The sequence below is a fragment of the Coturnix japonica genome, chromosome 7 (assembly GCF_001577835.2).
Source record: "Coturnix japonica isolate 7356 chromosome 7, Coturnix japonica 2.1, whole genome shotgun sequence".
In the NCBI taxonomy this organism is placed as follows: Eukaryota; Metazoa; Chordata; class Aves; order Galliformes; family Phasianidae; genus Coturnix; species Coturnix japonica.
The window spans coordinates 30,863,378-30,934,689 of NC_029522.1; the positions used below are offsets into that span (position 1 = coordinate 30,863,378).

Genomic DNA, 71,312 nt, shown 5'->3' on the forward strand with positions numbered 1-71,312 from the left:
TCAGTGGGGGCACCTGGGGTGTCTGCATGGGGCATGAGGGGAGTGCTTGAAGTAAATGAATCATGTAATCATAGCATATCCCACCTTGGAAGGAACCCATAAGGATTGTCGAGTCCAACTCCAGGTGAAGCTCTGGAGGAAATTAAATTAAGGTCACCCTAATTCCAGAGATGGCGGTCGACGTGGGGATTTAATGAGGTTTAACTAATCCACTTTATAAATTAATTCAGATCAACTTCTCCAGGCTTCCCCAGGTAGGCAAGCTCAGGGAGAGAAAGGAAAAAGCCTTCCAGCAATTGGCTTACTGAAGGTGAGAGGATTATGTGAAGAGAAACCTTTCTAAGAGTGACGTGTACGATTTTAATCACACGGCTCCCATTGAAATTAAGATTAAACAAGCCATTAATAGCCCCGGACTTTTCACTAAAGGAATCATGCTCTCTGAGCTCTGCTGGCCATGGCCACCAGGCTCCAGCAAACAGCTCGATGCAGGGCTCAGTGCTGAGGCCCGAGGGACAGCCAAGATTGAAGGCAGGATCTGTGCGCTGACAGCTTCATGCACTGCACATTGCCATGCCACGGCACGCTCCTGTCTGCATAAAGCCATATGTCTCCTGTCCTGGCTCCCTGCATGGAGCACAAATGCTGCCCCTTTGCCCTGCTGACCCGCACTGCTTGCTCTCTATAAGGTTTTGGTTGTCTCAAATCTGTCGGTTTCACTGAATGTAAAGAGGGGAAGAGACCAATGCCAAATTTCATGGAATCATAGTATCAGTAAGGTTGGAAAAGACCTCTAAGATCCAGTACAGCCACTAACCCATCACTGCCACAAACCTTTTTGACAAGTGTATATATGTATACATATAATATACATATAATGTATTTACATACACATATAGAAATACATGTGCATTGTATATATACACATGCACACAGATACATCTATACAACCACATGTACACATGTATGTACATCTCTGTAGACAGTTACCTATAATATATAGTAAATTATATTATATTTGTATGTTTTATAGAGATATATGTACAGACGTACACAAAGCTACCTAAGCATATGCATACACACACAGGTGTATATTCAGACGTGTTGCTGCATTGCTGGAGGCAGTGGAGCTGCACACACTCTGTACCTGTGACATAGGATCCATATAGCTGTGAGCACACTGGGAGCACCAGCAGTGTTCCCTGCACCCACATGGCACCCAACAAGCAGCTGCCATTGGAAGCAGCTGATGCAGAAAATTTGTCACTGCGCAGAGGGATGTGATCCTCAATGAATAAATCCAATGTATTCTACACCAATCTCCTGTTACAGCCTGCTTTATTGCACCAGCCAGCGTGTTTCTCCACTTGAGAGGCTGGAGAGCCTTATTTATTAGCACTGCAATGCAAGCACTTCGCCGCGTCTTTGTCTGCTTTACTGCCTTTGTCGTGGCACTGCTGCCACTGTGCATCCCTCTGCTTCGTGAGGTTTATCATTTGGGCATTAAACCTTTGTTCTTACCCGAGATGTCAGCTGTGCAATCCTTTTCCTTGGAGAGGAGGGTCTCTGGTTGTATGAGGACAGAGGGTGCAGCACGGTGCAGATCTCCAGCTGTGTGAGGGGAGGGTCAGGTGAGGGTAGGGACAGGCTGTGCCCCAGGGAGTGCTGGAACACCAATCTCAGCCATAGGGTTTGTGTGGGGCTGTGTGGGGCTGGGGTTGGACTTGATGGTCCTCAGGGGCCCTTCCAGCTTAAGACATGCTGTAACTTTGAGGTTCTATGATCTGTTTGCCCTCCAAGAGGCACAGTGAGAGGCATCAAGGGTGCAAACCGTGAAGCAGCTTTTGAGGACACCTGTGCTGCTCTGTACCGCAGGCACAATGAAAACAGTGCCAGCAACGTAATGCTTCAACCTGCTGGTGCAAATGTGCTCAGCCATCTACCCATAATAATGCAGAAATGAAGATTACAGCATTATGGCTTTCATGTATTTTCCCAGAGAAGCCACGTTTGATATTGCTTTGAGAGCACGGCCGGGGTGTATGGCTGGAGATAAACACGTGAGGCAGACTTAGATTCAGTTCCCAGCAAACTGGGGGGATATAAGCCAGTCCGACCTCATATTATGTTGATTCCAAAGTAATTACATTTGTTATTTGCAGGATCTGTAGTAAATCGAGTTGTGGCAGTTATGTGGATGCTTCACAGAAGCAATTTCAGAGATCATTAAATATATCTTACATTGGTTACACATTACATTAACCCCTCCGGCACCTCGAGACATATGACATCCATTCACCAAACAGGCAATTTTTGTGGGACTGGATGCCAAAGGCAATCCAATAGAGACAGAAGTGGGAAATGTTTGGCAGTATTGAGGAGGGCTGTTGTTCACTATGGGAACACAGGGACTGAGAATCGTGTGCATGGCTCATACAAACTTCAGACCATCTCTGGGAAGCCACAGCCCATGGTTGCTCCCAATGTGCTAAAGCCCCACGCTGTGTGATGGACACAATGAGCACTGCAGCCTGCTTGAAAACACTTGTCATTGCTGCAAGGAGGTGGGGAAGAATCTGCACTTTGGGGCAGAGAAGGCTGCTGCAGAAACCCAGCAGCATGACAGTCAGTAAACTTCCTCATACAGCAGGAAACACCGGCTCATGTCCCATCTCCACCCTCTGAAGATGTCCATGGTATGTTCAGCACATGTATTGCACCTAAATATAGACGAGCACGTGTCACACGAGGGGAGCATGCAGGGGTTGGGTGCCATCGCAGCTCCCTGCAGTGCTGGTTCTCAGCCCCTCAGCCTGCTTTTGGAGCATTGTAGCTGTGGGTCTGACCTGCAACACACAGCCCCAGCTCCATGCAGGTGGTGGTGATGGCAAATCCAGCAGCTCTGGGTTCTGGCACTGCTCCTGCCCTGCTCAGAGACAGTGGGACTGCCTGCGGGTGTCTGACTGAATGCAGGCTGTGTGCAGGTGTGAAGGACACCAGCAGGCAGCAAGCAAAACGTGCTGGCAGAGCAGGAGGAGAAGCTCTCCTAGGATGCTTTTTGTTCCGTCTGATCTAATTCAGCTCTTGTCTAATGTAATCTTTAATGCCATAATAGGATTCTGGCCAAGCCTTGAGATGCGCACGGCCTCGTCATGCTCTTTTTGCCTTGGGAGTTGTTTTTATTGTTGGGCCACAGCTTTGTCCCCATTATCATCCATCACCACAGTGAAAATGATTCCGAGAGGCTTTGTCTGCCATGTGACAAATGTCTGGGGCAGTGCTGCCTGTGTGCACTGCTGTGGGCTCCCAGACAGGAGCTGAAATCCTGGGGACAGAGCTGGCTGTGCCAACCTTAACGATCCCATGATTCTGTGATTCTATGATGTTTTAGGCTCTGGAGGTTACATGGTGACCAGTCCTCATTAACAGATTCTCTATTCCCTCCTTGAGAAAGCGTGCAAAAATAACCCTTATTGATGCATCAGCAACCTAGTGCATCCAGGAGCGTGTTCTGCATGCATTGCACAGCTGCATTATGCATGCCTGTGTGGGAGGAGCAGAGCAGGGCATGAAAAAAAGCTCATCTGGTTTTTATGTGTTGTAAGTGTGGAGGGAAAGGGCACTTGTGTGGAACATCCCTCCCTCCCCAGTGGCAACAGCAGGCAGTGTTTTACAGCACCTTGAGAGGCCCCAAGTAAATGAATCCTGTGTCCATTGCATGCCAGCGAGAGTGCACGGAGGGGACATGCCTTCTTTTTGTGCTCTCCTGCTTGTGCACTGCTTGCACATGGCTTTTCCCTTTTGCCACCCCCGTTCTGACCCCATAGGTCAGAGGTTGGCCCAGAGTCCACACTCCTCAGCCAGCAGCACTCCTCCAGCACAGCAACACCAACTTACAGCGACTAAAAATGGCCCCAAACCTCTTCCTTCCCCAAAGCTGGACCACAGGCAAAAGGGGAACCCCTGCCCCACAGCCCTAAATCCTTTGGGAAGTGCAAAGAGAGTGAAACAGGGAGCAGATCGTGCACTTGATGCGCCTTGCTTGGCAAACCCTCAGCTATCTCAGCCTTCCAGCTGCCAGGGCTGAAAAGACATCCCCCAACCTGTGCCCCTCCTCCCCCCACAGCTGGGGGTCGCGGGGGTGGGAGGCGGGCTGCGACTGGATGTTCAACAAGCTGAGAGCATCCCAAGGTTCCCCTGCACCCTCCTCAAACCACATCTGTTTTTTGTTTCCGCAGCTGACACATCCTCCTAGATACATCCCTCTTGGCTGGATTAGTCACATTGCAAGATTTAAAGGGAAAAAAGAACACGACCTTATGCACACGGTTATTCTCGGTCTGAAAACGGTAGTTTTGGAGCAGAACGGAGCTGGAGGGCCAGAGTGTATGCAGAGATGCTCCATGTGATAAAGACCAGCTATTAAATAATTGCTGGGAGAGGGGAGCTAAATATTGAATCTGGGAGGAAATGGATTCTTAGTCAAACTGATAAACTCTTATTTTCAAGGCTTTAATGAATGCAGAGGCTGGATGCTGTTGTAGAGCTATCACATGGGATGTGGCATGGCTGTGGGGCTGGGAGCACAGCTGGGGGCCTGAGGCCCCTCTCACAGAAAGCTGGGCCATGGGACGGTCTCGGAGGCTTTCAGATCCCCCCAAAGAGCTCGAGGAGGCCCTTCAGAACCCAGTGTCAGCATCACAGCTCTGTGGGGTGTTCTGTGCAACAGCCAAATGCTCCTCATACTGCTTCAACTGCAGCGAGCATTTATTGGTAATGATTTTGGAGCCAAAGGGAGTTCCAGGAGGAACTTCCAGAACTGCGCAACTATTAAGTACAAATAGTTGCTTTGGAGATGCTAAATATTGATGCTTCCCTCTTTCTTGACCTCAGGTCAGTGGGGAAGCTGAGTGTTTGTAACCACAAACTGCTGAACTAGAAGGAAAATCTCGGGTACAATTTTTTGCTGGTTTTGCACGGGCCGACCACGGAGCTCATAGTGTGGGTGGATGCGAGCAGCTGGGATTCATTCCTTTGGTCCACCCATGGCGCAGGGAGCTCTGAGGCCACACTGTGTTGGGCTCAGCTCCAGGGCAGGATGGCTGCATTTGAGGAGATAGTGACTTCAGAGGTGCAAAGGAATTAATGGCAACATATGGAATTTCAGGGGTGCTTGAGGTGTCCTGCACAGCTCTCGGGCTCTTTCCTTCTTTCTCCCCCTTTTGTTTTCTGACTCACTTTATGAAGAACACATTTCCAATCATGCCCTTGGAAGGAGCACTTGATGATTGAGTGGTCTCGGTGTAATTTGCCTGCTGCTGAGCATCGTGTTCCAGTTCTACCTAAATTTGGGCTGATGATTAATGAGTTAATGTTTCCTACTGCAAATTATATTTAAAGAGAAAAATGGGGCTTATATATTTTTTTTATTTTCAGAAAACTTAATGTTTATGCTTCACGTGCCACCGGAAGAAATAGAGTATTGCTGCTTTCAGACCACTTTTCCAGCAGGTAAAATGAAGTTATTCAGGCCATAGAGCTCTACTTGATATATGAATGGAGTAAAATGAAAAGGCATTCATGGCCTGATTCAAAACCTCTTTAAGCCCTTGGGAGTCTTTTTTCCTTGCAATTACTGAGCCAGGCTTTGGCTGCCTCTATCTCAATGGGCTACGAGGGCCAGGATGCCACCACTCTTGTATTGGCACAGCTCAGCTCTGAGTTCCACCTCCCAGAACAAGTATAGTGGATGTTCCAGTGCTCTCATTTAGTTAGCCCAACATTTGCACTTTTGTTGGCAGTTGTAATGGACCTGCGATGCACTTTTCCAATCACATCAATCCATGCGAGAGCTGTTCTGACATCTTGCTGGGCTTGTAGAAATGCATGCACCATCTCCACTTCTCCCGACACCTTCCTGGAGCATTCCTTCGCCTCCCATCTTCTGTCTCACCTGGCACGAACTCCCCCAGCTGAGCATGCATTATTAAAGCCATCACTTCTCATTACATCAGCCTCCGAGGTGAGCGCGCTGCCTGTGAATGTCACCGACAAAGAGTGTGCCACTGGAGGAGATCCCAGGAGCACCTGGAGATGCTCCTCATCCACCACCCTCCTGGTCAGTGCCATTGTCAAGGGGAATCGTGGAATCATAGAACGGCCTGGATTGAAAAGGACCATGAGGATTATCGACTTTCAACCCCCCTGCTATGTGCAATGTGGGAAGCAGCTGCTCTCCTTCCTCTTGCATCAACCCGCTGGGCATCCAGCTTTGTGCAGCTCTTGATGGTGCCCCACAGCAGCTCCACCTGCATCTTCTGGTCAGCAGCATCAGTGGATGCTGAAACTCAACCTTGTGCAGGAGGCCAGCTCAGAACAGGATGGCTAACGAGGAGCAAGGGACACAGAGCTCTGAGTTCAGCAGCTCGAGCCTGAAGGAAGAGCTCCAGCACCACGATGCTGAGAGGTGGCAGACCCGTGGGCTACCATCACTGCAAACAACTGCATTTCCTGTGCTCTGCATCCCATATTTCTCATCCCATATTCCGCATCCCATGTTCCACATCCTACATTCTGTATCGTGTGTTCCATCTTCCACATCCTGTACCTCATGCCTTGCACGCTCTATTTTGTATTTCACAGCCATGAGTTTGGGGCTGAGTGAAAGAAAATGCTCAGCATTTGTGAAAGAGGCAAAAAGAAAGAAAAGAAGTCACATTGGTGCCAATGTGAAGTGATTTGCTGCAGCTTAGCCTTGTTTTAATCTATGAAAGGTGGATTTTTCTTCATTTCATTTTGCCTTCTGTGCAGCTTTCTGCACTTTTGAAAGGCTTGGAGGAAAAAAAGACCAACAAATCCAAAGATCTGAATCTCAAACGACTCCCAGTTCCTCCTCTGGAGCGGGTTTGTTCCTGCTTCCCTTGGCCCATTTATGAAAGCAGATCTGTGAGCGCACACCAGGTGTGGGCTCACCGGACAGGGAGTGAAAACTGGGATTTGCAGCTCTGCTTATCCCTCGCTGGAGTTCTTAGAGGGTTTTTAGCAAGCAGATAGAAACCCCGAGTGATCCTGCCTCTGCGCTGAATAGGAGTACTTGCACTGCCTTAACTTTAAGTATTTCCTATTTGTTTCTGTCACATAATTTTAAGATCATTATAGCCTGGAGAAGCCCATGACCTCATTCAGTCAGAGCAGAGCAGAGACACACAGGGCTGCTCCCTCTGCCCGCTCAGCACAAAATCTTGCCAACACCAGGGTGAGGACTTTGGGCAAAACCCTCCTTTTACATAACATTAGTGCTGAGGATTTCAGGTAAGCTCGTACAAACAGCACAGCACAAGGAAACCAGGAGATACTTCCTATGGATGGTACTTCCAGGAACAGGGCTAACTAGAGGCTCCTCCAGCGCTGTGCAGCATTCCAAGGAGCCTGTCCCATAGCAGTGACCAAATTCTGCCTCAGATAACAGTAGGGGAGGGCATGGATTGGCCATTCTAGCTCCTTCCTCTGCATGCACGCAGTCTTACAATCTGAGGTGCTCCCCATGTACCCCCCTGTGCCCCTGCAGTGTGCAGAGCCCATGCACCGACCTCCTGCTGCCCCTCCAACTCCTACAGACCTGTCGTTCCACCATCAGTTAGTTTGGAAACATTATTCTTGCTGCTGCCCTCTGTGATTTATGGTGACTTTTATAGAGAGGAACTGGGAAAGCAGTCAGATCACAGATCTGACTCCAGGCAATGCGTCCACCATAAATTTAAACTTTCAGACTTGGAGCAGCATCGCCAGCCCAAACCCTCCTCTCTCCCCATGAGCAGCACAGCTCTGGAAAGAAGCATAAGGGTGTGGGCATCCTTTGGGGAAGCAGAATTAAATCCAATCTCACAGAGGGTGCAGAAGACATTTTAATATGGCCTGTCCGAGATGTGAATCCTTGCAGACACCCACAGCTCTGAGCACCTGATGAAGCTGTGGCTGTCCCTGTGCATTGCAGGGAGTGGGTCCAGACGGCCTTTAAGGTCCCTCCCAACTCAAACAACTCCATGATTCAATGATTCTATAAAATGACGGCTATGTTTTCTCCTAGATTTTGCATGCATTAGGCACAGAACAAATCCCCACCACAGAGAGCAGTGATGCACTGTTCACAGGTTGCCCAAGGAGGCTGTGGATGCCCCATCCCTGCAGGCATTCAAGGCCAGGCTGGATGTGGCTCTGGGCAGCCTGGGCTGCTGGTTGGTGACCCTGCACACAGCAGGGGGTTGGAGCTGGATGAGCACTGTGGGCCTTTGCAACACAGGCCATTCTATGATAATTTCTATGATAATCTCATCAGCAATGCAGGCTGAGCTCTTACAGCAGCCCTCCCACTCCACCCACTTCCATAGGAGCAAGAAAAGCCCTCTTGCAGTGTTTGCTCCTTCATCCCAAGCACCAGACGTCACTGAGCAGCCATCGCAGGAGTGAAGGGTGGTGAGCAGTGCCAGCTCCTGCCCATGACTGTGAGTGCTGCCAACCAGAGACCTTTTGTACACTTTCCCTTTCACTCTGCTTCCAGAGGGCTATTTGAGAGCTGGCAAAAGCCCGGCAAATTAGTAATAACGAGCTAATTTCCATGCCATCTGCTGATTGCTTTCCTCAGCAGCGCTTGGCTCCTGAACAGGAGTTTTCCCACTCTCCTTCTGTCTCTGGACACCATGACAGCCCCACTGGGCATTTGGGAGCTGGTTCAGCAGGGAAACCTCCTGGTGGAGCCTGGTGTGTGGAGCTGGTTTTTAGGAGCATCATCCCCCCCTCCAAGGAGCCACAAATCAGTCTGGACACAGGCAGTGCTGGGGGAACATCCCTGGGGGTGTTCCAGGGGCATGGCCCATGGGTGTGGTGGGGGTGGATTGGGGCTGGGATCTCAGAGGTCTTTTCCAATATTAATGGTACTATGACTCTATTTTACACATATTATTATTATTATACAAGCAATGAAATTCCACCTGTGTGCATCCTTGTGCATTTTGGAGATCCCAAAAGCATCATCTCCTTGTAGGGGCTCTATGGGTATTCACAGCCATTCTGGTTTTAGGGCCCAAGCTTGACCTGTCCTGGACAGAGACCACAAGGAGGTGGGGAGGGTGTCTGTCCCTGGCCGTCTGTCCAGCTGGCACTGCAGATCTTACTCCCAGCACAAGAGCACTCCAGGCAATAGCTGTGCAATGGGGAGAAACGTGTAGATACGTTTTAGTGCTTTCATTGAGTGTAGCAAAGTGAAAGAAAATTCAAATGTTTCCCGTATAGTTCCTAAAGGGACAGGGTTTTACTTTTTCTCATTACCTTCCTCTCGCAGCTGCTGGTTAATGGAAAGCAGCAATATATGATTTTCCCTGCTCTGACTTATTGTGTGCGTGTATTTGCAGGCTCAGGATATTACGCTGGGGATCTATGGATTGTTTTATTTGGTATATATGGAATTTAGGAGAGCAGGAAACACATTTAACTCTAATCATCTCGGGAATAGGTCACATAACCCGGAGAGCCATGAACCTTTCATAACAAATCTATACAGCCAGGTGTGAGAGAAAATGAAGTCCATATGTTTAACACGAAATGGGCAAGCAGAAATTTCCTAGAAGCCTTAAATAGGATGCACGTCCACTTTCACCTGATCATGAGAAATTACGGGTAAGCCAAAACAGATACTCTCCTACAAATGGTGCCTATGAGAACGTGCTCCTCCTTTTTAGACTGTGAGCATGAAACACATTGGGTTTCAATGGTGCTGAAGCCCTGGCCCTTTCCAACCCCGAGCCCCTGGAGCTGGGCTGTGAGGCACTGCAGCATGCTCTAACTCCTGCCCATGGTTTATTTGGTCAAGCAACACCTGGAGAAGGAATTTTTCACGCTTTGCATTTTGCTGCTCAATGGGGTGTAGAAGTTCTCACCTTTGGAAGGCACCGTAAACATTGTGGTGCTGGGGAGACATCCCACATCTGAGGACACCCGGCTGCTGTTTGTATCCTGCAGGCAGATGTGGCTCCTGAAAGTAGCAATGATTGCATTCAGCTGCATCCACCACCCCTCAGAGTAAGACAAGGTCTGGACTTTGCAAATGATTGGCCAAATTGGGGTCCTAGAATCTTCAGGGAGGGTGTGTGGGGGGTTGGATTGGCAGTGGGTCCTGACAGCAGGTAGGAAACAAGTCCTGGTGCTGCCGTGCCCACGGCCGGGCACTCCCAACCCCACTGCCAGCCATCCCAGCCGGCTGCAGCAGGGAAATAAACAGATGGAACAGTTTTCCATAAAAATGCAAATAGGTTGTAAAAGCGTCTCCAAAATCTAAATACTTCGTGTGAACGCACCAGCTCGGATGAATATTTTGACAAGAAGAAGCGAAAGAAAGAAGAAGAAGTTAAATGATGTCAGGACAAATTGTTTGGTTTTCCACACTACAATGTTGCCACAAAAGCTATGGTTTATTTAATGAAGGCGACACACAAGCGTAACAATACAGGAGTGTGTAGAAAAGTAAATTTGGAAGTCACACCAAAATGGGTGTTGGAGCTGTGAAAATAATGCCTTTCGCTGTTGTGATTTTTCCCTGAGTTCTTTTGGTTTCTCAGTCCACTCCACTTTTACCCAGTGAAGCAGCAGATGAGGCTCCATGGTTTGGTCCCAGCCAGGGCTCCCACGTGGTTACGGAGCCTTGGGATGCCTGGGAGCTGACGCGGCGTGTGGTCAGCAGCCCTGTCTGGATGGGAAAACCAAAGCGTGTAGCATTCTGGCTGGCTTTTGCTCAGACCCTTTCCAAGTAGTTGGGCTCCTCTGTGATTTTTCTGTTTTTCTCCCCCAGAACACAAAGGCGTTTGTGTTGGCGGTGGGAGGGCTGGATGCAGCAAGGGCTGAAGAACTCCAAGTAAGAGATGCGCAGCGCCCAGAAGGGATAAATGAGCCCTTTGTAATGCCACCATTGTTCGGTCCTACGGCTGAAAAGATGCTGCCTGTCCTCTGAGTGTTGTTTTCTTGCTTTCATTAGTGTTTGGTTTGTCATTCTGGAGCCCAGCATCTCGAACCCCCCTGATCTGTGTGTGATGCTGCAAACGGTGCCATTTGTGGCAAAGCACCTCCTGCTGTCAGTGGTGCTCCTCCTGTTCAGAATTCAGCCCCTCTGCTGCTTGAAGCCCTTGATGCTTCTGACAGAGTTCCCTGGTGAAGCTGAGATCCTGCATTCACCCTCACACCCACCTGGGATCAGACCTAGCACCTTCTTACAACCCCAGTGGGAGCCAACAGTTCAGTGTCAGCTGAGCTGATGTTTCCTGGAAGGTGGTAGCACACCCACTTCCTTTGTTGCCATTTCTATATGTTTTTCAGCCTGCATTTCCCTTGGGTTGGCACTTATTTATGTGCAGGAGAAAAACTGTACTTTGACTCTCTACTGTGGATCAGTTAGAAGGCATGAGCTGCTCCTGGTGCTTCAGGAGGTGGATCACAGGCAACGCAGATTTTAATGCCAGTAGTGGTTTCAAGCTGGTTATCATGAGTGGCAAAAGGCAATTTATAGAGCTATGAGAACATGAAAAACACACCAATGGAGCTTGCTTTCCTCATTAGAAAAATCTCCAGTGCTCACATATTGGGTTAAGAGAAGACAAACAGAGAGGTGTCCATGATGGACCCATCACAGTGCTGTCCTTTAGAGGGGATGGCCTTGGGGCCCTCCAGCTGGTCCTGTTCTTGTCCCACTGCTCAAGGCTGGGTCCCATCACTGTTCCTTTGTTCCAGGCTGGGTCCCATCCTTGTTCCTTTGTTCCAGGTTGGGTCCCATCCCTGTTCCTTTGTTCCAGGATGAGTTCCATCCCTGTTCCTTTGCTCCAGGTTGGGTCCCATCCTTGTTCCTTTGCTCCAGGTTGGGTTCCATCCCTGTCCCACAACCCTGGACTGGTTTCCATCCCTGTCCCACCACCATGGAGGTGCTCACTGGCAACCAGTGAGTGCAGGGGTGCTGAAGATGAGAATGAGAAGAGCTGGGATGGGGGAGAAAGCTTCCACATGCCACCATACATCTTCCTATCTGGAAATATTACTATAGAAATAATCCCAGTAGTCACCATTGGTGCCCTCGGTGAGGTACTGTGCCATAACCCAACTCCAGCAGTACTGTCAGTGTTTGAAAACAAAGGAAATCAGGTGACACCAAGTTGAAGAAACACGCTGGGAAAGCATCTCAGAGGCAAAACGTAACAGCAGAATAAAGGGGAAAAATCAAATCAAATCTCTGCTCTATGCATTGCACTGTAACAAAAATTACACCAAGAGATCCGAGTCTGACTGCAGTCTCTTGGCACGGGGATTTTTATTCAGAGCATGAACAATGAATTTGCATCCTAGGAAACAAATGCACTCCACATGCCCCGAAAGAAATAAATGTGAGACATCCCTTTATTCTGTCGCCAGGAATCTTAATCTCACCGATAAACAAACCGAAGGAAAAAACCTCTCACAAAGTGGTGGATTTTTTTTTTAGCAATGAATTTTCTCAATTTAAAGGGGGGTGTTGGGGGTGGAATTCTGAAGAGGAAATAATTCCCATGCACTGTTTCAGCCCGTTAGATCCCTGGTTCTCCAGATGTCAGGAGGAGAGGAGATCCCAGATCATGCTGCTAACAGTGCTTGAAGGCCCTCAGCCAACAAAGCCATCAACAGCATTTTGTCTGTCTGTCCTGCTCTGTCTCACCCCAGGCTGGCAGGCCTGGGGCTGCTTCACATTCTTTGTGATGTCTTGTGCTGAACTTCATTTGTAATGTCATTTTGGGCAGAATATGGCACATTGATTTTGCTGGTTAAGGGGAGCATGTTTGTACTGCTGCAATTGAAAGGCCAGAGCTTCATCTTCCTCTAATTGCCCTCAACTGCAAATTCCAGCTGAAATGTCTGTATTCTTGACCAGAAACAGCAATGAATTCTCCACAAAGCAGCAGATCCTGTGAATTTCCTAGGGATTCCATCATTGGGGTTTCCCATAGCTGTGGGAATGTGTCACTGAGGGATGTAGGCAGCGGGCATGGGGTGGGGTTGGACATGGGGATCTTAGAGTGCTATTCTAACCTCAATGATTCCCTGATTCTGTTACAACTGGCCAAACTGCAGCCCATACAGAAGCCCCCAGCTCATGACTTGGTCCCCAGTTTGCCAAAACCCTTGGAATTCACTGGGAACATCACCTGGGGAGTTCAGATTTGGCTGTAAGCATCAGGGAGGGAACAGGGATACAGCAAGGTGACCCCAAGTGCGTGCGCCCAAACCTCTCCATCACGCCACGGGACAGACAGTAATGCAGATAAAACAGCAATACGCACTGCTTGGACAGGTGCAATAAATTAATCTCACATATGGTGAGGCTCAGGACCGGGCTGTTTCAGGAGAGGCCATCAATCAGAGCAGCATCGTTACCACGGGGTCGGCAGAGCTGCGGGGCTGCCTACACAGGGGTTTGCTGAGCACGGGTTTGCATCTTGACAGCGGAGCTGCTTCAGAAACCATCTGAAACTACACTGCGTCCCACAGAGCGTCTGTGTTGGTGCTCATGTACTGTCTGCTAACAAATAAAAACACCTCTCCCGAGAATGAGCTCAGCAGTGCAGAGATCCCACCACCGCCGCTGGGTTTAGTCCTTGGCACAGCCCTCCCTTGTCCCATCTTTCTGATGTCACCTGCAGGGAGGGACTGCCTGGTTCCTGCCTCTGTGCCACTGGGGGAAACACAGGAAAAAACACGGCAAGAGGAGGAAGGAGTCCTTGGGGTGCTCCCAGGAGGTTATTTAAGGCCCAGAGGAGTTCCTCCTTCCCCCACATGGCTCATCCGCTTCCTCCTGTTTGTTCTCCCCATTCGGCATGGCCCATTGTACCACATTATATATATATATATGGTGGTTGGAACTAGGTGGTTCCACAATCTTTCAGGTCCCTTCCAACCCAAAGCCATTCTGATTCCACACAATTCGTGGTCCTGTAGGATAAGCTCCCTCCTGTCCTTGTGAGAGAGGCTGCTTCATGAGCACAAGGAGACAGGCCATTTTAAAGGATTTTTTCCTTCCTTAAGTAGCGAATAAATATTCTACAGGCCCGCAGGAAGAAGCCTGATGCTTAAATAGTTCCCATCAAGGGGACCTAGTGTGAAATTTCTCTTCTGAGAGCACTATATTTACGTTTTTGTTTCATACTGCATAAATGGTGCTGGATTTCATGGTCCGAGATTAATTTAGACATGGGATAATGGCAAGCCAAGAGCACTCATCAAAGGGCCACGGCTGATGAAAGATGGGTGTTGGCCTCATTTCCTGGGACCACCAGGGAAATCCAGCTGCTCCCTAGCATTGGGATACCAGAAACAAGAGGATTTTGGTACCAACTTTGCTTTTTTAACCAAAATGGTGAGGATATGTGGACAGCTCAGGTGCTTTCCAGGACTAATGTGATTTTCCAGAGCTATGGGAATGTGGCACAGAGGGACGTGGTCCTTGGACATGGTGAGTGGGTTGGGGTTGGGCTTGGAGATCCTAGAGGGCTTTTCCAGCCATAATGATTCTATGACTCCATGATTCTACAGTACATGGAATAATTCAGGTGGTGCTCAGCCTGCTGACTAATGGCTGTGCTGCTGGCACTGTGTGATGCTAACTGCAGTTGTAGAGATGACCCCTCCTTAGGGTCCGAGCCTTTCTGATAGCAGCACTGCATCCATAAGAGCAGGGCTGGAGATTCCTGGTATGAATGTGATGCAAGATTCAGGAACGGTTCAGCTGCTTGCTGCCTCGGATTTAAATCAGGGCAGAACAGCACTCTGAGTATCCTACTGCATCTCGGAGCTCTTTTTCAGAAGGTAAAACCTGCTAAAACCCCATTGTGCTTGCTGGTTTTCACGCAGCTAAGCAAGGAGGTTCTGACCACTTGCTGATGCAAACACTCAGGCTGGGAGGTTATGTAAATGTTATTTTTAGACGTGATAAAAAACAAAACAACCACCAACTGCAGCGGTTTTTTAAAGCTGAGGCATTCTCCCCCCTGGCTGCCCTTTGCCAAAGGGCCATTATGTTTCGAGGAGGGACCGCGCTCTCTCTCAGTGCAGCCAACCTAATTACGTGCTGATGGGCTGGATTTAGAAGGAGTTTGGCATCTCTCAGCCCTTACCTGCAGATCCCACTGTACCTAGTCTGACTGCAGCCTCCAAATGTGTGCAGTGCCCATTATGATTGGATGGGTGTGCAAGGGACCGGTGTCATTTCCAAAGGGGTTTGGTAAAAAACAATGCTCCACCGTGGGCCATTTCCTATTTTGTGTCTCCACATTGCGTGTTTTCTGCCAGTGTTAAACACCTCATGTTGTTTTTCCTCCTTTTGAGTTGATTTGAAGAGTTTCTCTGCACACCAGGCAGGCAAATGGATCGCGCTGTTGTTAAATGAGCTTAATGAGGTGTCAGGAGCCAAAAAGTATTCTCACGGCAGTGAGGCCTTCTGGTAATGAAATGATTTTTTTCCCCACTGGAGACGATTCTCCCACTTCACAGTTAGTTAAAGAAAAAGAGTTGATTGCCTTCTTGAAGCATAATCCATCCTCAGCAGCTTAATTTAGTATTTAAAAATCTATATGGGATTAGTACGTTCACTTGTGTGCTATGGAATGGGCTTTGTTGGATGTACTCTAACAGAATGGGAGGACACACCAGGAGTGGCTGAGTCCCCTTGGTTTCATGGAATCATTGAATCATTAAGGTTGGCAAAGACCTTTAAGGTTGCTCAGGGAAGATGAGCTGTGGGGAGGCGTCATGGCAGCCCAACACCTCCTAATGGCGGCCCAACACCTCCTAATGGCAGCCCAACAGCTCCTTGTGTCTACCTACAGCCAACCCATGAGCTCTGCTCTTTGGTGACAGTGGCAGAGCTGCAGGGAATGGCACAGAGCTGTGTGAGGGGAGGGTCAGGTGAGGGTAGGGACAGGCTGTGCCCTAGGGAGTGCTGGAACACCAGTCTCAGCCATAGGGTTTGTGTGGGGCTGTGTGGGGTTGGGGTTGTACTCAGTGGCCCTTTGGGGGCCCTACCAACTTTCCACAGATCAAAGTGCAGAACTGGTGATGATGAGGGCCATTCTGAAGTCAAGTTAAGCATCAGTCTGGGTTCCTTGCATCTCATGTGCTGTGTACAAGGAATGCCTGCAAACAGGAATCTTGCAGCTCCTCCCGTCCGGAGCGCTGGGACTCTGAGATGGAGAACTGCAGAGCAAACCTGTGAGCACCAAAATAGCATCTTGTTTCATACAATAACGGGATGCAGTAAGTCATTCCTGAGACACTTGGGCATGCGTTTAATGTGATAACTCAGAGATAAGGGGAAATGATTCAATGACCTGTTATTTTATCATCGCAGCCGAAACAAAGAATATGGAATAACCATTTGACCTGATGATATAAAAAGGAGCGGGGGAAACGCACAGCGTGGCCTGAAATTCATCATTTCCTCCAGCGTGAATCATCACCCCTATATGTGGGGATTGGGCTGAGAGCGGCTCTGCTGTGCTGACAGAGGCAGAGAGAAATCCCACTTACCCATTCCCCGCTTTTAAATACCTCCAAGTGTATCCTAAAGTGAGACCACAGAGAATCGTCCTTACATCAACAGCAGCAGTTCCCCCCACTGACTCCGCACTGCTTGGGAATAGCATCATTAAAGCTTCCAGAGTGATTTGCCTGAGCGTAACAGATAACGCCAAGCAAATAAAAGAATTGGGATTTAGTTCCTGTGAGAAGGAGCCCTCATTATACCCAGTACCCCACAGACAGGCAGACTTTCCTGCACGTGCATGTAGAGTACCCATAGGCTTAGAGGCTGGGCGCTGGGGAGGTGACCCAGCTCAGTTTCTGGGATGCACTGTCCCCAGCACAGGGACCACCCCACACCAGGACCACGGCCACAATGCAGCAGTGCTTTGAGGACACATCTCTGGGGATGTTAAAATGAACCAGGCTGGAGCAGGTGCCTGTGGGACCGCTGCGGATCATCCCTTAGGTAGAAATGTAGGTCTCATCAGCAGAGAGGACTCTGTTCTGACACTCACTGCTGGCCTTTGTAAATATAGCTCGCTTTGCTCTCTTTTCATACACAATAAAAAGGCTTCAGCAGAGCCAACGTGGGAATGACGCGTGAGCGAGGGCCGCCAGGAGCTCTGCAGAACTAAATGGGGCTTCTCCCGGGAGCGAGCGCTCCGAATCCCAGCCTGCCCTTCTGTGTGTGTCCCATATACCAGCCTTCTTTGCTTTTCCTATCCAGGTCACCTCCGCTGTCTAAGCACCCTATTAAAAATGACAGACACTGCCTTTAAGTTAATTCTGCCAAGTTTCTCCCTAAGCAGTCCTTGCATTGCTGATCCTTGCAGCATCCTTCCATAAGAACTTCAGGAAGGATAGTTTGACTAAGCCAGCATATAGCTGCTTCCTTGTACCACATGCAGAGCATCACTTGTGAAGCAATGCTCCTCAGCTTTGGAGGCAGCCTTGTGCTGCTGGTGAAGCTCTCGCAGCTCAACTCTTTCTGTGTTCACATGGCACACTGCACCCAAGCAGGGGTCTGGCTGGGCTTCTTTTGTGACTCAGTAGGAACATCACTGCACAGACCTGAAATAAACAGTTCATAAGTCCTCCTAAGTAGCATCATATGGCACTTCAAATACCACGAGCCCCACTGGAGGGGAGTTTCATGCTCAGGGCCACCACTGATCATAGAATCAGAGGATATCCCAGTTGAAAGGGACCTGCAAGGGCCATCAAGCCCAGCTTCTGATGATGAGAGGCTGCCATAGAATCACATAATTGTTAAAGTTGCTGAAGACCTCTAGGATCCCCAGCCCACCCCCACCATGCCCACTGCCCACATCCCCCAGTGTCACATCCCCACGGCTCTGGGACACCCCCAGGGATGGTGATCCTTGCAGTGTGCTATGGGAACACTGAGGGTCCTTCATGAGGGTAGCACACTGTGTCTCTGCAGAGGTCCCCCAGTTTGATATGGCTGCAGGGTGCAAAGAAGCACAGGAAAAGCAGGGCACTGGGCACCATAGCGAGCAGCAGGCAGGCGGCTGCAACCTGCTATAAATAGTGCAGGGCTGAGTGGTGCTGCATGCAGCCGTGTGAACAACCTACAGAGTGAGCTGGGAGGAGCAAAGGAAGAGCCGTGCTATATTTATATCGTGTGTAATAAAACCAAACACATGAAAACAATGACGGAAGGTCTGGAAAATGCTCATAAAGGCAAAACTCAGGCTGTTCTCTGCAGCCAGAGGATGGGGATGGCTTCCTCCTGATGCTATCCCAAAGCAGCAGCTCTTTGCGGCTCTTCCCTGGGGAACAGGGGCTGGGAGCAAGAAGGGTGCATCTCATCCTGCCCAGGGGCTCAAGGGCAGGGAGTGCTGGCATCCAGGGAATGGCTGTAAATCAAAAGAGGGAAGATTTAGATTAGGTTTTAGAAGGAAATACTTTACCCAAAGGTAGTGAGGGCCTGGCTGTGCTGTCCAGAGCTGTGGGTGCCCCATCATTGGAGGTGCCTGAAGCCATGGATGGGGCCCTGGGCAGCCTGAGCTGGGGGCAGCCAGCACATGGCAGGAGGTGAGGTCCCATCCAACTCAACCATTCCATGGCTCTATGATCTATGAGGTCCCATCCAACTCAACCATTCCATGGCTCTATATCCTTTACAGTCCCTTCCAACCCAACCATTCTGTGGCTCTATGTGACCATGAAACAAAAGGGTGCACCCACATCAGGATGGTCTTTGGCGGGGGCTGGGCACCAGCAACACCATCCAACTTTTGCTCTGGGACCAAAAAATAACCACCCACTCAGAGGCCATCACCATTTCTTTTTAAATTTCTCTTCATTTTTAATTCTGGGTTATGCAAACAGCACGGACAAAATGGATGGTTGCTTCATGCTCCTCTGCTCTCGGTATAAATAGTTGCTTAATGACTTTCTGAAAGCAGGGGAACATCTGGCTCATCTCCACGCTGCCTCTAAGCCAGTGAGAGTACGGATGGTGCGAGCCTGGTGCTGGAGGGAACTTCTCCCCCTCGTTGTGGGATGCCTCTGCCTGCACCGCAGCCCCCGTGTCCTGTATGAGGCCAGCCCAACCCTGTGATTTATCCTCCTCGCCGCCTGCTCTGACACTGCTAATCTCTGAGAAATGTTTGAGCAACCCAAACGTCTGGGGCTCATGTGCTGCTGTCTCAAAACCTTTTCGGTTCCCAGCTGCTGCCACTGGTCTCTGGGCCAATTGGAGGGAAGTTAAAGGGAAAAAATTCCCAGCCCATGTCTGCATGTAAGTCATTCACTGTTTGTTTAGCTTACGGTGGAGCCAGCAGAGCAGGGGTCAGCCTGGAGTTTGCTGTTGGCTCTGCCTCCTGCTGCACCCACGTGGCCATGGCATTGCCAGGTGGAGGTGTGGGATGGGGAGCTGGGATGCTGGAGGGACAGCACCCTTGTGAGCCAGGGGGAAAAGCCCGCTATGATGCGGCTTAACAACAGGTTTTCATTCCTTTGAGTTGTGTTCCATCCTCCTGCAAGATTTCTCACCAGTTCCTTATCAGTTTTCCACCACAGGTACCATGATGCCTATTTCATCCCAGACAGGTTGTTGCCATCACCAAACCCCTCACCCCCTCCAACAGCTGCAGGGGTGCAGAAGGGGCCCCAAGCAGCCTCAAGCCCTTCTCCCCCTCCCCAACCTCCCACCATGGGCTTGCAGTGACACTGACCTACACATGGCTCCTTGCACTGCTTGGTCAAAACGAAAACAGAATTCTGGGGTAACACAATTTTGGGCATAATTAAGAGATTTCAGAAGGAGAAACCCACATTCTCCCACCACAGAACAGTTTCCAGCTGTGCACCTCAACTTTTACAACACTTGTTGCCCCTTTTGACTTCTTCCTGAGTTTGGTAGGACCAAGAATCAACATTCAGCAATGTGTACAGGAGGTGTTTTGGCCAGGACAATTTTTCTTTGCTGCCTCAGATGGAAACAAACACCGTATCAAGCAGAAGAGCATTCGCTCGGGGTATTCTGAGGGCGCTTGTTGGTTCTGGGCTGTCTCCCAGCTCACTGTCCCTGCAGCCTGGTTGCATGTCCCATGGGCCAGCAGCCATTGCTGACCATGTCACCATGGAGCTGATCACCCAGACCTGGCTGGCCATGTCCCCCATGGTGCTCCATCCCCTGGACCCAGTGTCCCCTCTCACCTGATGTTCTCAGCATCACCCTTGGTCAGGGGCTTCTTCTCAATCATCTTTTCCCACGTGGCTTTCCAAGAGACATCTTGAAAAAACATTAGAAAGCCTTTGCAAGGTCCTGAGAAGCTTTCTGTGTTATTCGTTTCCATGCCTTGGAGCTACCTAGCTCAGGGAGGCTTCTCTTGCAACAGCTGGCAAAACAAAGCTGAGGGAGCTGATTCCAATAACCCCAGCGAAGCAGAACTTGCTCTGAAACAATTATCAGCATCACTTGCTGCGTTCTCTGCACAAAGTCTTAAAGCATGAAGACTTCATTATTCCTCCTCCCTCCCTTGGATAATGAGGTCTTTGCACTCCAAGGAATCCCAGGAGCAGAGAGGAGTGCTGGGGTTTGGAAGGCAGGGGCAGGGTGCCCTGACCCATAGAGCTGCCTGGCTGCTGCGTGAGGTCTCTGGGTAATAAGAGCACAGGAAATGGCTGCTTTTGGCATCCTCTTGAAAAATGTAAACTTCTTGTCTGCTGCTGGCTGTTGGGCAGTAGGGAAAGCGGCTGGTGCTGCTTAGTGGGGGGGTGGGTGTGGACTGGAGCGAAAGGCAATGCTGGTGCTGTTAAAATGGACAAGCTCTGTCCCAGTCAATGGATACTGGTGTTGTACAAGTGATGCCAGGTGAACTAGTGAAGGGCTGTCACAGAAAGACACAGCAGAAGGGAAGATATCTATTGGAGGATATTCGTGGGTGCACCTGAACAACAGGATAAGAACTTATCTCCAGAATCACAGAACCATTCGGGCTGGAATCCATCAGTGACATCTGTAATCCATAACCTGTCACACCCACAGCAGCCTCTGTTTCTATCGAGCGACGGGTGGTGACCAGATTGCAACACAGAGGGCTGCGGGTGCAATGTTTTCCTTGCAGACTTCAGAAATGCTGTTTATCAATGGTGTGCTCATGAAGATGCCTATTCTGTTCTTAATGCTTTGATCCCAAGCTTCTTTAAAGCTTTTGCTCATGGATGGCTCTTTACACTGAGAAGTGCACTGTAAGGTACTTGGGGTACCTCCCAGCTCCTTAGTCAAAGGGATGCTGGTGAGCTTTGCTGGCTATGGAAATAGATTTTGCATTCAGTTTTCATGGGAGCTTCAGTGTAATTTCAGTTATTCCAAGTATATGTTAATATAGTTCATGCTTTGCCAAGGCACCAAAGTGAAAGTATGGGCCCAGCACGGTCTCAACCCTATCAGATGCCCATTCTATTGCTGAGAGGTCACATGCATCCAGCAGACACAAGCAAGAGGCCAGGCAGCAGCCTCCCCCATTCACTAAGTTCTGCTTTCGCTGGACCTTTATCAGAAACACCTGGTGCCAGTTAGATATCAATCAGCTGTGCTGACTGGGGCAGGTTGGATGGAGATAAAGCACTAGCTTCAGGTTATTGGTTCCTGCTGTGTTTTGTACCTTTCTGTCAGGTAGAAATCCAAGACAATGTGTGCACACCATCCTTTGCAGAGAGCAGCTTTTCCTGGGGGTGGAGAAGGGGACTTCACTACCTGAGGAGGACTGTGAGCAACTTCCTATTGCCGTGCATAGGTGGGAGTGCTGGTACCCAACTGCTGCCCTGAGCTGGAGAGGTTTTAACCAGCATCAGGCTGGAAACAGCTGAGAGTTCTGGTTTGGAGGGAATGGTGGTTGTGGGTCAGCTATGGGACTCTTTCCCAGCCTTAATGACTCTCTCTATCCTGAGTTCCCCCAGGCTGCTGAGCTATCCCTGCCCATCTGTCAGTGCCTGTGTTGACTGGGCAGTTTGCATAGTGTTCTCTTGCTGAGGTTGGGTCCTCCATGTTTTGGGGAGGAATGTACAAAAAGAAAGGTGTTTCCCTTGGATTGGGTTGTGCAACTTTCCTCTAAGAGCTGGAGGGCATCTTTTACGAGGAAGAAACCGCAAGAGGCCATTAAAAAAAGAATAAAATAAACCCTCAAAGTGCAAGGCAGAACATGGGTTTCTCATACCAGCTGCAGGGAGACGTTCAGCTGGAAATAATGCATACTTCTGATAGCAGCGTTCACTTGTCCCTGAGTAAATAACTCCTTAATAGCAGAAATTTATGGGAAAGATTAGCTGGGCAGCTCATTCTGAAGCATAACAGAGCATGGGATTGTACAGCAAGGTGAGAATGGGAGACCACTGTGGCTCTGGAGCAGTCTGGCATTGCTCTGCTTGGCACTGCGTCCATCCCCACCCACAGAAGCCTGGTGCCTGCTTATTGACCTGCAGACTCTTTTCCTAAGGTGCCTTGAATGAGCTATTTCACAACCAGCAAAGGGCAGGAATAGTGCTGGTGGGAGGCACAGAGAGCTGGGCATTCCCCCAGGGCTCTGATTCAGATGGGGAAATCATTTCAGATTTCTCCACGTCTAAATGTCCCCCAGACTCTGGCAATAGTGGAATTTAATACCTTGCCTACGATTTTGTATTATTGCATCTATTAGAGGCCACTCATCACATGGTCATTTTCTCAGAGAACTCACATGGCAGCTTGTAGTTTTCAGCTCTGTGAAAAGAAGATATATTTTTCAATTAAAAGAAGCCAAGAAAGCCTTCTGGTTAACCTAAATCCAACTATTTTCAGCACTTCCCAAGGTCGGGTGTTGCCAGGAATAGGAGACAGCTGAAGCCTCCTGGCAGGGGGAGATGAGGCTGAATCACAGAATCAGTTTGATGGCCCATCTCCTGCCAGGGCTGCTGTGTGGAGCCCAGGCAGCTGTGTGCAGAAAGGCCATGCAACCCTATCCTGATGTCCAGCTCTGCCCATCTGAGGGCTTGGCCAACCCCCATTTAAATCAGTGACAGCTTTCCTATCTAACCCTACAGGCTGGCTGCTCAGAAAATGAGGCCAAGCCATCTGCTTTAAAAGGCTGGTGTCCATAACAGAGTGCTGCTGATCAATGGCAGGAAATAAGGTAGCACACAGGGCCTGTTCCCATTTGGATGGGCTCGGGTATGCCTTCATCTACTGCACCAAAGAGCAGCCCTTGGGTTTGGGACCCACTCTCCCAAAGGGAATGCAGAGGATAGAGAATAAAGGAGAAACAAGGAATGCAAAGGTGCACTATAGATACTCGTGGTGTTTGAGCTGGTAATTAAATACAGGGTACAGAATGCAAACTCAAGCATTGGTGTGCTGGGTTGTCTGGCTTACTGCATTTAGGACCTGTTGCTTCCCCTCCTGCTTCAGCAGTCAGAGATGTGCACCCAGACCTCGGGCTTACAGCAGAACTCTTAATTGCTTGGGTCTCTCTATTCCTTAGTACCTGAAGCTGTGATGAGAAGCTTGTATTAATTGGCAATTAATTAAATCAGCGCTCACAGAAAGTTGGCTTTTGCCCTGCTCTTGTTCCCTTTTAACGAAAGGCAAATATTTAATGCTGTGGCCAAGGGCAGTGCTTCTGTATCTGTGCTGAAAAATGTCAGAGCCCAACCAGTGATATTCAACCTTGCCAGTACTTAGAGATAACACAACCAGACACACGAGCTGATTATATTGCCTCCTTTTCTTGATTTTTTTCCATTGCAACTTGGGAAAATGTGGGCAAACCCATCTCAAAGCTCATTTCTTAGCTTGGAGGCTCCTGCCTGCTCACGGCCCTGGGCACACCAGGACTGTCCCTATGCAGGGTCCTTCCAGCAGCCCCAGCTGTGCTCCAGATGAAGGACCACAAACGTGATGCTGTTGCCACGTTCCCAGTGATGCACATCTCCTCCTTTGTCCTTCAGGTGTTATTTGGATAAAGGATTTCTGATGGGTAAACCAACACCTCATAATCCCCTGCCTTTTCCTCAGAAACAGGGAGCCTGTGTGATGGCAGGTGACCTTTTCCTCCTTCTTCCTGGCCGTGGAGCATCTGTGATGGAATCGGTAGAGGTTTGTATTAATGGCTGCAGCTTTGGGCAGAGTCAGGGCTGTCTCTGGCTGGCTCGCATGTATGTAATGCCTTCATTATAGCTTTCACTTCCTATGCCAATAATGGGACAATATTTCAATAATAATTTAATATAATCCCCTCTAATCGAATAGTCTGTCTCTCAAAATCTCATTTAGAGCCATTTGCCTCTGATTACATCAGCAGGAGTAGAGGAAAACAAACACCTAATCCATAAATCAGGAATTCTTGGAGTTGCAGATTTAGTTCTCCTTCCAGAAATGGCCGATTTGCAGTGAGAAACACCTTTGTAGTGAATGCGGAAGGATCACTTGGAGCCTTGTGGCAAGAAGTGGTACTAATGCAGGCATTTCAGAAAGCTTCTGTGCTTCAGCAGCACAAGCAGCTGAACAAAACCCACCCCAGACAGGAGCCAATGCTTTGCTGCCTCTGTATTACTCACAGTGGGGAGGGCAGGAAGCATGTTGGAGGGCCCTATCAGCAGGGTAATGCAAAGCGCTCTACCTGATCCCTGTAATAGGCAATGCGTGCCTGTAGGCAGGAGCATGATTTCCTGGGCATATTCCTCCTAATTACACACCATCTCTTGGGTTGGAACACAGCTAAATCTGTTGATTGTATCTGATGGCAGATGAGAATGCGGGCATTAATATTAATATCTTTCCTTTTTCTTTTAAGTAAGTATTGTCAAACCGGGTGGGATTCGGCTGGGGGTTGTTCCACTGCCTTCAGTGCTGTTGTATTTGCCTGCTAAATAGGGATCTCTGCAGCAGTGACTCAGATACATCTGTAAAACAGGAGGTACTGGGGCAAGCGTGCTGGGAATGCCTGGAAATCTCCCAGACAATGCAGATTTACCCCAGAATGGCCGAGCTCATCCCCAGCATGACCCTGGTGCACCTGGTTGCAGGTGTCACTCCTGTGATGTTAGCGTGCAAGTAGCCTGTTCAGCAGTGCCCACAAGGCAGCACATAGGCTATGCACTATGAACAGGCTGTGCAATGAAAAGCCACAGACCTGCCTGGATGCTGTTTGTAAATGCAACCCATAGACAATACTCCAGGCGGCTGTTAAGGAAGCTATAATCCTCCAGCTTGCTTAAGCACAAAGGAGAACCTGAATTTCCCCATCACGCTGTGCAGGTAGCAGCTTTGGAACTGCTGTAATGCAGAGCACCCGGCAGCACCCTGCTGCCAGCTCAGCCTTGTGATCCACAGCTAATGCAGAGAAGGGAAGCACAGCCCCAGCACTGCAGTGAGATCCCAGAGCATCCTGGCTTTCCCTCCATCTGTGACAAGTTCTGGGTGTGAACCAACACATGCAAATACAGACGCCGTCCCCGCGTGGCACACGTCTTGGTGCATGAGCTAAGTGTGCAGCTCAGCCTTGGGAAACGTCTTGCAGTTTGATGGTGATCTGAGTGATTTTCACCAGGCAAAAAGAGCAGCAGAGAGTTGGGCAAAAGGGAAGTGCTGATGGGAATGATGGGGGTGGATGGGGTGAGGGAGCGGGCTCTGATTTTTAATGAGGCTGTGCATTGCTGAATCACAGAGGTTGGTGCAGCCCTCTAAGACCACTAAGTCCAGTCCCATCCCATCGTGCCCACTGCCCCATCCCTATGGCCCTTGAACACCCCCAGGGATGGTGACCCCCCCCCAGCTCCCTGGGCAGTCTGTGCCAGTGTCCAACCCTTTTTTGGAGGAGAAATTCTTCTTAATATCCAACCTGGTTCAACATGAAGCCATCATCTCTCATCCTTCTGCTGTTACCTGAGACCAGAGGCTGACTACCCCTTGCCACAACCCACTTACAGGAGCTGGAGAGAGCCATAAGGTCTCCCTTGAACTTCCTTTGCTCCAGACTGAGCCACCCCAGCTCCCTCATCTGCTCCCCACAGGAGCTCAGCAGCAGGGATGTCCCTGGCAGTGCTGCAGCAGCCAGCTGGGACGCTTCCAGAACAACAGCCTCAGCACCTTTGGCTTTCTGTACATTACACAGAACTGCATTCCCGCAGTAGGAAGTATTTCTGCAGCAAGGTTAGATAATCCTCTTGTTCCAAATTAAAGTGTGCTCTGAGCGCACTGCTAATCAAGTGTGACAGCGCATGCATCAATTGAAAATCATTGTTATGGTGATTATTCCAGGCTGGACTGTACAAAGGTGATGAATAATGCTTTGGAGAACAGCAAGTAGATTTCTGCTGCAAGAGAATCATTGCATCCAGGTGTTTCTCTTCAAAGGCATTCATCTTAGTCTGAAGATACATACAGGAATCCAGTCTTTTGGTGTGTGTAAATCTGACCGCATGGGATCAGGTGGTGTTTGGTTCTAACAGAGCTCATAGCATGGGATGGCTGCAGACCTGGGCAGGTCCCCACAGACCCACTGTGCAGGAGCAAAGGAGGACACCCCACCATAGGGGACAACAGGAGATACTTTCCCCATAGGAAAACTTTGTTCTCCTTTCTGCCTTTGGGAATCTGCTTTGCCCACCATTGTTATGGGCTGAATCAAAGGGTTTTCAGCTCTGGGATTATTGTGGCATGAAAGCCACAGACTTAAAAACTGAAAGTTGCAATTCAGCTGCTGGTATATAAATATGCAGAAATTATAGCTCGTTCCTAATCTTAATTGAGCACCATATGATCTGCATTCACTGCAGTCAATTTGGAAACATTTTAAAAGCTATTTTGATGGCTGTTTTTACAGTTACTGATTTGTTAATGTGTGTTTTGCAAATGCAGTTTTGATTGGCTCATCCTAATTTGCCAAATGGAAGGCACTTCTAATAGAGCTAAAAGGAGCGGAGAATTTCATTTGACTTTGCATTTTAATATGTTGGCTGGTGTTTATTTTTCCACTCCAGCCTGCGTGGGGAGAGAAGGGGTTTGTGGTGAAGAACACACCCAGCTATTAAGTGCTTTGATGTATTTGAGGGGAAATACTGGTTTTATGGTGTGGCTGCTGGTCGGTGAGCGTGGCACTGGCTGAGTGGGAGCCAGGTTACCATCAGGGGTTGCTCTTCCAAAGGGATGAGGCCAGCGGTGCTGAGGGGGAATGGCTGGGCAGTACCAGAGCGTGGCCACTGTGCAGCCTTCCTTTGGTACAAGTGTGGGGGTTTTGCACTGGGCCTTCTCCCGGCTTCAATGTGTTTTGTCCACCTGGTAGCATGTAGACGTGGCTTCTGAGTGCAATTGGCAGCATCTCCCATGTGCTGGTGGGGAATCGAGGCTCCCAGGAGAGTTCAGGCTCTGGGTCTCTCATCTTCCAGTTTGTGCAGCTCCATGTCTGCTCTGGGGAGTGGGATCTTGGCATTTTTTCCACACTACAGACTCAAGTTGCGATGAAGCCTTTGATTCCCAAAGTTCTGTGTGCTTCCAAGTCCCATTCCTCTCTTCTGATTTACAGCTCTGAAGAAATACAGAAGCGCAAGCAGTTACTATTTGTTTGAACACCAATACATTTTTCATCTCCTTCCTAATCTGAAAAACCAGGCAGTTATTGAGACCCAAGCATCACGCTGCCACAGCAGCAGAGGGAAACTGCTGTGCTGCAGGAGAATGAGCGATGCGAAGGTCCCCTTCTCTGTGGTGACCCCAACTCCACCCAACTGACTGTGGGAACAAAGAAGTCCTCGACAACATCAAGGCCATCTCTGCTCCCTCTCCTCTGACACGTCATTTGTTGCAGGCAATGATCAGATCAGCTGTGAGGGTGGGTGGCAGGAGCTCAGGTTTTTCTGGTCTGACTCGAAGGACCCACGGTTTATCAGAGCGCTCCATTCTTGCAGGCACCACATCAAATAGTCTCCTCCTCTGCCTAAGATCGGAGTCACCCACTGCCTTCTGAACTTTCACAACCAGCCACCAAGACAGTGTTTTGGTCTTTCAAGCTTCACTGCTTCCCAGACTTACAGGGTTCTTCCAGTTCTCATATAGTTCTTGCATTGCCTGTGGCTCACAAAACTTCTTGCCTCAGCCTAATACTTGGCCCTAAAAGGTCTTTATAAACAGTGGCTGGATTTTCTCATGCTTTGCTTTGCTGAGATTTTAGAGAGTTAAATGCACTGAACTCCTGCACTCTGCTTTGCTGCTGTGGAGTTCAGTTGTTCTTGGTTGTGCCTGAGCAGAGCTGTGCCCCACATCACGTGTGAGGTCTGGTGGGGAGGTCTGATCCCCTGTGGCCAGGCAGAGCTCTCCTCCTCATTCATTTCCAACCAGTGTCCTCTTATCATGCAGGTCGCAGCTTTGTTGTGGGATCCCAAGTGCATTTCACTCTATTGAATTTTGTCTCCTCTCTGCAATTCCTGTCCTCAAGGCCCTCTTGTTATTGACGTCTCCCCTTAGTTTTGTGCCATCAGCAGATTTCATCACCGTGCTCCCACTTTTATTACTTTTTATGTCCATTAGTGAAAATATTAAACAATGCTGCTTGCAGTGTGGATGAGAAGTGACTCTTCTCCTCTGCCTTTCACCTGCCTTGCTCAGGTTCCTCCATCCCTCCCAAACCTGCTCCTTGTCCCCCCTCCTTCCTGCAGTACCACACGAGATGCTCCACTGAAGCCCAGGTAGATGCAGTCTCCAATATTCCCTTTGTCACAGAAATCCATTTTCTTAGCTAAGTCAGGCACAATTAACCTTTGTTTCACCTTTGCTCCAATTTTATATCATTTTCCATTTACCTCTGTGACTGGAACGGCTCCTTCCTTCGTACCTTTATTTAAATAAAGTCAGATTACTCGGCCTTTAATTACCCAATCACCATTTTTCTTAACTGTTGGGATTACATATGCTGGGCTCCAATAAAATGCAGGAGCAGGCCCTGGGGCAGCGATCCAACCCTGCAGCTCCTCTCTCCTGATGGGGGGATCCAAATCATTGAGATAAACCACAAAGGACCATGCACTGGCGTTTCCTTTGCCCTTCACAATAATGTTTCTTGTGCTTTCTTAAAGCTTTATTGCTGTTAATAGGTCATGAATTAGAGGTAATAACTTCGGGAGCTTCATTAATTTCCTTACTGGGTAAGAATGAAAAAGGTGACCCGGATAAGCCCATAACATTCTGGATATGCTCATCAATCTTTTGAGATTGAACCTCTTTGTTCCTTTTTACAATGCTATATTTCTTCCCCGTGGCTTAGGTAAAAACGCTTCATAAACCTCTTCAACAGAGCCTTAAAATACACAGAAGTGAGTATTTTCACCTCCAGAAATCTGAGTTCAATTTTTACCTCTAGCAGTAAGTAAAAATAAGAGGTGTTCTTTGTGACTTTATGTCTTCATAGGAGGAGTGCTCCAGCCCTGTGGGCATCTCTGTGTCCCTCCTCTGGTCCTGCTCCAATAGATGCTCCATGTCTTTCCTATGCCGGACACCTCCGGCCTGGGCGCAGTACTGCAGGTGGGGCCCCAGGAGGGCAGAGCAGAGGGGACAATCACCTCCCTCATCCTTCCTGTCACCCTCATTTCCAGGACAAGCTAGCATTACTGAAAGCTGCAATGTGTGATACTTAAAGCCTGTGTGTCACCTGAGCATCCCACCTGCGCCCAGGGAAGCTCAGCCAGAAGGCAAACTGCTAAATCTAAAACATAAGTGGAATAAAATGCCAAGTTTCACTTTGCATCAGGGAGCGGAGCAATGCCTCTCAGTGTCACTGAGCTGCATCCTCTTTCTGTTTTGTTTTGGGATGAGATATGCAACAGCAGGACTGCTTCCATCCCTGCTGATGCAGGGAGCCCGCAGCCTCAGCTGGCCATGTCTCAGGCCAATTGCTCCAGCTTCCATCCAGGGACACTCATCCCATTTGTCCAAGCTGAGCGCACTGAAACCATGCAACAGAATCTGTGTGTTCTATGACTCTGCCATAAAGCTGACGTGGTAAAGATGCCCAATGCATGAGTAATCTGGTGATGAATGCAGAACACACACTGGGCTGCAAGGAGAGGGATCAGGGCAGAATTGTAAATGTGCTTCCTTCTGTCTTCTTTCAGAAGCCAGTTGTTTAAAGAAGGAGTGCAGGGTGGACCACTTGTTTATGCATTTTGCTCACACTGGCGGGTGTTTTGCTGCCAAAATGAGCCTGCATTCAAAGCCCATTGGTAGAAGCAGCCCTACAGCAGGCAGCCCAAACCCAGCCCTGCAATATGCTGCCTCGGGGCAGAGAGCGTGTGGACACACATGCAGGGATTCCTCTGGGCTGGGTGCATGCAGAACAACAAGCACGTGGCTGGGTGCGTGCACAGCCCTCCCCTGGTTTTCTCTTCCTTGGACGCACACACACCAGGCAAGAACTCCTAAAGCTAACAGGATGCATGCTTTTACATGGCAGCATGCCAGAGGGACCAGGAAAAACCACTCACTGCTGTGTTAGTCACTGCTGACCTCAAATATAAAGATATGAGTGCTTTGCACGGAGGGCTGTGTTGTTCTTGTACCATCATCGCTCACCTTGGCATTTCCTACAATAAAGTGCAAAGCGCCGGGACTCTGACGTAGGATTGAACTCTGACAGCTAATGCATTTTTTCCCCTTTTTTCTCCCTAACGTGCTGACTTTTTTCCTCTTGCCCCCTTTCAGCAGACAGAAGTGCTCGTGGGGAGCGTGCTCCATAGGGGATGGCTGGAGCACAACAAGCATCGCCTGCCTCAGAGATGCCTCAGCCCCAGCGCAGCGATCCCAGCAGATATTTAGCTGGAGAGGTCACCTGGAGCCCAGCCATGCTCCTGCGGTTTCTTCGTGCTATTTTTGTTGTGCACAGAGCAGAGGAGAGGCAATATTTGTACAACCGGCAGCTCAAAGGTTATTGGTTTTGCTCAACATTTGTTTTTCAAATGTAATACTGCTGTCCCTGCATTACTGCCAGAGGAGTTTCGAAACCTGGCTCGGAGCCTGTGGATTTCCGTTCTGTGCTAACGGCCCGCTCCAAGGAAAAGTGCACAGGATGAGTTTCCTGGAAAAGCATGGGAAAATTTCACACCAAGCGTGCTGGGAACAGGGGATGAGCACAGGCGTGAGTCACCCGCAAGGGGACAGCATCCAGGGCATCACTCTGAGCTGCACAGTAGTGCCACAGCTGATAGAACCTCAGGTGGAATGATCCCAAATTGCCCCTTCCCTCGGAGGTGCTGCCTGTGCCCATTGAGAAGGGATGGGGATTGCACATGGCTCCCACACGCAGCTGTCGCAGCACGAGCTGACTATAAAAGCACCATATGCTGCTCCGCGCCGCGAGAGCTGCACAGCACTGCAAGAAGCCCTTTAAATATTCTGGAATTTAATTACAAGACTGTCTATGCTTTAAATACAGGAATGCATAATGTCTAATGCAAGGGAAGCTCATCTGGAAGGTGCTGGCAGGGAAAAGCCCCGGAGGCTGCCACATGCCAGTGTTGTGGGATGCACCCAGTGTCACACATGGATGGGAGACGTGCCCTGGTGCTGGGATGCTGAGCCACCCGAGTTACCTTGGGTACATGAGCACCCGTGAGGTTGTTTGGGTTGGGTTGGGTCCTTACAGAAACATCTTTCTCCAAATATGACTGAGTGCTCTTGCACAGCTCACCCCTACTCTGTGTCACCTGCCCTGTGGTGGTAGGAAAATGGTCATTATCTCCCTCCGTGTGAAATGCCGTAGGTGCTGTGTGTACAAAATTGAAGCTGTGTTTAACATAGCAGTGTGATTATTGGCCTGATGGCAGGAAGAGAAGAAGCCTTTGGGATGAGAACCACAGCACGGACCTTGCAGGATGCCCTCAAGGAAGTGTCCCTGTGCCCAGAACAGCCACCCAGCAGGTCTGCAGGACCACCAGCAGCAGAGTGAAGAGCAAACCCATTTGTAATAGATTGTTTCTATCTTCCTACTTCAGTTAACACAGAGAACTCAAACAAGAAAAGGCAGAATGTATATTTCTGAGCAAGTTGAAAAGAAAGTGCTTGGTAAAGACTACAATCAGGCTGGAAGTCAGGAAAAATTTCTCCTCCAAAGAGCAGCCAGGCAGTGGCACAGCGCTCAGGGAGTGGAGGAGCCACCATCCCCAGGGCTGTCCCAGAGCTGTGGGGATGTGGCACTGAGGGACATGGGCAGTGGGCATGGGGGGTGGGTTGGGGTTGGACTTGGTGGTCTTAGAGGCCTTCTCCAGCCTTAATGATTCCGTGAATCTATGATCCACAAAAAGAAATGGATTAGAAACTCAACCCCAGGATCCCAAGCCCCCTCTTGGCTTGTAAAATCTAGCAATGAAACAACATTCCTTTCCATTAAGCATGTAGGGACAGTGCCCATATCTGCACAAGGCAATGTGGGGCATGGCTCTGCTGCTGAGGATGCTGAATGCTGGCTGCCTGCTCAGCACTGTAAAATGGAGCTGCTCAGGGCATGCTAAGACAAGCTCTGGGGATATTGCGATGATTCTGCTTCAGCAGCCCCGCTAAAGTAGTAGATCCATGCCCTGAAGAAGGGGATGAAGTGCCATATAGATGCAGGGAAGGGTCTGTGTTTGTGGGGCACACGGAGCTCAGCGATGCTGGCAGCCCTTTAATGGAGTGTGGCATGTCCCGTATCATTAACCCGTTGCACCTCATCAAATTAGCATTGCAAATGAAAACCATGTTGGCCTCATTTCTTAAGATGATCCCTCTGGAACTTTGCCTCCATCCAGGTCTGATCCAGAATGATGCTTTGGCTATTCCATGCTTTGGGGATGCATACAGAGAAGGTGCTGGACATGATGTGCATTGCTGCAAGGAAACTGTGAGAAACAGGGAACAGCCACAACGTCACCATGTGCTCCAAAAACAGCCCTGAATCCAAGCCTGGGGCATTTTCTCGTTTCAAAAAGTACTTCTGAAAGGAGGAGGTGCCACGATCCCTCATGGAATGCAGAACTTGCTTGTATGGTTCAAAATAAACCGGCATCTGTGCTATTTGGAACTCTGCCACTCTCTTCCTTATCGGGCTCGCTTGCTGAAGGGTGACTCAGTGCAAAGCCAGCAGCGCCCCAGGACTCTGCTGATGTCATCGATTGCATCACGGGGCTGTGGGACTGGGAGGGGGATTCCTAGTGCCTGCAGGAAGGACAGAGCATGGAGAGCCCTCCACCGTGTCCTCACACCTGCTGCACTTGGGGACGATGCTCCCTGAGATCAATAGGAGCGCTGCATTGTGCTGCTGGCATTGCACTGCTGTGGGCAGTGTTACTTTCAGAGGCTTCCCCTGCAGAATGGGAGCTGGGCACTGCACTGCTCCTGCCAGTGGGATGTGGAGGTGTGGGGGCAGAGGGGGATCGTGACCTGAGCCCCGGGATGGGATGGAGCAACCTGCGCCTTTGCAAACACTTAAGTGGGGTTTCGCAACAAATGAAGCTGGTTTCTCCACTCTGCTGAGCTTGAATGCAGTCATGGGAAAAATCCCACACTGTGTTCCTGTAATGGCCATATTTCTGGGTGTCAAGGGGCTTCCCCACCAGGCGCCATGCAGTGGTGCTTGAAACCTTTTGCACTTGATGGAATGGCCCAGTGGTGCCTGTTGCTTCCTGCTCCCAGCCATGCCACTGTGGCCAGGCACCAATCATAGCATGGTGGAATCATTAGGATTGGAAAAGAAATCAAAGATCCCCAAGTCCAAACCCAACCCACCCCACCATGCCCACTCAGTGCCACATCCCCATGGTTACTGAACACCCCCATGGACAGTGACTCCACCTCCTCCCTGGGACGCTGTGCCAGTGCACTGCCATTCCTCCAGAGAAGAAATTGTTCCTAATACCAACCTGATCCTCCCCTGCTGCAGCCCGAGGCCATCGCCTCTCATCTATCACTGTTGCCCGGGAGCAGAGGGCAATCCCCACCTCACTACAACCTCCTTTTAGTGTGTTGGAGCGACGTCTCCCCCCAGCATCCTTTCCACTCCCCTAACTCAACACCCACCAGGGAAATGGGTACTGTCCCAGGCTGGGTGGCACCAGGAGTTACTCCAAACCCTTGCAGCTCCTGCAGTTAATCCTTGCTCCATTACTGGGCACTGGGTAGGGGACAGAGGAGATTTTCATGCCAGGTCCCCCCCTAGACCCATAGGAACCACAATTCGCACCAATTGATGTGGTAAATGTAGCGGGAGAAAAGCTATGCAAACATCGAGGGAACCAGGCCTGGCTCCTGCAATTATCTTTCCTTACAAGAGGTTATTATATCCTTATAATTAATTGTGGGCTCATGCCAGAAAAGGTACAACTTGCATGGGCAAGCCTTGGAGGGAGGAAGACCTGGGCTGGGAAGAGATCTGTAGGAGGAAGCATTCTTTTCCCACGTCGAGGAGCAGCAAGACAAGTAAATTCAGCACTGGAATTTTGCTCCATACCTTTTATGGCAAAAAAAAAATGAGGCTTAACTTTGATTTGCAAATACATGTTCCAGCTTAAATCCAACCTGAGCTTTCATACACTGGGAAGCACAAGGGCACCCGCTCACTGAGATGTGCTGAGCACGGGCTTGTGGGAAGGGAAAGCACAGCTCAAGGCTCCCACAGCAGCACGCTGATGTGGCTTTATCCGAGGACAGGGTTCAATTCTTATTGCTCAGTCTTGCCTTCAGTATGAATTAACACAGCTGAGTAATTAATGTTTAATGCGTCCAACATAGGCAGCAAGACTTGGAGTGAGCTCCCTTCCACAGCTGGGCAAAGAGGAATCTTGCAGCTCCTTCCTCTGAAACTTGCTGTGTTTGCTTGTGGCTCTGCATGGTGTGCATGGGTGGGGAGCACACATGGAGGTGAGAAGCAGCAGTTTTCCCTTCCTCAGGACAACTACAGCGAGCTGGTGGAGCTGCAGCCAAAATGACTTAGCAGGGTAGTTCTCCATAGCGTTCTGCTTCCAGCATATCGATATTTCTGATGGAAAGCCGTTGTGTCAGAAAATCTCCCTCCAGCTCCAGGCTAGAGTTTCACACCAAACAGTTTTACTGTCTCCCCAGCAACTGAGACTGCTGATCCACTACAATGAATTTCCATAATTAACCTCCAGGAACCAAAAATGAAAACTATTTGTCTGCAGGGTGTTCTCAAACAACAGCTAGAAACCACTTCATTCCCAGCCAAATTCAATAGGATTTTCTCCACCAGATTTCAAAGGATCTTCAGATCAGTTTGGTTCAGATTAGGGTTTGGATCCCCATCACTGTAATATGACTTTGGATGTTGGTTTTGTGGGGCTTTTTTTTTTCAGTTTGGATGGGGCTTTGAAAAAATAAAACTGTCTTGTTCTGTTCAACTGGAATCCCGTATTGCCATCGCTGCACTCCAATGCCTGCGGATACTCGGTGCTTTGTAAGATGCTGCGCTGATCTTGTACGACGCAGGAATGCAGAACAGCACGAGGGGTTTAGGCAAAACACACACCTTAAAGGTGTGGGATCTGAACCTTCTGAAAGCTTTTGGCTTTCCTCCTTGGGGAGGACTGTTCCATGCACCACCCTACCACAGGAAACGTCCTTGAGATGCGTTGTGCTTTCATGGATGGTAGAGCACCCGGCCGTGCGATTTGTTCCTACTGCGAGCACTAACAGATCATACATAATGGAACAGCAAAGCGGCCGCCACTAGATTTGCATGAGATTGTGTTTATCCAGGAGTTTTCCTGCCTTGGCTGCATTTACCCAGGAGGAATAAGCCCTGTTCTGGTGGAGTGTTGATTCGAGGCCAAGGGGGCATAAGCTACAGCAGGAGGGCACTGAGCCTTGAGCCCCTGCTCTGCTGCTTGTCTTGGTCCTGGCATTGTGTTGGGGTATCTCAAAACAGTTCAAAAATGGGATTCAGACGTACACGTGAATGAGACGCATCCTGTCTGGTACAAACTGCAAAATGCTCAGGTGTCACAAAATGCAGGTGTATCTCTGATGGCGGGATGGCACTTATGGCTCTCTCCAGCTCCCTGAAAGGAGGTTATGACAAGGTGGGGGTAGGCCTCTGCTCCCAAGTAACAGCAACAGGACAAGAAGCGATGGCCTCAGGTTGCACCAGGGGAGGGTCAGGTTGGATATTAGGAACAATTCCTTCTCTGGAGGAATGGTAATGCAGTGGCACAGCTGCAACAGGGGGGTGGTGGGGTCACTGACCCTGGAGGTGCTCAAGAACCATGGAGATGTAGCACTGAGGGGCACGGTCAGTGGGCATGGTGGGGTGGGTTGGGGTCAGACTTGGAGATCCAAGAGGTCTTTCCCAATCCTAATGATTCCACGGCTCTACAGGAAGGGAGCAAACATGGGAGGAGGACGACAGCCTCTGTGTTCTCTGCAAATGGAGACGAGCAGCACAGCCAGCATCGTGGCAATGCTCTGCCAATGAGTGCCAGAACACAGCCCCAAGGTGTGCTGGGTCAGCCCAGATCACACAAGACGTGGAATTCCCACTCACATCACAACAATTACAGTATGATTAGTATTGTGAAATGTCTTGTTGTCTGTCCTACTGCCCTACCTCGTGTCATTAAGGGATTCTGGATTAATGTTAGAGCACATATAACCTTGTGAAAGCATGGCACTCAGCTCCCGACACCTGGAGCAGCTGAGCTTTGTTTCTTCCCCACTCAATCCTGGGCGCACAGTGAGCTGTTGGCCAAGTGGGAGAGAGGTACAGATGCCTTGAGTTAATTTTACCTATTTACGTAATTCCTTATCAGTAGCACTTATTTTCGCAGTTGCCATTGTTCCCACATAGCTGTTAATCCAACCTCAGGGCACAGGACCCAGATGCTCATTCTCCCCATATCACCATCAATTTTAAACCCTCCTTGGAACAGAAGAAAACAAGGCCCCGGTTTAGGCAGCCAAAATCTCGGTCCCTCCATGGTGACCTGACTCTTGCACCTTCTGACCCTTGGATTCCTGTGGGTTCAAGGGATCGCTCCCCCACATGCTGTGGGTTCCTGCGTGATGCCAGTCAGGCTGCATGGACCATGTTTTGCACAGACAATCACCAAGTGAGATTCGTTCCTTTCCTACACACCCAGCGTGGCTCGGGGCTTTCTGATTTTAAGCCCTTAGCACTACACACAGAAACAACGGGAGCTCTGTGCGAAACCTCTGAAGTGCTGCATAATGTTAAGTGTTCCGAATGAATCAAGGCTGGTGTGTTCCGTCGAAATTAGCGGGTACTTGTGACCTTATTGCTTCTCATTTGTCAAACAGGCACACTCTGATCATGTCGTCTCACAAGGTACCCGTGAAAAATAATTTCTTTTCAGCTGTTAAGAACTCAAACATGACAGAGATAAGTACCGGAGAAGAGGAAAGAGATAATAAATTGGTATGTGTTGAGAAGAAGGTTTTGAATAGCGGCCCTAAATGAAGCATGGATTACACGGGGAGCTGCGAGACGTACAGATGTTTCTGAATAGCTGCTCGTTAAGGTGACAATATTGCTCTGTGGGCTGAATAAGTTCTATGGAAAACATAATTTGTGATGGTTAAATTAATGACTATCACTGCGTGCTCACACCGGAGCCCACGTTTCCGACACACAGGAAACGCGCATTTCCTAACACACAAAGCGTTTGACCTTAAGCCTTGATAATGTTCTTTTAATGTATGTTTAGTTACACACATACACACACACAGAGAAAGGAGGAGGGAGCGGGAGCTGGAAGGCTCATGTTTTATGTATGGCGTTCAGTGCTTGCCTCGGAAGCTTGGGTAGCTGGCATTACACGGGTAGGTATTCTGATGGCAATTTGAGATTTAAATCGTCAAGCAATCATTGCGGTGCTAAAAGCACTCTTCTTAACTGTTTTATTCGTGTCATAGGAAGTGTTGAAGCTGATGACTTGCGAGAGGAGAAAAACGTATCTTGATATTCCCATAAAATCTTATACGAGATCAGTAGTCATTACCAGCGATAATACTGGATTATATGGGTGGCATTAATATACATATAATACTTCCCTGCGTGGAATGCAGAGAAGCTGTGAAAGTCTAGAAAGGAATCAGAGCTGAAGCAAAATGGGGAATGTGAACCAAGCAGAGCGAGAAACCGCGCTGTATAAATCAAAATGGGACTGCGTGTGAAAAATACCGATGGAAACGTTAACCCAGCCGTGTTATCCCCCTCGTTATCAAGATATGTGAAGAGGCATTAAACTTAATAGTATGACATGAATAATAGTTTTACAGGGATTAACATATCTGGGACAGTTTCCCCGAGGAATGACAACAAACAAGCCGTTCCAGAGCAGGCAGGCGTATCTCATAGCTCCCTCTCTTATTGATTGTCACAAGTGCACAGAGCTGTGAGGTCCCACGCTTCCCTCAATAGGAATCCCCAGTGCACACAGTTGGTCCCGGCACAGCCATGCATTATCCCCTTTTTCCTCTGCGGTGCCTCTGTGCCAGCAATGCAGAGTGACCTCTTCTAATATTAGCTCTGGCTGTCGGTTTGAAGCTCCTTGTCTCAGCTGCACGGCCCCGGCGGGGATTCCTTTGCTTCCTTCGCTTTCAGAGCACTGCAGGACAGCTTGAGAGCCGTGGGTTTGGAGCTGGGTGACGCTGGCAGTGGCTGAACTGTGAGAGCAAACAAAGCATGTAAACAGCTATCTCTACTCATATTAGCACAAGGCGTGCTGTGGGAAGTCGTGATGAGTAAGTGCTTGGTGTGCATTAAAGTTTCCACATTCTGAACATAGCTGGATGCAAGCAAATTTTCCGTATAAGCTGTTCAAAGCAGCACGGCTCCCTCCTCCCTGTACCACTGGGTCCAGAGGGAGAAGCCACGCCGCTGCCAAGGAGTGGGTGCCACACAATCTAGAGCCATACAATGGTTTGAGTTGGAAGGGACCCTTAAAGGCAATCTGGTCCAACTCCCTGGCAACAAAAAAGGGATGTTTACAGTATATTGTGGGGCTCAGACCCCGTATCTATCACCTCTCTGGGCAATCTATGCCAGGCATAGGCACTGCCTTTGTTGCATCTTGTCTCCATCTGCACAGAGGAGAGTGCACTCAAGATCAGCAAAAAGCTCCTTCAACCCCATCTTCTTCTCCCCATATACTGGACAGATAGACTTCAGACTGTGTATTTGACCCAAGAAGAACACGGGGCTGTTCTGCCTCTGCTCTGAAGCTCTGTTCCTCCTCATCCTGCCACTATCTCACTGCATACAAAGCCTCTCCCTTCTGTTTACAAGCTCCCCCCAAGTACTGGAAGGCTGCAGAGACCCAGCCCATCTCCCTTGAGTTATCTTCATACATAGGGATGGATGGAAGCCGCAGATGTGCCCAAGTGAGCTGCTCTTCACGTCAAAAAGCCGGGGTGAAAACCTGCATGTCCCTGAGGCCGCCTAATAACACACAGCCGACCAATTTCAGCGTTTGGCTGCTAATTCCCATCAGAACTCAAGTGTCCGGCTGTGTGTGAAGCCCGTCACAGGTGAGTAACGCGGCCATCGCCATGGCCGCCATGTTTGGGACCTGTGGCACTGAGGTTAAAACTGGCCTGCACGTTAAACACCTACAAGATATTCGGGCTTTTCTATGTCAGGCGTTACTTGTGCTTCGTGTTGCAGCCCACACACGGCACGGGCTCGGTTTGTGACACGGATGATGGATTATTCACCCCACGGACACGGCCTGCTCTAAAGCCCCGCTCCCCACCCGTCCGCCCGTCCCGCTCCCTCACAGCGCTCTGCCCCAAGGGGGCGCTCTGCTCTGGCAGCGAGCGGCGAGGGGGCGTGGCCACAGTGCCGGCGGGCGGTGATTGGCGGAACGAGGCTATAAATAGGGGCGGACGGCGGGGGGACAAAGCAGTCTGCGCGGGACCGGCGGGCGGGAGGAGCGAGCGGCGGTGCGTCCCGCGGCTCTGCCACTACCACAGGGGTTACCTGCTTCGGTTTATTTATTTCATTTCTTTTTCCATCGGGTTTGTTGTTTGGTTTTGCGCTGGGGCCGGTCGAAGGATACAAAGAGGAGATCAATGAAGGAAAGAAGAGCGAGTCAGAAGTTATCGAGCAAGGCGGTGATGGATCCTAACCAGAACGTGAAGTGCAAGATCGTGGTGGTGGGGGACAGTCAGTGCGGCAAGACCGCGCTGCTGCACGTCTTCGCCAAGGACTGCTTCCCCGAGGTAAGATTTGGGGTCGGGATGGGGCCGGGATGGGGTTGGGATGGGGTCGGGGCTGGCCGGGTATCGGGTCTGACCGCGCTCTGTCTCTCCCGCAGAGTTACGTCCCCACCGTGTTCGAGAACTACACGGCCAGCTTCGAGATCGACACGCAGCGCATCGAGCTCAGCCTGTGGGACACCTCCGGTGAGCAGCGAGGGTGCTGGGGTGGAGTGGCCGGGATCGGGGCGGTGTGCGGGATCGAACTCGCGTCCGCCCGGCGGCCACCCAGGGCGGGCGGGGAGGAGCCGGGCCCAGCCCGCCCCGCAGCCCCGCGCTGTGCCGGGCAGCACCGAGTGCGGGCGGGGAGCGGCGGTGCGCCTGGATGGGATCCGCTGTGCTGAGGTTCGGGTTTATCGTCTAGCCTTGCTGTACGTGATGGTGAGCCAGCAGACGAGAGGGAAAAGGAAGGGTGTGGACGAATCGCTGTCTGTGTTCGGTGGAAGGCAAATAGGACAGTGGTGTTTGCGTTAGCTTCGCTTTGCCCTGAGCCTTTGCTGCAGCAAAGGGGTGCTTATCGCTGCTCGTACTGCATTGAGCCTGCTGATAGCTGAGTTCCATGTAGGCTCCTTAGTGTCTGCTTTGACAGAACACAGCACATTTTCCAGCTCTTGCAGAAGGCTTTGGGTAGGGCAGCATCCTCGGCCCTCTGAAGGTGCAAGGAATTATATCAGAATCACAGAACGTCCTGTGTTGCAAAGGCCCACAGTGCTCACCCAGCTCCAACCCCCTGCTGTGTGCAGGGTCACCAACCAGCAGCCCAGGCTGCCCAGAGCCACATCCAGCCTGGCCTTGAATGCCTGCAGGGATGGGGCATCCACAGCCTCCTTGGGCAACCTGTGAACAGTGCGTCACCACCCTCTGGGGGAAAAACATCCTCCTAAGATCCAACCTAAACCTCCCCTGTCTCAGTTTAAAACAATTCCCCCTTGTCCTATCACTGCCCACCCTCACAAACAGCCGTTCCCCCTCCTGTTTATATGCTCCCTTCGAGGACACCCAGGTAGTACGCAAAAGCCCTTTCTTTTCCAGGCAGGATTTGTATATGTTGAAATTGGACACTTTGGTTCCATCTAAATAAGTCATCATTCCCCTTAGCAGAAACTGAGATTTTAATCCCTTTGCAGAAAAGGAATGTAGACCGTGAGTTGCCTTTCCCCTCGCTGTTCAGGAAATGGTTTTGAAGGCTTGCAACATGATTACTGGGAAAAGGCGCTCTGTGTGCCCACGTTCACTATCAGCATAGTTCCAAACAGATTTGTTTTTTATCTTCTGCCAAGATAGACTTTCATGCTCCTTCAGTGTGTCTGGCTTGAGCTTTCATGCTGATGACTAAGTAGCAAACTCAGTGGAGTAAGGCCTTATTAATTTTTAATAGTTGGCCAAGTTTTTTTCTCTGGCAATTTCTATGTTTAGTTATTAAAATACAGCACGTGGGTCGTTTGACTTGCAAAGGTCTGGAATCTGTTATGTCAAAGGCTGGTGACACCCGTGTGATGAAGCATCCTGTAGCACTTCAAAGGGTGGCAATGCTGAAGAGAAGCACCTGCAAAGCAGTGCATGGTCATGCTTTCAGGCCCATCCTGGAACAAGCAATTTGGCAGTCAGGAGCTTCAGAACAAGTGGTTAACATCTCTGCAGTCTGAAACCAAAGAGGAAATGGTTGAGGGATGCGATGCTCAGACTGGTAGCACTCTGCTTGTGGGATTCTGCAGCTCAAGTCTCTAAGCAACTCTTCCTGTTGACTGTGGGAAGGCAGGGCCCAACACCCCAACACAAAATCACATCATCACCAGATAAGAGACGTAAGGAGATAAGATCCAGTTGCAGCATTATCTCAAGTTCTTGGTAATTTTAATTCTTTACAAGGCTTTGTCATAGCTCTCTGCTGAATTACAATAAATGGCTTAATGACTTCCAAGCAGCCCAGGATGTAGTTAACTTCAAAACATGACTTGTGCTAATGGTGGACAATGTCCATTGCAACATGGGTCTGGGGGGGAGTTAATGGCCCACCTCGTGGCTTTTGTTCTCTGTTTTGTGACAGCAAAGGGTGAAAAGTGGGTGCAGATGAGTTTAGTGTGCTGCAGATATTTCAGGATGACTTTGTCAGTGTTTGAAAGCCTCACAAAACAAGCCTCACTGCCACAGTTCTGCTTTACCCATTAAAGAAGTGCCTTATACAATGTGCTCATTACAGGAGGAATCTTAAGGGCAAGATGTGGAGCATCACACAACTGAACTTTCAAAGGAAGCCGTACTTTTATTAGGAAGTTTTTGTTGTATCCACATAGAGATTTGGGACAAAACACTCGTAAGTAGGAGTGGAACGGGAAGATTCATTATTCAAATATTTTCTGGTACAGTCTAGTTCTGCAAGTCATAAGGATTGAAATGAACCGCAGCATTAAGGGAAGTACTTGCCAACTTGAATTTCAATTGGTTTTTGGACTACCAACCCCTTCTCTTTTTTTTTTTTTCAGAGCAGGAATGTCTGGTTGCAATAGAACTCAGTCATAAATTATTCCATTGGGTGGTAATGCACTATGGCAGTCTGGGGCTGCTTGGCAGCTCTGCTCCTTTTGCAGCGTTTCAGAGAAGGCTCCTCAGCCTTATGGGCACGTTGAGGAATCCTGTATCAGATGCGTTTTGTCTGATGCACTCATGATTCAGTGTTTCTTGCCTTCTTCCATTTAAAAAAGGAGATGGCTTTTTGATATGCAGAGCTTTCAATCCAGTCGGCTTCCGTGCAGTTTGAATGAGCACAGTGTATCCCATCTATATGGTAGTTTGCTCTGCTTTGGAGCGTGGTGGGATCTGGACAGACAGTGTTGTTTTCTGTTAGAGGTACAGTAATGTCAGCACACAAAACACTATGAACATGGTGATATTTGTGTGTTTGGAGAGGTTCCATTTTCTCCGGAATGGCGAAGGTGAATCAAGAAGGAGGAAAGACACCAGCAGTGAATCAGCCACTTGGAGCTGCCGCTGCGGTGTTTGGTGCTTTCAGTGTAGCTGATAATTAATAAGCCTGAGGAGCTGGGAGTGGGAGAGCTGCTGTTCATCTGTTGTTCTTTCAGTTGACTGGAGTCCAAAAGGCAACAAAGACGAGCGCCCGATGGCTGCTCCGGGGTGTGCAAATAGTGAAATATTGCCTGTTTCTGGGTGCTGGTGGTGTGCAAATAGCTGAGCGCTGCCTGTTCCCAAGGTTTCCCTCTGGCCCGAGGCAGGGCTGAGGTCCAGCTCTGCAGGAGGGACGTGGGCTGAGCCACCTCCAGACAGGGCTCCAGCTCTCATCCAGCATCTCACAGTGGCACAGAGATGTCAGAAAATCAAAGCATGGACTCAGTTTGAACCACCAGTTTGTCGTGCATTAAGTCAGCAGTATTTTAACCTAAACTTTGGTAACTCCTGTAGCACTCCTGTAGCCTAAACCCAACCAAACGGCTTGATAGGGGGTTGATTCTCTTTAGAAGGGGGTTGATTCTCTTTAGAAGCTGAACAATGCAGTGCTTTGCATGCAGCGTGAGATTTGAGAAGTAGAGCCTTCTTACTGTGTTAATTACTTCGGCTTAGATTATTTAAGCTGCCAAAGAGATAAAATCGGGGATTGCAGCTGGAATATACTTCCACCACAAAACAAGATGAGCTGCAGCACTATCAGCAATTCCTTGATAGAACTGATAAATCACTCGTGTTGTCCTTGACAAAAAAGATTTATTTTGTAAGGGCTGAATCACAAACACAAGTACTCTTGGTTTTTGCACGAATAGCATGGCTGTAGCCTTGCATTCTCCTTCTGTTTTCGAGGGTTGGCATGGTTTCAGATCTGCAGACTAAGTTGAAAAGGGCTGAGCAGCCCCATTGGGCTGTGTTCAAGTTGTCTGTTCAGACTTGAGTCTCATTCCTGAGATTCCTGTGTTCGGAGGGTTTCTGGGTGAAGTGATGAAATGCGGGATTGAATAGCCTTGCACAGTGAGGGCCGGAGCCGCTCTTTCTTTGCGCAATAATGAACGTTCAGTTATTGCTCTCCAATGAGACTGGGAAACTTCTTTTGTTGGTGCTGCAGTCTGAGTGCTTTAAACGTTTCCAGTTTGTTCTGCAGCACACCACCCTGAGGAAAAGAACGTGTCAAACCCTCCTAGCTTGCATCTGAACACACGCTCAGCTCAGCATCTTTAATTTGAGAGGCTCAGAAGGAAAAGCTGACAAGAAAACCCCTCAAAACAAACACAGCTCCAGCTGACACAGTAAAAGGAATCTCTGGTCTGAAGGTGGTGGCTGTATGTATACATGAATACATGCTGATGGACATATATGGTGCGTTGTGTCCTTGAAGGCTGGTGAGTGAGAAGTTAGGTATGTGTGTAAGGAATTAGTTTCTGGGCGAGGCTTTTTTGAGACTCCTTTCCAGCCAGCAACCATTTGGCCAGGCCTTCATGATCCTAAAGATGATGGGGAGCAGCTCCTGCCCTTACTTGCCTGCTCTGGGGGAGGAGTGCAGGGCAGGCAGGTGCCGTGCCCAGCCTGCAGGCAGGGGGCTGTAGGGGAGCTGGCACTTGGGCTGGATGTGTACTGCAGGGCTGCTAACAGCTCTGCAGCTTGCCTGCAGCTGGGAACCTGGCCTGGGGCTTTCGGATGGAAACCTGGCCCTGGAGCTCTTGGATGGAGGCACAGTAATGACGATGCTGGAGGTAGCCGTGGGACAGTTTGCATTGGGAGATGGTTGCTGGTAGATGCTAAGCAGAGCTTAGCTCAGGATGAACGCTTCTCTGGTCGGCTCAGCTTGCTTAGATCTCATTCTGCCGTGCCGGTTGCTGCTGAAGACTGCTTGCTGCCTTTTGAAGAGCAGCTTTTGACAGCTGCCTCTTTGTTAGATTGACGTCGTTTAGGAAGATGAGCGTTTGAATAAAATAAGTCTTGTTCAACAAATTACCTTCTGCTACCTAGTTTGGTAATGCTTCATTCCCCATGTGTTACCATTCATTTCAAAAACAACATTCCTGAGATTCTTGACTCCTTCCTTCCATGACTGAAGTCATCTGTGATCCGTTCACACCATTCCCTGCTCTGTGCAGCAGCGGGAGCTGTCTGTCAGTGGCAGAGTTGAAGAATTCCTCTAATCCAGTTAATAGTCTGTGTTCAGCCTCTGAGACCTTGCTGACAATTAGTTCGAGGTAGTTTGGGAACTGCTGATACAATTAGGTGATAACCCCCAAAGTCAAGTCTGCTGACTCTTAAAGCTGCATGCTTGTGGCCTGAGGCCTGTGCTGTATGTTTGGTATGTGGAAGAAGAGAAATGTGCAAGAGCATGACCAGAAAATGCACGTGAAGTCACAGGGATGTGTTTTACAGTCCAATACCTGGTCCCGTTCAGCCATGTAAATGTTGATGCACCCTTCTATGTCAGAATCTTGTTCTGCTCCATTAATAAAACTTGAGCAGAGTTAAGGCTGAGCAGGGGTGGCTGAGAGAATGGAATTTTCCAGAGAAGGGAAGATTTCCCCCCAGATACAATGCAACAAAGAGCTTTGGCTCTGCAGGTGCAGTTATAACTGCACACCATGAAAAGAAAACCAGCAAATCCCTTAATGGCACTTGAAGTAAAACATACATGACGTGTAACATGCAGCTTATTTATGCTCCTCCGGATGACTGGATTAGCTTTTGTTCTTATTGATCAGAATACATTTTTCAGGCCATACATAAACATTTACTGCGAGCGTATATTGGTTTACAAATCAGTGTGACATTATGACAGGATGTACTCGTGGGTCTGCATGCAGAGTTTGGGTTCTCCCCTCTTGGAGTTCTGGAGCATCTGCTTTAATTCTAGGCGAGAGCTTTTATAGAAGTGGCCAATTTCTGTGACATGTAAACATGTTTTTTGCACTCAGAATGTTATGATCCACATTAAATATTTAATAAAGAAATTCTTTTGGAATTACTGAGTGAACTCTGCTTTAAAAAGGGTGGGCAGTGATAGGACAAGGGGGAATGGTTTGAAAGTGAGACAGGGGAGGTTTAGGTTGGATCTTAGTGGGATGCTTTTGACACAGAGGGTGGTGACGCACTGGAACAGGTTGCCCAAGGAGGCTGTGGATGCCCCATCCCTGCAGGCATTCAAGGCCAGGCTGCTGGTTGGTGACCCTGCACACAGCAGGGGGTTGGAATGAGATGCTTGTTGTGGTCACAGCTCCAAGGAGAAGGTGCTGATAAACCTTCACTAGATCTCTTTCCAAACGTTCAGAATGAGCAACTGCAGAAAATGAAGCACACAAACTGTTAACGTTTTCTTGTTTCCCTGCAGGGTCTCCCTATTATGACAATGTCCGTCCTCTCTCTTACCCGGACTCCGATGCGGTCTTGATCTGCTTTGACATCAGTCGTCCAGAGACTCTTGACAGTGTGCTAAAAAAGGCAAGTGTTAAGAAATGTTTGAGGAGAGAGCTGTTGATAAGTAACTGGTCTCTGACTCTCTGAAGTTTGGTCATGTTTCCTATGTTAGGAACTTCGGTTTGTTCTTTATTTTTAATGGAATGAAGACCAGACTGTGCTCTGCACTGCTGGAATTTGAAGTCATTGATTTGAAAGAGATGAACGTCAACTGAAAACAAGAGCTGTCTAATGGATGCTCAAGGATGCAGTAAATTCTCATTCCTCAGCCCTTAGACATCAGTGACTTTTTTAGGGCGGTGTTGGGTGCAGCAAGAAATTACCTAACATCACATTCATCTAACAGGTGGGACTGAGAAACTTTGCCATGTTGCAGAGATGGTTCAAAACGCATCTGTAGGGAGTTTGGACTTAAGCCATGGACTTCACATAATTCCTCAGCCTTAAGCTAAAAGGAGCCAGTGGCAAATGCCTCTGAAGATGCTGTAAAACCTTGCAATAGCTTAGAAATGTAATTCAAAGTCAAAGCACTGCAGTTGGAAAGTCAAGCTCAGTGTTCATGAGGTGGTCCTGTTCCTCCCCTTGGTCACTGAGCATGACTCAAACTTTGTGCTGTTGTCTTTAAGGCTTAATGGTCTGCAGTTCCTTTTATTCTGTAGCTGGTGTTTCTTGTTTCACTGGGAATAAAGCAGCGTGCAGTGCTGTAAATAATCTGCAGAAAAGACTTCAGGCTACTCTTTGTGCCAGCAAGCATCAAGAACTTATATCTCTCACCATTACTGTTGGTTACAGCATTGTTGCTTAATTCTGGAAGAGATTTTTGTTAATATGCCTTCAAAGCCCAATTATATTCTTAATCTTCAGGGATTATACAGTCTAGTCAGATTGGGCTGTAGTGTTGTTGGTTTCCTTGCATCTGCAAAGTAACCATGCATGGGGGTTGGGATGTGCAAAAAAAAAGCCCACGAAAGTGCTTTACAAGCTCTGTCTGAATGACTTCCTTAATTGACTTGTGACAGATTCTTATAGTTCTGGATGTTAGGACACAGTCATGAGCCAGTGTAGAGCAGTGTGTGCTTTGTGGTCATACAAGTAGTGCCTCTCGCTCAGCCCCGGGGACCACTGAAGGCAGTGACAGCAGCTTTCCATGGCTCCTGTGTCAGTCAGTGTGGTTGGTTTGTTACTGCACTTCAAACCTTTATTCACTTAGGTAAACAGTCTCGATTACTAAGTCAGTGGAATGAGTGAGTGTAGGAGATTGTAAGATTTTATCCTTGACCAGATAATGCTGGCACTAACGCCTTCAGAAATGCGCTCGAAGGTGAATGTGGCTGTTGTGTAAGACAAGTCATGACTTATTAAACTTGGACTTGTACCCATTGCTTCTGTGGATTTAAACATACAGTGACTCCATGATAACACCCACCTACAATTTTACAGTGGAAAGGAGAAATCCAGGAGTTCTGTCCGAATACCAAAATGCTTTTGGTTGGTTGCAAATCAGACCTGCGCACGGATGTAAGCACGCTAGTAGAACTCTCCAATCACAGGCAGACGCCAGTGTCCTATGACCAGGTATGTGCCATTCTTTGTGCTTTAGGGGTGGAGGATGAGAGCATTCTTTACCATTGTAAGACTGTGGCTTTACTGGCTGCCAAGAGCTGTTAAAGTGAATTGAAAATAAGCGTACCGCTTTCCAGTGCTTGCAAAAGCCTGAATGGTAACTGAGAGGTGTGGCATGTCTCCCATTCACTTAATGGTGATAAAATCATTGTCTTTAGATTTGAGTTGAAGGTTACACACATGACTTGAGTGTTATGAAAAGTATTTCTTGTAATCTGACCCCATTAAAATTGCATTGCTTGAATACTCATTTGAGAAAACACCTCGCAGCTCTGTGCGGAGGTGGCAGCAAATCCAGAAAGCATCTTAATCCTTAGTGGCAGTTCTCTGTTGCTGGGAAGTGAGAAGGCTGGAGCCAGTCATTGTGGGGCAGAGGCACTGGAGTGGAAAGGGAAAGAATCAGGCCACAGGAGAGCAGAAGGCAGAACAGGGGGGAAACTGGGTTCTAAGATAAACTTCCTGGTATTACTTGCATGTCTGTTATACCACAGAAGCACAGTTGTGGTTTTCAGATGCACCAAGCAGGATGTAGGAGTGAAAACATTACCTGCATAGGTAGTTTTAGCTGATGTGTATATCCTTTATTAGGAGCGTTTCTTGATGTCTTCTCCAAAGCCTCAGATCTTCCAAACCAACAGCTCATAATATACAATTACTAATAATGCAGCCTCCTACAGCATGTTAAATTTGAAAGTGTGTAGATATGCCATGAACTGAGTATCTTAATTAAAATATGGCATGGGGTGTTGTGTTGTGATAGCTTATGCTGGTTTTGGCATTTTTGTCTCTGCTTGACTCTAAGCATCCCTCCATTTCAGACCGTTTTCAGGGAAACTAAAGGCCAGTTTTTATTACCCCAGCATAAAAGGATTCAGGAGTGTCCTTAAATCCTGATTGTCCTTCTCCTGATTGGAGAAAATATGGCGTTAAAAACCCCACTTCTGTGCATTCATGTATATTCATGTCGTTCAGCCTTGGAGCTGCAATTTTCTGTACTGTTTTTCTTTAAATATTGGAAACTTTAAAGGAAACACTGTCCACCACTTAGAACATACACAAGTTCATATATGAACATAAAACCATCAAGCCTGATGGTTTTCAGAAGTAGCGACTGAAAATCTACTGACAGTTGGAGTTGAAGACTTAACATCTCTTCTAAAGTCACAGCTCCTTAGGAAGGGTTAAGCCATAAGCTATTACTGAGCAGCCAAAGAGGAAATGGTACGTGATAGTGAAGCCCCTACTAAATAAAGGGGCACAACTTCACATAGAGGGGAAGCGTAGCCTGAGCCTGGTCAGATGTCTCCTGGTTGCCAGGGCACAGAGGTGGCCTGATGTCACACAGTGACACACATCAGAACTCCCCTGTGCTAGTTCTAGGGAAGGATCAAGTCATCTGAGGTAAGGATATGCAAGTGGTTTCTAGATTCACTTGCCTTACTGAGTCAACATGGCATCAGAGTTTAGTGGGTTTTTTCCCCCTGCTCCTCTTACCTTCTTAAGAAATTGTTTGAAGGTTGAATTTGGTTGATGGTGACACTCTGTCTCCAATATGCCAACCAATTTCCAGCCAGCTATGCCTGGCAAACAGTTTTTTGAGGAAGTAAGATAGGTTTGGGTGAGTAGGAGTTGAGGTGTTAAACAGAGCGTAGGGCTTGGTCCTACAGCTAACAGTCCTTTATCAGCCAATCCCACTTCTAACTGATAAGGAAACAGCTGCATCACTTGAAGGCAAATAATGCATAATGAAGATGTGGGTCTGGTTAGATTAGTGCCATCAGTCTGGTTGGTACAGCTGGGAGCACAGAGGAGGGACTGGCCTGTTGTGTGTCCTGCTGCCTGTATCTCAGGTGTGTGAGTACTTGAGGAGTGGCACATTGGGAATGTGGCTGGATGTTGTAACGTACTGGGAAGGTTGGAGTTCCTTGTAGTACTTCCTTAGAAGTAAATTCCCATTAAAACAATTCCATATTTCCACACAATGCAGTGTTTTCTTCCTGTAACAAAATACACAACAGGATACTTGGGGGTGCTGGTATGTGCTGAAGTTGCTTATTGTGCTGCTGGATCAGATACCCTTCTTTGTCTTCTCATACACCTACTGTCACAAAAGAAGGGTTACGTAGCCACTGAGAGCCGTTTTAGTTTTGCCCATTCCCAAGGTCCAAGCTGATCTAACTCCTCCCCAGCCCAGGAGCCCACAGCTTTGGTTTTTTTTTTTACCATAAACTTCATGTCTTTAGCAGAGTTGTGAGCAGGGCTTCCCTTGGGTGCTCAGCTCCAGGGCTGGGGCGTTCAGTAGCCTGTGGAGGAGTCTGAACTCATCATCTGCCTGGAGATAGGAGCCTTAACCCTTGAAGCTGCCAGGTGTGCCCCTTTTCTCAGTGCTCCACACGCGTAGGGATGAAGTTGCTGAATGGATCCTACTGGTGCTGTTCTGGATTTCCACAGCTATAATTCCTCTTTCAAATTGTGTTTATCTGTGAGAGAGCGCCTGACTGCATCTTGGAAGCCAAGCTCTGTTTATTTTGCACAATTAGCTGCTGGCTGTCGTTCTCGAGCTTTAAGCTTTTGGTTTTCACAAAACATTGTGTATGGAAAACAGTGCTGAAAAGTAATTGTATGGTTTGCTTTGGCTCCCTGGAAACTCGGTAATGATGGAGTGTTCTTTCTTCCCTTAGGGTGCAAATATGGCCAAACAGATTGGAGCAGCTACGTACATTGAATGCTCAGCCTTACAGTCAGAAAACAGTGTCAGAGACATTTTTCATGTTGCCACCTTGGCGTGTGTGAATAAAACAAACAAGAACGTGAAACGAAACAAATCACAGAGGGCAACAAAGCGAATTTCACACATGCCCGGCAGGCCAGAACTTTCTACAGTGGCTACGGACTTGAGAAAGGACAAAGCAAAGAGTTGCACGGTGATGTGAAGGACCTGGATTTCCCTGAGCAGGAGGAAGAGAGCATTCGGGAGAGGTGGAGGCTCAATGAAGTGTGCAGCCACGTGGTATTTAATGAGTGCTTATGCCAGTGCTTTAAAGGAGACTCTTCACCTGTTATGTGAGACTGTACTTAGGAACTGAGCACGTAGAGCGAGCAGGGAGAAGAAATGGCTGTGAATGAGGTGGCATTGGGAGATGGTACGTGGAAAAGAAAAAGCCAAAAATGAGAACACTTGAATGTGCTGGGAAAAAAATAGAGGGTGAATAGGAAAAAAAACAACACCGCAGAGAAGAGAGACGTCATTGACAGTGCTTGTTTCTTTTATTGATGCTCTATTCCCGGATGCTACTGCTTTGATTTCATTAAAATGATACTTTAAGGTTGGTTTTTTTTTTTTTTTTAAAGAAGACGTTATTAATACGCCCTCGTTAAGGAACTATCCCTGTGACCTTGTAGTTGGTTTTCCAAAGGAGATGATCTAATTTTGTAGTAGCTCATAATTGAGATGCGGAGTATACCAAGGCCTATACGTCACCTAGAGGAAAACGCTGTATGTGAGAAGTTTGGAGCTTTGCCTTTCTGAGATGGCAGCACCAGCTGAATAGTGACATGTTGGTCATGGAGACAGCCCTGTGAGGTTTCCCAGTGTAATAGGTGCCCTCACAGCAGGAATTAAATGGATCCAGGTGGGATGTGGGGGCAAACTGCCTGCCTTTTTGGAGTCTGACTTTGAATTCCTCTTTGTGATTGTAATTTAAGGTGGAAATGATCTCAAGTTCTGGTGTACTGTATGGGTATTTCACTGTAGGTTCAGCTCGAAAATCAAGTGAAGGGTGCTAAGAGCTATGATTACAAATGATTGGTAGTTAAAAAACAAAACCCACAATTTGTTAAGCCTTACTGGCCATCTGGGGAAGCCCTGAGCCTCCTCTGCTCCTGCTCAGAGCTGGGGAGCCCAGTGGTTCCCACATAGAGCCCTCTGTAAACGCTATGAAGTGCTATTCTGTCATACGGTTCTCTGCAATGATGTTGGGGAAAAACCTGACAATCTGCAGGTGAGCCAGCAGGACCAGGTTACCCATGGTTAGCCACTGGTGGGCACTTGTTTGGGGCGGTCTTCATTTGCTCATGGTGAGCACTGTTGAGGAAATGGAGTCTGAAGAACTGTGATGCCTTAAGGGGGACCCCAGTGGAAACGGGATGCAGCATTTAGTCTTTAAGGCTAATATATACTTATCCAGACAGCAGTCCAAATTATGTGGGTGAACTGGTTAAGTTCTTTTTTTTCCCCCTTACTGATTGCTGTTGTTACATTAACTCTATCAGCCTTTAAATTCGTTCACAACTGTTTACTGACCGACTTCATGGCTCCTCTGGAGGGGGATGCTGTAAGCTCTAACCGGTGTGGCTATAGCTTGTTGAGAACAAGCAGTTTGTTTCCAAGGATGATGCTTCATTTTTGAAGTGTTGAAGCTGTGTTCATGTTGACTTCTGCAAAGGCAAAGGATTACCACAATTAAAACTCATTGAGTTCCCAGCACTTTTATTTCATCCAGTAAAAAAGAAATCCATTCCAGTTATTTCCCACACAAAAAAAGACATTTCTTTCCCACCATAATAAGCTTCTGACTGATGCAGCAGTGCGCTTAGGGCAGTATTACAAAATAGCTGGTAAGTGCTTTTTGTATTTAAACATTGTGGAAGAAAATAAGTTATAACTGTTATAAAACAGGACACTCATTACATATTATTTTTTTTTTTTTTAATTGTTGAAGTCACTTTGTATGTTCGGTTCATGTTTCTGCAGTATTTATTAAAATACCATTCTTTTCTTTGAATTAAAAAGAAAGTAACTGACTTGTAGTAGAAACGGCCTTTGTGTGTTGGTTCATTTCTGTTGGTGGACATAATTGTACTGAGCTGCAGCCTGGCCGCAGCTTGGAAATGGAGTGGGATGCAAATCGAGATCCTTCTCGCACTTGGAACTGCCTTTTGGGGTTTTTTTTTGGAGTTAAAAGTAGGTCATGTGGTATATTTGAGTTGTATTTCTCAAAAGGTCAGAGGAAACTAGAGCAAGTGAACAAGTGCACTTTGCTTTGGCCTCCAAAGCATTGCCTGCTTATCTTCATGAGGTCTCACACATCCAGGATGTTATAGGAGCTTTTCTTTCCTTCTCCCTGTGAGTTAAGCAGGCAGGCTTTGCTGTTTGATTGTCTTCTTGTTAGGACATCATGGTTGCTGTAATTCCTGGAAGTGGAGTCCCAGCACTGCAACTGTTGGGTGTTTCAAGCTTCATTTTGGACACAGAGGATGTGATGCTGAATGCAGCCTGTCATCTCCATGCGTTTTCTCCCTGAAACCTGTAAAACCAAGGCAAGGGAGCTCAGTTTTGGTTCTGCTGAAGCATGTGTGTTCCCTCTGTGTTTTAAAGGTGCACATCCTGAATCTACACTGTTCACAGGTTGCCCAAGGAGGCTGTGGATGCCCCATCCCTGCAGGCATTCAAGGCCAGGCTGGATGTGGCTCTGGGCAGCCTGGGCTGCTGGTTGGTGACCCTGCACACAGCAGGGGGTTGGAGCTGGATGAGCAGTGTGGGCCTTTGCAACCCAGGCCATTCTGGGACTATGATTCCAATCTTTGTAGTTGTGGGCTGCCCCAGTCGCCCTTTTCTCACTCCTGAGCCTAGGATGCTGCCCTCACCCCAAAAATGCTTCTTCCTCGCCTGCTGTGTTCATCTTGCCTATCCTCTCACCTTTGTCTGAAGGCACATGTCAGATTGATGTATGGCTCTGTAATTTGGGATGCATTGCAGGTAAATGCAGTGGCATTATGTCCTCCCTTTGTAAAACTGGCCAAATCCACTCCTTCATCAATGGATTTGAATCTCTTGCTATGAAGGATGTTTTCCAATTAATATTTAACCAGCTGCATGCCTTGGCACTCTTTCCAGTTTTTAATCAATTTACAGAGTTACAAAGTGGAGAGAAGTAGTCAGACCTGGCTGCTTGTGAATGCTGAAGCACCACTAGGAGAGAAGATCCACCATGACCCTGTGGGCCCCCATGGTGGCCAGAGCTTCAGCCCAGCAGCCAGCAAGAGCAGCTCCCCTGGTGCTCAGTACTTGCCTTCCAAGCCCTGTCTGTGACACGGTGGGTTTTGCTTGAGCAGGTTGTGTCCCTCCCAGCTGTGGTAGCTCCTGCTGTATCTTTTCCAGCTGCTTTTCTTTCAGCTCTTGCTGAGCTTGTCACGTAGCTTGGGACTAATGAAGGACCTTTCTGAAGCCAGACACATGCCTTTGTGGTGAGGCTGCCGGTGCCATGTTTCATTTGGGAGAGCCACCAATGTTTGCCATGTCTTTCTCCTTCTGATCAGTGCTGGTGTGGTGTTGCTCCTGCTGTATATACCCTGGGTGCTCGCAGGCCAAATGATGTGTATTGGGAGGGTGCTGTTACTGCTAAGCCACACGTAGACTCACAGAAAAGAGGGAAAAAAGAAAAAAATCCATTTTCAATTAAATCACTTTGATGACAAATTGACCGCTGGTTGCTAATTAGACTTCCCCATTCCCTCTCTGAGTCCTTTATCTTCTCTAGGTAAATGGGAAGTGGAGGTGTCCTGATTTATCTGCTGTTTCCTTTCTGTGTTTACAAAAGCAGTCAGCAGTGTTGGCAGCTCTCTCTGCAGCCTCTAACCTTGCTGTGTTCCAGCACATCTGGGAAGCGAGCACTCACGAATCCCAGGGCTCCTCAGCCAGTTCTTGGGCATAAACTGTGCGCCTTTGGAACAAGAAGTGTTTCACCATCACGTGGTCAGAAATAAGCTTTTGTTTCTATCCCCCAGATGCAGAGCACGAGTTCTCACCGACGAGCCCAACTTTCTTTTGCTATTGCTGCTAGCTTCATCATTTCCTTTCAATGCTAATTGCTGTCCTGTCCCTCACAGGAGGTGTTTGTTGTGCTTCGGCTGCTGGCATGTGAAGCCAAAGGAAAGATGGCAGGTTTGCTTACCTAAATGCAGGGGCTGTGGGTAATGCCTGGCCTGGTTCATCATCCTTCCTGGGGTGACACGATGGCTGTTTGGGTTCTCTGATTGCCTCCCCCTCAGCGCTGCGGTTGTGTGGACATGAAGTGTTCTTTGTGCAGGCTGTGGTTTGGTCAGATGTTTCCCTTAAGCACCGTTTGATCCCTGGAAACTCAATCTGACAGATTGCCATGACTCAGTCTGTTTCCAAAAGAACATTTGACTTAAGCTTTCCTTTGATTGCACAACTGGGTTTTGCAATCCCTTACAGTAAGTGAGGCACCTTACTGGGACATCCCTGCAGACCCCTGAGATCTCCAAATCCAACTGCCCACCCATTCCCCCGTACAGGTGGTGCCTCCACCACCCTGGTACCTGCAGGGGCAGTCGCTTTGGTCTCTGGCAATGGGTTTGGTTTGTGGCTGGCTCTGCAGCTTGGGCCCCCCAGCAGGCATGGAGGAGAGCCTGAGGAAGAGGCCAAGCTCCTTTGTCACCCCTCAGCGTGTTGCCTGGAGCTGATTTGCAGTGAGGAAGGGGTAAAGCTCAGCTAATTAACAGTTTGATGCTGTCAGTATGACATTTTGTTGTCTGATCCTCACGTGTCAGCGCTGGCTCTCGGAAGGGAGAGATTGTTGGCTGAAAAGCAGATAAAATTACTAATTCTCAGCTCATTGGGCTTCTTCCTACTGAATTTCTTCTCTTATAAAAGCAGAAAGAAGTCTTTTTTTTCCCCACAAACTTTCCCATTCAAATCCCTCTGACCTGTGAGTGTTTCTGCAGAAGCCACTGAGATGCTGATGGTGATGAGGAGCCTCGCTGCATCCCCAGAGCCACAACCTCAGAGTGCCAAAGCACATCTGCAATGTGTTAGCAGCTGAAGCAACCTGTGCACCTTCTGGGAGCCCCTTCCATCCTTCAGCCCTGGGGCTGCTGAGCCTCACAAGGGGCAGTTCCAGCCCTGCAGGTTGTCTAAGAGCCAGCGAGGGCTGGGGTGATGCACAGCTCCAGGAGAGAGATGTTCTGCCAACCGTCTCGTTCTTATCCTCCCTAAAGGAGTTTGGAGGATTAGGGATGAGAAGCAATCTGAGAAGGAAAGATGTCATCCCATTTTCAAAGGGATCTGCAGAAAGGGAAGCACTCCCACAGCTGTCAAATAGGAAATCAGCTTTTAGCCCACCGATTCACACGCTGCAGAGCGCTCATCCTGGCAGCTCCTGCTCTTCACATCCCACTGCACAAGTTCTGCAAAGTCCTGCTATAGATGAGAAACCCTTTTTCTTGCAAACCTCTGCTGCAGTTGATGAGGTTGCTGCAGACACCCACTACTTGCATCCAACGTGCTGGGGAGTGAGCTGGGCTCCTTCCTGGGCCGGGACAGCAATGCTGTGTGTGCATTGCCTTGTGCTGCTTCATTTCACTTAACCTCTCCCAGAGGTAGGAAGGGACTCAAAACTGTAGGACACTCTGCTGCTTTTAAGCCATTAACTGTGTCATGACTATAATTGCTCCGAATTAGATTTAAGACATTCCCTAAAGACATTTACTCCATAGTTTCCCTGGCATTGGGGCAATATCCTCTATGGGATGTTTGGGCTGCAGCCACCAAGGCTTACTCTTCTCTAGAAATGCCCATTTTCACTCCTGGAGCTCATCCTGCACACACCCAGAGATATGTGAGCACATGGGGATGTGCTGCTCCGTTTGGGGGTAACTCAGCTCATCCATGTCCTCTTACATCCCTAATTCCAGAGGCTTTGGCACATGGGGGGGGACAAAACCTGATCTGCTCTGTTCCTGCTGTAAGGAATGGGATTTGATGCAGGTTGGGGGTTGCACGGACAGCATTTAGTGCAGTTTAAGTGCTGCAGGGCTGGGATTTGGTGCAAATTGAGGCTTTGGTGCTTGCTTAGCACAGGAGGGCTTTGTGCTGGGGAGGCGGGGAGCAGCGCAAGTGTGAGTCTGTGTGTGTGTGTGTGTGTGTGCAGGGCTGGGGCCGGGGGAGCCAGGAGGCTCATCTGGTGTCAGCAGCATTCATGTGCAAAGCAGGGACCCAGGGCAGTGCATTATCTCTGGGCTGGAATGGCTCTTTCAGGCGCTCCCCGACTTTTCAGGGATGCTGCACACTTGAAAGCTGGTTATTAGTTCCAAATGCTGTAGGAGCATCTGCTCTCAACTAGCTCGAAACCATGTTTAATAACAAGAAAATCTACTTCAGCCAAATCCCTATAGGGAGGGCTTTAGCCCGAACAAAGGCCCCCCCACCTCTGATTTCCATAACAGATGTACCATGCGATGCATGACAGCCCGGCGCGGGGGAGCTCCTTTATTCCCCACATATCCATCTGCAAGAAAGGGGGCTTTCATTTTATTAATTGCACTGGTGTGCTCTGCGCCGCTTTGTGTGTGCAGGGAGGGTTTGTGTTTCATGCTACAATGGCCATGGTAATGGCTTGGGTTGGTTGGTTTCTTTTTGCAGCCGGGGTGCTGTAGGCTGTCCCCTTGGGGAGCACTGATGTACCCTTCCCCCTTCCTCCCCCCAGGGACCACGAGCATCTCTGTGCAAAACTGTGCCCATCTTTGCTCCCACCTCCCACCTCTCTGTGTCTCTCAAGCTTTGTGTATTGCACATTTGCAGGGCTGTACCCATTGGCAGTCACCACTCTGGCTTTATCGCTCATGCATCTTATAGGATCAATGAGGTTGGAAAAGACCTCCAGGATCCCCAAGTACAACCCCAACACGCCCCACCGTGCCCACTGTCCATGGTCTGCAATAACCCTGTGAGCTCTGGTGTCCAGGACTGACCCAGTACAGAGCGCTGCCCTGTGATGCTGTGTGTTTTAAGAACATCTGAGATACAGGCAGCAGGGATTGCACTGAGAGAAAGCTGTCCTAGAGCAGGGAGAGGGTTTACAGCACCCACACCTCCTCATGTTTAGGGCAAATTCATGTTTTATCTCCATCTGTACGAAGCTCTATCCATCATGGTTTCCCTTCATTCACGTTTTTATTTTCCCAGCTCTCCAGGGAGCTGGAATTATTCATGGCAGAGACAGAAGGGCCGGGGCAGAGCAGGGGGTGGGTAGCAGAGATGAAGCCGTCCCTCACTGCTCCAGCGCAGATGGGAGATGTTGTGCGATGGGTTTTATGGTCTTCTCTGTTTCATTTTGCATATAATGGCTGGAATGGAGAGCTGTGCATAACCATGGGGAGGGAAACAACACAGGGCTTCGTGTTCTGGAGGTACTTTGGCCACAGAAGTTTCTGCTTTGGGGCAAAATAGATATAAATTAAAAAGAAAAAGTGAACCCCGCCCTCCAGAAAAGAACAGCTTTACAAATTGAAATCGGGATTTTTTTTTTCCTAATCCTCTTTCCTAGGGGCAGAGGCTCAGCATTTCCATGACAATGGTCAGCGGGTGCTGGTGCAGCTGCATCCATCCGGCTGGGCTGCGATGCCAAGTGGGGAACTCAGCAAATGCAGGGACAGGCAGGGAAAAGGCAAAGCAGCATCTGGGAAAGAGGGATGCTATCAGCTTTGGGTTGGAAAAATTCCCCCCCAAAAACACCACTTGTTGCCTGGACAAGCAGGAACATCCAGGTTCCCCCATCGTGATGTGGGCCTGGGGAAAGCAGCACAGAGCCATTCCATTTTCCCCATATGATGAGGGATTAGGAGTGCCCACAAAGCTGAGCTATGGTGGCCCTGTTCTGGAAATGCCTGTCTTTCCAGGAAGAGTGTATGCTGGGTCCAAAACCAAAAGAAACCTTTTAGCCACCGTCTTCCCTAAGAAGGACATCATCTCCATTGGCCAGCACAGTGCCTGCTTGGAATGTGTCCCCTGGCTGCAGAGCGCCCATCTTTTGGGATCTACCTCCTAAAATCCAGAAAACGTGTGAGAAAAGGGATTTTGAGGACAAAAGCTAAAACTGGAGCAGGTTGCACACAAGCTCCACACTGCAGCGTGCCACCCACGGTGTCTCCCTTTATCAGCTTTCCATGAATAGATAAATCTCTCTGAACAGACGCAGGATTAAGCTGGTTGTGAGTTCAAGGAGCTGCCTGGATGTGCTCAAAGGAGAGGTTTGAGAAGAATATTTATTGGATGGTTTCCTCAAAGCTCTCTGAATGGCAGTCGTGCTGTGGGAGGAGTATGTCCATAGAATCACACAAGTGCTGTAGAGCACAGCAGAGCCAATGTAGCACACGGCTCTCCGTTCAGCCCAACAGACACAGGCATCCCCATTGCCCATCACTTATAACCAGAGATGGATCCCCTCTCAAAGGCTTTATCTCTACTGAGAGGTGAGCACAAAAATCTGCATGAGTGGGGTTCATCCGAAACAGATGGGTGAGTGGATGGATGGATGGATGGATGGATGGATGGATGGATGGATGGATGGATGAAGGAAGGAAGAATGGAAAGATAAATGGGTGGATGGGCAGATAGATGGATGAATGGATGGGTGGATGGACTGATGGCTGGACAGTTAGATGGTTGGACAGACAGATGGGTGAATGAGTGGATGGATGGACAGATGGATTGGCAGGTAGATGGGTGGGTGGATGGACAGATGGATGGATGGATGGATGGATGGATGGATGGATGGATGGATGGATGGATGGATGGATGGGCGGGCTGACATTTGGGGTTGGAGCTCGATGATCCTTAAGGTCCCTTTCAACCTAAGCCATTCTATACTTATATGAAAGAACTATTTGCGCCTTTCAAAAAATTCATACAGAGACATAATAACATGAGAACAGCTCAGAGGTCACCTCACTTCCTCTGAAAGCAGCTGGGCTCCAATCCTTACAGCTTAGACTGAGTTTGTTGCACAGACCCTTTCTCATTCATCCTAGGATATATCTCAGATGGTTTATCAAAGGAATAGTATAAGATACTTAAAAAATTCTCGCTTAGGCCAATGATTGCCCTTTTATTCCCATTCACCAGAAGCAAACAACAACTTCTAACAAGCTGGGTTTTTTTTTGGGGGGGGGGAATGTATATAAGGAGGGCAGCAGAAACCAAAAGGTGCAATGGAAGCTCAGAAGCACAGGAAGGTTTATCAGCTGTCCCCAGCTGAGCGTGGTGTAGATTAAAAATGATCTGGGAGAAAAGGGGCAGACCACAGGCCTCCCTGTCTCACTAATTACACAGCACACATTAAGCACAAGGCCGGCTATGGAGCAGCTGCAAAGGTCTTTATCTGTATTAAGAGACTGTCCACCTACATAATAGGAATAATTACTAAGAAAGGAAACCCAGAAAGGAAATTGCACATAATGGCACACTGTACCTCAATCGGCCTCGGTGCACACGTGCTGCTTTGTGCCCTGGCAATGCTGCAGGCACAGAGTTGCGCCCCATTTCTCCCTCCTGCACATGCTGAGGTTTTCCAGCTTTGCTTATTTTTTTCTTAATGAAAATCAGAAATAAGGGCTCAAGGGCTTTCTTGGCTCAGTTTTCTGGTTGTCAGAGAGATCCTCCAGCATGCAGCTCCAAAGGGCAATGCTGCCCGGCGCCTGCTGGTCCCCAGGCCCTGAAATTCACAGCTGCAAATCCCTCCAAAGATGCCAAAAACTGAAGGCTCTAATTAATGACAAATTGATATATTACCCTTGCAGCCCTAGAAGATTTTACCAGCCCAAGGGAGAGCAAGAAGGAGAAACAGCCTGCAAGGAACAAGGGAGCAGCATCCCCAGCTATTCCAGGCATTTTGGGAGCCAGCTTAATTGGTGAAGTGTTTTGTTTTTGATTTGGCAGGTGACCTCCATCCCTTTGTATTTGCCCACAGTGTGTGGGGACTTTCATTTTTCCAGGGCAAAACAGCTCTGGCAGACAGATGGATGGATGGATGGATGGATGGATGGATGGATGGATGGATGGATGGGTGGATGGATGGATGGAAGGATGGGTGGTTGGATGGACGTGCACATTGATGGATGGGTGGATAGGTGGACAGACTGAGGGATGGACAGAGAGACGGTTGGATAGATGGTCATATGGATTAATGGATGGGTTGACTGATGGTTGGATGGATAGATGGATGGGTGAATGTATGGACATATGGATGGAAGGATGGATGGGTGGATGGACAATATCTGCTCTTACCATTTCTCTCAAGCATATCAGACTTCTTAGAGGGACCATAAAGTATACATGCAGAGATCCTTCAGCCCTGAGAATCACTAGCATGAAGATACAGCAAACCTGGGCTCCTGATGGGAAGGCATAGTGATGAGAATGTGACATCACCAATTCTTCTCTGTTTAAACAATGAAAGTGACTTATTCCTGCTCCTATTCATGGCATAGATACACCTTTGTTTCCAGTGGGCAGTCTGCCTGTATGTGTGTGTATAAATGTCAACCTGTGCGAGATGGCTCCAGTAGCATAAATTTAGCTTTGTATTTACATGACTCTGAGTTATCTCTAGACCACTGTGTTCCCCACACTGAGATAAATCCTGCTACCAGGGGGAGAGCCAGAGTTTTCCCAGCTTCCCCCAAAGAGCAAATCACTTGTGAGCTGTCATATGTTCATGTAAGATGGATAAGCAGTCCTAAGCAGAAAGAAAAAGCCTGTGGAAATGAGAAAAAATGCTCTAGAATCCCTTTCATTTCACTGCATCAACAAAAATAACCCACCAGCTTGGCTTGTACGGCGCATCTCATAGGTTTTCACTCACCTCTGGTGTTTGCAGGGCTCTGGTTTTACTAGAGAAGCTTTATTGTGACAGGAAGGAGCTTTTGATAGACCTTTTCTGCAGCACAAATGTGCTGCCTCTGTAGCAGTGCAACCTTTTGCAAGGTGCATGCTCTAGCACGGAAAGCTTGGGGATGACACAAGGGAGAGGTGCAATAACAGCACGCTGCCCTTACTGAGATTTATACGTAGCCAGGGCATGACAAAGCAGCATTAATGTGCTGTACGGAGGGACTCAGCTGCCAACGGTGTGTTTCCAATGGCAATAGGATCTAAAAAGGCTGTGACAGAGCTGCAGTGTGTCGTCTTCCCCTCTGGTGCCTGAAAAGTGATGGATTACTGAAAAGAAACCATTTGAAACCCGGGCAGCAGAGACAGAGGGCAAGAGCTGCTCAAATCTGGTGTAAGTATGGCTGGGAGGAAGTTTTCTTGGGTTTGCAAATGCTGCAGGAGAAGGAAAGGGGCTAAAGCTGCAGAATTTATGCATTCTCTTTTATATATCCTCTGCTGAAACCAGACCAAGCCAACGGGGATTTTCTTGGCAAACCCTGCTCTGCAAATGGCAGATTTATTGGCACGGCGTGAAGCAATCCCGGCTATCAGTGCCTGCACAGCATCTCCGGCATGAACTGAAAACAAAGATTTGATTGTCTCTGTTTATCCAAAAAGATTTGTGAAGCAGTTCTTAGCGCCGGAGCTGGGGGAAGAAAAACATTTGTGTTCTTATCTGCGATCTTTCCCTCTTTGTTTTGAAGTTTGGGAGCAAAACTTCGTATGGCTGAATTCTGCAATTAACAGGCAGTTTGCTAACGAGTTCATTGCATGCTTCAAGCAGAACGTGCACCAAGCAGGCAGGAGGAAAGGGTTGTGCACGGATGCCTTCTACAAGATGGAAGCCTCCCCCCTTTTTGCTAGAAAGGGTCATCGTGGAGCAGTTCTGTAATTCCCAGGCCCAGCAGCTGCTCTGCAGTGCCTTTGTGGGGTTCCAGCACACCTGGGTGCTTTGGCAAACAATAGGCTATGGGCAAAACCAGCACAGTGCTGGAGGAAATTACAACATGTACGTACGGCAGAGAGGGTGAAAATAACCTGTGAGCAGCAAACATCCTGCAGTCCCTGTGCGTGGAAGTAAATGCAATTGTCTGTAGGAGGAATTGTTCTTGGGTTTGTGCAGAATGGAGGTGACATCAGGAAGGGTCCTTGGGTTGGAAGAGGCCTGAAAGGTCACAGAACAACAGAATGGCTGAGTTGGAAGTGACTTAAAGATCATAGAGCCATAGGATGTTGGGTTGGAAGGGACCTGAAAGGTCATAGAACCATAGAATGGTTGGGTTGAAAGGGGTCTTAAAGATCATAGAACCATAGAAAAGAAATAGCTTCCAGGAGGATCTGTTGTTCCGTGATCCTCCCAGGCATCAGAAGAAGGATGATTACACACAGTCACAAAGAATGCCAGGAATGATTCCAACAGCAACAGCACTGAGAGCAGGGGGTACTTAGACACTCTGTTCTCCTTTAGCTGTCATGACACACAGTGCCACTGCTCATTGTTCATTGTGACCGTATCTTTCTGAGCTAAATATCCCCAGATCTGCCCAGGATGACCGCAGCATTCTTCCCTGCCATCCCTGCTGTGCTCCCACCTGTGCTTTCTGCAGTTTGCTTCTTCAAGATGTGCTCAGCCACCTGGAGAGCATCCCCTGTGCAAGCCCTGGGGTGTCTGTGCTGGGGAATCACCTGAAGGCCCCCAAATGCTGCACCTCCTGGCACTGATGTCCCCACATTCCTTGCTCTGCTTTCATAATGTGGGTCCCATGGGCTCAGGGTTTCCTTTTCTGCTGTTTACTCCTGGAGCAAATAGGTTGGAGGAAGTGCTTTTCAAGGATCCCGTAAGGGAGGTGAGTTTGTATGGAAAGGCTCAGGATCTGGGAGTGCTGGTCTGGGCCCACTGCCTTAAACCTGGGCTCACACCAGCACATGGGAGCACCCCTACACTGTGGCACAGCATCAGCTCTTGTCCTGTGTCTTCCCCCCCACACGCTCATGACAGGATCCATCCCAGCACGTGGAATGAATTGCTTAATGCCAGGTGACAGATGCTGCAATAAAACCCCTCCTAATGAGCTGGTATCAGAAAGCTGCTCATTCATAAAATGTTGATATTACCAGCAGGACAAATGGGCTTCCTTTAATCACAACGTGTTACAGCACTGGCAGGGAGCCAGTCTCTAACAGCCGCAGCCAGGAGCGGTGCACCTCAGCCAGGCAGGATGCTTGGGATGAGGTATGGGATAGTGCTGGGGCTGACACTTGGGGTGATGCTCGAGATGATGCGGTGGATGATGCTGGGGATAATCCTTGTGATGATGCTGGGGTTGATGCTCAGGATGGTGCTGGGGCTGAAACTTGGGCAGATGCTTGGGATGCTGCTTGGGACTGATGTTCAGAGTGATGCTCAGGATGGTGCTGAGGGCTGATGCTCAGGATGCTGGCAGTGATGGCACTGGCGCTGCAGGGAAGACAGCTTGTGCCAACTCTGGGGGCACAGCAGAACGACAGACCCCAAAATCAGGGATCCCATCTGCCTTGTTCCTCCCAGTTATTTTACCCCTAATGTTACAACCCATTGCAGTCCATCATACGTCATTCCCAGCTCTGTGCTGGGTGATGGGGATATACACAGCATGGATACAATTCCCAAGTGCTGGCAGAAGGGTGACCGAAGTGAACAGAGAGGAGTGTTCTCAGTGCCACCGCCCAACACCATCCTGCCCAAACAGGAAAGAACAGCTCTCCTTAAAGCCTCGTTTCATTGTCATTTTAATGAGCGTTTCAGGTCAGTTCTCTCCCCGCCTCTGAGACATGGCTCTGGCAATGCAGTTGTTAGGTGAGAAATATTCAAGTCAGCTAATTTGAAACGAAATTCTGGATTTTTACATATTTCTGTAAAGAAGACTTTCATGATCAGAGTCCGGCGGCTGCTTCAAACAGATGTGACTGCTGTCACTTATGGATGATTTTCCCCTTTGCATAAAACCTCCAGATTTCACCCCGTTATGTTAAAAGCACACAAAGCAAGAAAGGCACCCGTCAGGGCTGTAAGAGTGCTACATTGCAATGATTTTAACAGCATTTAGCTCTGAGGTACCCCAAGCTTTTCCTCTTGTTGGAATAGGGAAATTAAATATACGTACGATCCAAGTATGTATGGGCAGAAGGGGAGGCAATGGGGTACAATAGTTTGGAGCTGGGTTCTGCCCCAGAATTCCCCACAAAGCCATGAACCCAGGTGCTGCTCTGGGGATGCTTTGCCTGCATTTTGGGTACCCAGCTTTGTGAATTAACACTTCCCCATTTGCCCCATTAGCATGCAGACAGAGCAGGGAGTGGTGACCGTTTCTCCCCACCCCAGCGGGCAGCACAGTGAGCAGATGGCCCCGCAGCATCATCAGGGCTCTCTGTGCTCATGCATTTGCATGTCAGTGATATGACTTTAAGCATCTTACATGGGGGATAAATCATTTGGCACATTAAAGAGGCACGGTGAGCTACTGGCGTGTTGTACAAGAGAAAAGCTCCGGATCTCTGTGGCCAATTTCACCTTACTTCTTCATCCGGGTTCTTAAGAGCCTGAACATGGATAATACCAACAGAAACACTATTACACCTCTGTATTGGCTTTGTGGCTTAGCAAGACTTCAGGAGAAAAAAAAAAACCCTAATCCATTGGTTGGTTGCAGGCTTTTGCTGCACTCGGTCCCATCCAGCTTCATGCTGGAAAAGCAGCAGTACAAATCTTTTCTCCTAAATGAGAAAGGATTTGCTGTGATTTTGGGGCCATCATGTTATCAAGCAGGAATTCCAGTCTGCAGGATGACAGGCATTAATAAAACACAGATTTGGCAGTGTACAAACACAGTACATGGGACAGAGATGGGGATGGGGACAGGATTGGGATGGGGATGTGATGGGGATGGAATGAGGATAGGATGGGGATGGAATGGGGATAGGATTAGGAATGAGATGGAGATTTGGATAGGATGGGGATGAATGAGGATGGGGATGGGGATAGGAAAGGGATGGGATAGGATAGGGAGGGGATAAGGTAGGAAATAGGATAGAAATGAGTGTGGGATGGGGATGTGATGGGGATGGGGGTGAGATAAGGTTGAAAATAGGATAGAAATGGGGGTGGAATGGGCAAGGAGATGACAATAGGGTTAAGGATGGTGATGTGGGGATGGGGTTAGGAACAAGGGGGATGGGGATGGGGATGGGGATGGGAATGGGAATGGGAATGGGAATGGGAATGGGAATGGGGATGGGAATGGGAATGGGGATGGTTCCTCATCAGCCCCGACTGAGGCCCTCACTGCAAGGTGGGTTTGAGCTGCACGCATCCACAAAGGCAGCTCAGTGGTAAAACCTGGGGAATGCCGATAAAAAAACAATTACTTTCCTTCCTGACATTTCCTTGATGGCTGCAGAGCGAGACACGGAGGAGCAGCCCGCAGCGCTTTACTTTGTCCTCTGCTGCAGCAGCATCTGGGTTCCCCTTCACCAGGGACATGAGCGACTCGCAGAGCATTTAAATCACTCGTTTGCCACCCGCAGAGGGATCTCCATTACCATTAACAACAGCCCCATGTCTTCATCAGAGCCCCGGGGCTGTGGACGCCCCACGCAGGCGCTGGGCAGCGCTCACCTGGCCCCACTGCACGGCCTTGGAACAAATCTGAGAGCTATCTGCTTTCCAAAGCAAAAACCTGTTTCTAATTAGAGGTGAATGTGTATCCTGGTAACACCGCATTTCGAGTGTTGTTTTCAAATGTTTATTGATTAATCATTATTATGGGAAAACACGGGCTTCCAGATATAAATCTTTTGACAGAAGCTGTCCATCAAAAATAATGATCCTTTTAAAGCTCATGAATAAATAATAATGCAAATCTATTTTACATAAAATACATACTGCTTTCCATTCCAGCCACTGAGCCGAAATACTGTTATTTAAAATAATGATTTTACAATGCTTAGATAATGAGCTATTATGCATTTAATACACGACATTTTCCCCTGGCCTCTGGATTATTACTTTTTCAAATTAAATCATTCCATTACTTTGTATTCCTCTTTGCTACGTGCCTCGCACATGGCATTATCCTGCATGTCACGGAGCAGGCTCTGTCATTGCCACAGGGGGCACGGTGATACCAGAGCCCCTCATGACTTTGTTGGTCTTCCCATGTGCTGGGCTGGAGATGGGGGACCCCGGTGGGCATCTCATCTGCAGAAGTAATTATCAGGCCCCAAATGGGCTGGATGCTATTAGTGTGCAAGGAAGCTGTCTACGGATGGCGGATGGCTCTTGGGGGAGTAAGTTAGGGGTTTGCTGGGGAACCTGGCCAGCAGCTCGGGAGGGCAATAAATACACTTTAAGGATGTTCTTTCAGCTCTTATTTAATTATACAATAAAAATGCCTCTAATGGGGAGCTGCGTCAGTTCTTCCAGCAGCAGGAGCTCTGTTTTGCCACTCTCTGCTTTGTGCCACCAAAACAGCCAGACAGATCATAGAATCAATAGGAATTCATAACGAATCAAGTAAGAATCATTAGAATTCATAGAATCATAGAAATCATAGAAACCATAGAATCCGTAGAAGTAGACATTATGAACTCCGGTTAAGGAATAGAATCATAGATGACCGGGGTTGCAAAGGCCCCACAGTGCTCGATTCCATCTGCAACCCCCTGCTGCCTGTGCAGGGGTCACCAACCCCAGCAGCCCAGGCGCCCAGAAGCCACATCCAGCCTGGCTGACATGCCCTGCAGGATGGGGGCATCACGAGCCTCCTTGGGAACCTGTGAACAAGGTGAGTGTCACCACCCTCGTCGGGTGAAAAGCTCCTCCTAAGATCCAACCTAAACCTCCCTGTCTTAAGTTAATACCATTCCCCTTGTCGCTATCGCTGCCCACCTCCACAAACAGCCGTTCCCCCCTCCTGTTAATACCACTCCCTTTCAAGCACGTTCTTGAAAGGGCCACAATGACGGTCTCCCTGCAGCCTTCTCCAAGCTAAACAAACCCAGTTCCCTCAACCTTTCTTCATAGGGATGGGTGGGACTGAGGGCTGCCTGGTCAAGGACACCTCCCCATGTCCCATGGCCCCACTCCCATGGCCATTTGCTGCTCCAGGGATGAATTATGAAGCATTTCCCATCAGTCAGGGAAGGAAAGGGTTTTAATAAAGGTGGGATCAATATATATTCGCCTTATATTTTCAACTGGGGGTTGGAAATGGAAATGAGCCTCTCTGATGTATCTCTGATATTAGAGGTAATGATCTCAGATTCTCTTCTACCAGAGTAATTTGGAATAATTTGAAATATATTTTCTGAGATGACTATTAACATCTGCAATTTTTCTCCTCATTTTCAAGTGAGCTGTAAGTGTACCTAATGTCAGGAAAAGAAATCACATCTGAAATAGCAGCAGTGAGGCCATTTGGAAAATAGCTCAGAAGAACCATTTGTTTAGATGATTTCTTTTTTTCTTCTTTCTTTTTTTTCCCCTCTTTTCTCTCCCTGAATTTTCATGAAGAGGAGCCCATTGTAAAAATGGTCATAAAGTGGAATTCAAACAATGGCTTCAACCATAAATTCTCCTGGCAAATAATATGGGAACAAATAGAGAATTTCCCTGTAGGTTGGGAAGAAGGCTGCTGGGAGTCAGCAGTGGGCACAGCCACCTTGTGCCATGCTGAAGCTCACAGCCCCACTTCTGTCCCCAAACACCTCCACTACCTCAGTCTGAGGGTGTGAGAAAATGGAGGATGATACAGGGCTATTGGGTCTGCCTCAATTTGAGGACGCAAGAAGATGGAGAAGTTATTCAAAGGCTCAGGACTGAGTTGATTTGCAACTAAAAAAGCAGGAGATTAGAGATAAGAAAAAGCCAACAAAGCGGTCCTGTGTCCTGACTATGGCTTATTGTTCAGATATCTGCTCATTTAGGAGTGGCTACACAGGAGCAGAAGTGGGCCACTAGAGCCACTGGGAAGCTTTTCCTTTTCCTTTTTTCCTTTTCCTATTTTCCTTTTCCTTTTTTCCTTTTCCTTTCCCTTCCCCTTCTCCTTTCCCTTTTCCTACTCCTATCCCTGTCCCTATAACCAATTATTTTCAATTTCCATTTCCTTTTCCTTTTTTTCTCCTTCCATTTTTCTCTTTCTCCTTCCCTCTTCCTCTTATTTTTTTCCTCCTCCCTTTTCACCTCCTCCTCTTTTTTTCTTCTTCTTGCCCTTCTTCTTTGCTCATTGCGATCCTTTTCAACCCAGGCCATTCTATGATTCTATGATTCTTCCTCTTTCTTGTCCTTCTTTCTTCTCTCTTCTTTTTCATTTCTACTTCCTCTCCTCTTCTCTCTGTCTCCCCATTTGGCCCCTCTCCCTGACAGTTGTTGTCACAGCCCGCACTGGGTTTTCATCTCTCTTCCAAGTCAGCACTGCTCACAAATATATGCTGAGCTCCAGGCCCCTGCATTTGGACTCTCAATACATTTATGCACTGAGACATTTTTGCAGTGCTGTGCTATAATCATTCCAGAAAAAGCAAATGGGATCAGACACTGCATCTCCTCATCTTCTGGGCAGGAATGTTTCCCCAAGCACGTTGCACATGGGCAGGCTCACACACACCAGTATGGGTTGGTGCTCACAGTGCTGCCAGCTCTAAGTGCAGCCAAATTATTTCCTGAATACTTGGACCTGGGGTATTTGGACCCATCTGAGTATATCCAGCAGCTCTTTGCCACCTTATTTCACTGGGCAGGGATGTTGGTGATGCTCTACAGGCAGGACTCAAAGTACTCTGACCAGTAGGGTAGAGTAGAGTAGAGTAGAGTAAAATAGAGTAGAATAGAATAGAGTAGAGTAGAGTAGAGTAGAGTAGAGTAGAGTAGAGTAGAGTAGAGTAGAGTAGAGTAGAGTAAAGTTGCCCCTCTTTCTGGAAGGAGGCCCACATGCACCTCCCTTTTTGGATATCCCTGTACATTGAGATGGTCATGGGTTTTTTTTTTCCATTGAACCTGAAATGTGCATTGAGAAAGTAGATGTTTACAAAAGGAAAGGGAAGTGAAGAGAGGAAAGGATCGGGGAAGCAATTGGAAAATGGATCACTATTGGTAATGTCAGGTTTTGCTTTTGAAAACACCCTTCTAATAAATTCGAGCACACAGATGAAATTTTTACTTGAAGTATGAATGGGAATTCCTTCCAGATCCATAAAATCGTATTGTTACCTTCCAATTTTTGTGATCTCTGCTCATAAATCTGAACATTTATTGTCAGCTCAGATTTCTCTGCAAATCCCCCAGCAGAGGAGGGGGAGGAGGAGGAGGAGGAGGGATGTACCATGGCATGCTTGCAACAAAAAATGGAGATTTATAAGGCATGTGCTTTCTGGTTCAGACACCGTGTTCCATTGAAGGATGATGTCTCAGGGGATTCAGAATGGGGATGGAGATGTCACATTATCTCCTAGACGGGGGCTCCTCACACCCCTTATCAGTTTATTTCCAGCCCATTGGAAGGAGAGGAGACAGAGGTGAAGGTGCACAGCGTGGTGATCGGATGCAGATTTTCTTTATTTGTCTGTAAATCCACGGCTGCTATATCACTTATCGCTCTTGTGTCAACTTCACATGTGCCTTTGTAATAAGACTGAGCTACAGCTGACTGAAAATCTGCTTTCTGCAGGACAGACATGCCAGGACCCAGCTGCCAGGAGGAGAGATGCAGCAGAACAGCTCAGTAAATCCCCACCCAACAGCACCCTGTCAATACATGTCCTCAATTGTTCGTGTCCCCAGCCAGAAGCTCTTCTTATGTCATCTCTCAAGGCTAACTTTCCACTTTTAGTCCCTAAAATGGTTCATACAGACAACACATTTATAAGGCAGTGTGGCATTCACGTCACTATGTCTAAAAGGAACCTGTCAATGGATTGGCTTTTTCCCCCTTTTCCTAGCTGGGCACTTTGTTCTGCTCCTTTGCTGTTAGACATCAGTCAGGGGTTAATTGCTCTTCCTCATGCTCCTGCTATTAGTGAACACTCACTGGCACCTGCTCCTGACAGAGAAAGAAAGATTTCGCATCCGATTGCCATGAGAGCATTGGTTAAATTCTCCAAACAGCCCCTGAGAAAGGCTCTGCTTTGCAGAGACCCTTGTTGGCTGCTGGCACTTTCCTAGCAGGTCTGGTGCTTGACGTCTGTGACTAA

General features: G+C 48.5%; 1 protein-coding gene and 1 long non-coding RNA gene across 2 annotated transcripts; one reads left to right on the top strand and one right to left on the bottom strand.

The window, feature by feature from the left end:
- Positions 1–18,194: 18,194 nt before the first annotated feature.
- Positions 18,195–21,567, bottom strand: LOC107316866. Its single transcript, XR_001556622.2, has 2 exons — positions 20,269–21,567; positions 18,195–18,461 (listed from the first exon to the last, which is right to left on the bottom strand). It is a non-coding gene; the product is annotated as an uncharacterized LOC107316866 (long non-coding RNA).
- An 18,427-nt stretch (positions 21,568–39,994) lies between these two features.
- Positions 39,995–53,177, top strand: RND3 (Rho family GTPase 3). The gene is made up of 5 exons (XM_015869187.2): positions 39,995–40,303; positions 40,399–40,486; positions 46,650–46,759; positions 48,176–48,310; positions 51,040–53,177. Exons 1-5 carry the CDS (start codon positions 40,154–40,156, stop codon positions 51,289–51,291), a joined length of 735 nt encoding a protein of 244 aa, XP_015724673.1. The 5' UTR covers positions 39,995–40,153; the 3' UTR covers positions 51,292–53,177.
- The last annotated feature ends 18,135 nt before the right edge of the window (positions 53,178–71,312 follow it).

What these genes read in the sequence shown, in the direction of transcription:
- RND3 (XM_015869187.2), top strand. Translation starts at nt 40,154, where the DNA reads ATGAAGGAAAGAAGAGCGAGTCAGAAGTTATCGAGCAAGGCGGTGATG. An exon ending in TTGACAGTGTGCTAAAAAAG is followed by an intron (nt 46,760 to 48,175) that starts GCAAGTGTTAAG and finishes ACAATTTTACAG; the next exon opens with TGGAAAGGAGAAATCCAGGA. An exon ending in CGCCAGTGTCCTATGACCAG is followed by an intron (nt 48,311 to 51,039) that starts GTATGTGCCATT and finishes TTCTTCCCTTAG; the next exon opens with GGTGCAAATATGGCCAAACA.